The 72,089-nt window shown below is 37.6% G+C and overlaps 1 protein-coding gene across 1 annotated transcript; it reads left to right on the top strand.

Annotated features, from left to right (window-relative positions):
- The first annotated feature begins 15,811 nt into the window (after positions 1-15,811).
- On the top strand, positions 15,812-70,942 carry NDNF (neuron derived neurotrophic factor). The gene is made up of 4 exons (XM_074228335.1): positions 15,812-15,894; positions 58,270-58,458; positions 60,670-60,794; positions 66,140-70,942. Exons 2-4 carry the CDS (start codon positions 58,271-58,273, stop codon positions 67,534-67,536), a joined length of 1,710 nt encoding a protein of 569 aa, XP_074084436.1. The 5' UTR covers positions 15,812-15,894; position 58,270; the 3' UTR covers positions 67,537-70,942.
- The last annotated feature ends 1,147 nt before the right edge of the window (positions 70,943-72,089 follow it).

Below are 72,089 nucleotides of genomic sequence, written 5' to 3'. Positions count from 1 at the left end.
AAGAGGGAGCTTCCTAAGGTCACCCACTCTCCTGTATAGACTTCTCATTGTTGAGATGCATTTCCTTGTACCCAGCTGAAGTCTGGCTCTCTCTACTTTTTACCCATTGCTCCTCATTCCAAGGTCAAGGTTCAATTACACTTTTTCACTGATGATATATAGATTAACCAGTTGCTTTGTTTTTAAAATTTATCATTATAAAGAAGTTCAGACCTAGTCTAACCCAACTCTCAATTTTCTTTCTATTGCTTCAGTAACTTCGTTCTTTTGTCAATGAAGATGCAATTCAGAAGATAATGAACCCACACCCAGGAAGACTGGCCCAGTGGATAGGACCCTAGCCTTGAAGGCAGGAAGACCTGAATTCAAATTCTACCTCAGAAACTTATTAACTGTTTGACCTTCATTGAATCACTCAAATTCTTTGGGCCTCAGTTTCCCTATCTGATCTGCAAACCTATAAAATTCAGATTTTTTCACTTTGCATTTGTAACCAACCCCAAGAAGCTCTTGCCCTCTGTGCCTTGGTTTCTTCACTTCTATATGGCTCCCACCAAACCACCTTTAATTCCATCCTTTCTCTTACATCCCATAGCAATTACCTCCAATACTCTGAGAATCATTTGCCGTGCTGACATTATAATCCTTCTCATCTTAATTAGTCAAATACTAAGCTTTACACTGAAATAGCTTTTAAAGTTGTCCCAATTTAATTGGAAAAGAGCTAGTAAGTTTTCCTTTCACCTGTAATACATATTCCTGACTAAATCCAACTATTAGTCTGTGTCTAATTCATTAGATTGTAAACCCCTTGAAGATAAGGATTTTGTTATTTTTCATCTCTGTACCTGAGTCCTTAGCATGGTATCCTGAACATAGAGGGGATCTAGTAAACATTTATGGATTGACTTGAATGAACCCCTTTGCTTACATGTTCTATGCAAAATGTCTTGGTAGATAGAAAGCAGCCTCAGAGCCAGAGAAAATTTAGGTTTGAGTCTTACTGGTGGTCAAGACACATATTGGTTGTGTGACCCTGGACAAGTCACATAATCTTTTGGCAGCTCTCTGTGTTAGGAAAGATGCTAATCTGTCCTGGTAAATTGGAGATTCATGAATCAATGAAATCAAAAGTCCAGTCCCTATCCCCATTCATGCATGTGAAGGTTTCTAGATACAAAGGTGGCTAAAAAGACCTGGGTTCAAATCCAGTCTCTGACACATACTGACACATTCCTCAGACTAGTTACTGAAATTCTCAGTGTTCTAGACAATGCTCTGTAAGATTCTAAGTCACAGAAAAGTCTCTGATTTGTGTTGATAGGAAAAGTTTCTTACCTTGATCTCACATACCAATTAAATCCCAATTGTTCAAAAATTATGCATATGTATGACTGTAAGTCTATATGCACTTAATAGATGGAAATTGTACAACATAATAATACACATAATAAATGGAAATTGTCCAATGTTTCTAATCTAAACAATTCAAATCAATAAGCAAATATCAAGGTCCTACTATGAAGTACTAAGCAGTGAATACTCCAGGATGAAAGCTAGCATTATCCTTGAGCCTCAAGTATCTTTAGTTATCTATAGTGCCCTATTTTATCTAGTTGTTGTTCTTCCCCTACTTCTCCCAAGTAGGTTCTCTGAAAGTCATCTATAATTTCATCCACTACTTCTTGTTCCCTCTATCTTTGATTCCTTTTTCTACCTTTTTTATTTTCTTTTTTCTGTCTTACCCCTGATCCCCAATTTTTGTCCCTGGTCATCCCAATGGTTTGCTCTTTTCACTTTTCCCTCTCTACATCCTGGTCTATGTAACCTTGATTTGACACTTTTCCTCCTCCTTACCTTTTTATCTGCTCCTGAACTCTTCTCTCTTTCATCTGAGAATATAGTTTCCTTTTCAACCCCCCCAACATACTCTCTCTTTCTACTCAATACTCTCTAATTTCTCTCTTCTGAATAAAACAGATCTCTTTTGAATGCAGCCTTGTATGGCTGCTCTTTCACAGTGACAAAGGTGTTGGGAGTAGTGAATGCTAGGAATGCATATTGTAGTGAATTCAACCAACCTGTTTCTATTCTCTGATTTTTGCTGATAGAGAATATCATGTTGATAAGCACTTAATCAATGGAAGAGGCTACAATATATATGTATATATATATATATATATATATATATATATATATATATATATATATATATATATATATATATATATATATATATATATATATATTGTTCACTAGATGGCACTCTGGCCACCTATGTGCAATCTCTCCAACAATTCCTTACTACTTTTGCTTCCTTCAGAGCTCGCTAAGGTCTAAATTACCTTAGGTTGCAGGGATTCTAGTGGCATGAATGAATGAATGAGTGAATGGACACATTTATTAATCACTTATTATGTGCAAAGCAATGTTCAAGACAGTCCCTGCTCTCAAGGAGCCCAAATTCTAATGGAGAGGACAATCCATATGGAAGGTTTCAGTCGCACATCAGATGGAAAGGTCTTATCCACAAGGAAACAGCAGAAAGGCAGATGGTAATGTCACTTCTTTAGTGTTTTTTAAATGGATAAAATTATGTCAGTTTGTGATGTTTTGACTGTGCCAAGGACTTTGGAATAAAAACTTTTCTTTCTGGGTCTTCAGTCAATGTGGCAGTAGCACCTGCTGGAGTCATGGTAAAACTGCATCTCTATAGATGTTGCTTCCCAGGATGATGGCGAGGGCTGTGAGCTTAAAACATGATATATGAGATGATCTATGATGTGATATGATATTAACAATGTGATATGAAATGATATGATATAGCATGTGGATGACATATGATATGTTATGATGTGTTTTATCATAATATGATATCATGATATGACTTGGAATATTTCCAAACAACAAAAATGCAAGTCCCTTCCTTCTCCAACTTGTTGAAACTCAACTGCCATAGGCTGGATTCATTCCCTCAATTATAACCACACTGTCAAACCTCACAGGATTCAATAATTTACTCTTAATGGCTATATGATTTATGAATCTGATAGCCTAGGAAATGGAAGTAAACAGTAAAATAAGGCTATCAAATAGTGAGTTTCAGGAACTTAGCATCTTGGGAGTAGTTGCCCTTTTCTTCCACTCCTCATTTCAATTAGTCTGGGACCTGGATGTAATGGAAAAAGATTAAAAAAGGAGCTAGAGAGGAATTTTTCTCAGCAAGCTCTAAAGAAACAGGGAAGAAAGAAATTTTTGAGTCAACATGAATTTATTATAATGCACACTAAGTTTGGGTATACAAGCACAAGAGAAAAGGACAGTCCTTTCCTTCAAGGAGGTTATATCCTAATGGGGGACAGGGAGCAACACATTAAGGAAGTTAAAAACTGGGGAAGAGGTAGAGAAAAAGTGATATATAACTGGCCTGAGCATTTCCTCTAATTGGAGGCTCCAGGAAGGACTAACCAATGGTGAGAGGGAGCCAGAGGGGCAGAAAAAACTCACAGGATGAAAATAAGAAATGGTGACAAAGTCCAAAGAATCAGGAGAGGAGCAAGAAATGGAAGGGGACTGAAATTCTCCTTGCTTCCACAGTAATGGCAGTTGCTGTGATTAAATCCATATTTCATATTCATTCTCTTTCTGTTTCTGTTTCCTATAGTTGACTTGAGTCTCCATTGTGTGATTTCACTCCTCACTGTTCACCTTCCCTTGAGGGCAGAATCTTGACCCACAGACCTTTCTCTGGGCTTCCAGCCTGTGGACATGAAGAAGCTCAACATTAAATTCAGAAGTCAACTTTTCTATCATTCTTCTTCATTCTACTCTGTGAACAAAACCTTGGTAGAAAGTATTTCCAAGAGAAAAGAAAATAGAAACTCAAGATCTGTGGGAAATGGATGCCTGCACAAACTTGAAACTTCTCAATATATGGTCCTAGCTTACTCACCAACTTCTGGATTATCCCTTCACATGACCATTCCTAATAGGTTTTGGACCATTGAATTATATCATTTACTTATCACATCTTATTTTTTGTGTCTTTTACCCTTCACCCTAGTTAAATTGAATGCCAGTTGAGAAACTCCTTGGTATCCTCACCAACTACTAACTAACTAGCCAAACAGCAACTTGCAGAGCTTTTTTTAAGGCAAGCAATATGATGAATTTTGTTTTCTTTTTTCCTTTTTTTCTTATATAAAGATTTTATTTATTTTGAGTTTTACAATTTTTCCCCTAATTTTACTTCTCTCCCCCCAACCCCCAGAAGGCAATTTGCTAGTCTTTACATTGTTTCCATGGTATACATTGATCCAAATTGAATGTGATGAGAGAGAGAAATCATATCCTTAAGGAAGAAACAAAAAGTATAGGAGATAATAAGATCAGACAATAAGATAGTAGTTTTTTCCTTAAATTAAAGGTAATAGTCTTTGAACTTTGTTCAAACTCCACAGTTCTTTCTTTGGATACAGATGATATTCTCCATCACAAATACCCCCAAATTGTCCTTGATTGTTGCACTGATGAAATGAGCAAGTCCATCAAGGTTGTTCATCACCCCCATGTTGCTGTTAGGGTGTTCAGTTTTGTATTCTTGAAGAACATAGCTGGGTCAACTAATAGAGAAAATGCTATGTGGATACAATCAGCAACTGTATCATACAGTGAGCTGTGATTAAGTCTTGGTTCCTTAACAATAACAGACATTTATATTCTTATTTTTTGAATAAATTTTGTTGACAGTTCTAATTATTTTCTTCATTCATTTTGGAGACCAGATAACATTAAAATCATATACTACACCTTTTCAAATGGTAGATAAACTCTTAATCTCTGCTGCTAGTTGGGAAGACTTCTTCACTATATATACCCTTTACAACTTTGTTTTATAGGTTGTCATTCCCCATTAGAACGTAAGCTCCTATAAGGCAGGCATTGTCTTACTTGGAAGACAATTATACTTTTCTGTTTGGTCCCAATGGCAGATCTAGTAACAATGCATATAATTGACAGGAGGAAGATTTAGTCTGAGTCAAAGGAAAAACTAATTTTAGCTAAAATTAGCACCATTTAGAATCAATATGAAGTACTTCTTTACATGTAACCCCCCCCCCCCACATTCCTGGAGGTCTTCAAGCCAAGGTTTGATGCCTATTTATTCAGATTGTTATAAGGACATTCCTTTTCAGGGAAAGGTTGGGTTCCATATCCTCTGAGTTTTCTTACAACCCTGAGAGTCCACTATCTGTGATTGATTAACTCTTAATCATATTTCCCTCTTATACAAATATCCTTCACTGTTTCTCTTGTGGCCCCTAGAGCAATTCTTTTTTCCTGTCCCTGTTCTTTTCCCACTTACTTTTGAGTATGAAGGGTTGGCCTAGTATTCATTGTATGTTCACATATGCATAGCATATCTACCCACACATTATATTTCACAGAGACAAAATACATAATTGTTTTGAATACATGATAAACATTTGTTTAATGCTTCATCATTCGAAAGTCCATTCTGAATATTGTCTAGTCTGTTTCATGATTCTTAGATTATAAATTCCCATATTGTAATCACTGGGGCTATTGGATTGGCTTTTCTGGAAAAGAATGTGCAAAAAATTCCCATAATTCATACATACCCTTGATGACAACATAATGATGAAAAGAGTATATAGTTTCTCCTGCTTAGGATTCTGGGTATTGTCAAGGGTCAGAAATGCTCTTGAATTCTGCTTAATTTAGCTTATAGGACCAAAACATAGCATTTAGAATTAGAAGGAACTTTTTCAAACCTCTTATTTTGCCCATAGGGAAAAATGAAGTCTAAATGAAGAGATGACCTGCCATGAAGGCAATAGAATGGATCTGTGAAACAATAATTATATTCAAATCAATTTTCCTTCTTGGGTCCCTTTATCCCTGGACATCTTTAAGCACAAGTTGGATGATCACTTCTTTTCAGGAATATGTAAAAGTAGATGGTCTTGAATGTCCTATCAATTGAAATTTGTCCTGGTTCCTCTATGTCTGACCTGGACCAAGAAGATGCTGGTCAATGACATTTTATCTTTCTGTTTTTATTTCCTGATGTTTCATGATTTTGCATGGTTCCTTGATATAAATGACCTTGACCTTGGTCAGGCATCATACTATCTATAAATAATCAACACTGAATACAGTGATTTGCACACAGTAGCTGCTCCATAATTGTGTTGAACAAGGAAGATGATGTTTGCCCTTCATTCTTGAAGACAACCAAGACAACAGAGAAGAGATGTCATGACAAGCACCTGAATTGAATTTGAGTAAGTGGGTGCTTTGCTAAATCATCAGCTTCACTTTCTCCTCCAGAACCATCTGGGTCCAGTGGCCAGATATGGATCAGGATGACTGGAGATGGCCCTGGATGGGAGGCAATCAGGCTTAACTGCCCAAAGTCATACAGCTAGTAAATGTAAAGTTTCTGAGGTTGGATTCCAACTCCTATCTTCTTGGCTCCAAGACTAGTGCCCATCCACTGCACCCCCTAACTGCCCCAATTGTGTTGAATGAGTACACAAAAGAGTGATTAGTTAACAGTATAGAATCACTGCCAGAACCAAAGGGAGAGCACAATGAATCTACTACCTCTTCCTAACACAACCTTCTGTTCTGCATATATATACATATCAAGTGGATTGAATTTAGTCTTTGGGGAACCTAGCTTCTAATGGGAGGAATTCCACTTCCTTTTCTTACACCCTTTTGTTTGTCATATCTTCCATCTCAGCATCCCATGGAAAAAAATATTTAAACTAAAGGTCTTAATTTATTTTTAGAGTTTCTCCAAAATTTCAAAAGTTAAAAAAAGACATTTAATACATTATGTGAATGAAGTATGGGACAGGTATTTATTTCCTAAACACAAAAATTGCTAAAAGATGAAAATAACTCATCCAGAACATTAACAGAACACCTTAAAATAACCTAAAACAACTGTTCATTCTCTATCAGATTGATAATGTAATCATACCTATAGTTTGTGGGATTGCTAATTAGTCATTTTACATTTCAACCTGAAATGACATTCATTGTCTTCTATGATATCTATGTGGGATGAGTCATGAAATTTGGCTCCCTCTGTTGGTGGTTGTCTTCACCGTGGAGAAGCTTCCATTTCTGCCCATGAAATCTACCCTATCGACTTTCAGACCCCTCTGACTTGCAAAGTTGCCTCCAACATGACACATTCATCTCAAAATTGATTTGCAACCAAAAAGAAAGAAAAAGTGATAAAAGTAGCCAGGGCCCAGGCCCAAGTTCACCTAGTAAAACTCATTTAGATGCAGAGTAGGGAAAAAGTGGCTGATACCATTTCATTGAACAGAACCATATGAGCAATCAACAGATTGGTAGATATGTCTACCTTTTAAGGGTCCACATTCATCAGTTCCTTTGGCTGAGTTCTGAAAAAGGGATCATGTTATCATTTCACAATGCCTATGCCCTTTGCTACTGAATCAGTTGAACAGTCATTGAGCCAGTCCCCAGCAGAAAAAGCAGCTCTGAGAATGGGGATGGACCTCATTGTAAATGAGTGGAATTTTTTATCTAGATAAAAATTCAAAATCAGAATGGATTTTTGAAGTCCTGACAGCAGATTTACATAGGTGGTTTGGAGAGGTTGGAAGGGGTTCTATACTACACATTGAATGTTTTTTCCATTGGTCCCTTAGTTATATAACAAGACACCAAGATCCAATTTCTCCCCCCATATTCATTGAGTCTTTCTCATCTTCTAAGTTGAGAAGTAAAAATTTCCAATTTCTAGGACCATACTCCTAGACTTCCCATAGATGCTAATAAGGGTAACAAAGTTGGAAGTATCTGAATAACAGATAGATGTTACATAGGAAAATAACAGACCAAAGACTGAGAGCTAGAAAATAAGCTAAAGGACACTGAGTTAAATCTGTCCTTTTTCGGATAAGGAAACTGAAACCCAGGGAGATTAAATGATTTTTGTGATATCTAAAAGCTGTTAAGTGTCTGAGACAAGATTTAAATCTAGGTCACCTTTATTCAAAGTCCAAGTGTCTGTTCACTATACCATACTGCCTTATATGGCTGGTGGTTCTTGTCCTTAATTATTAAAGAGAAGCAAAACAACATCACTGTGTTAGAGACAAGTTAAAGTGTGTTGGAAATAGAGCTATTCAGAACAAAATGAGCTCAGAATTCACTACCACAAATCAGACACAAATAGTCCTTGTGAACACTTGAGGTGGGTTCTCTAAATTTTTGCATTTCATATTTCCTTTCAGCTACTCCTAGTTTGCCTTGCTCATTCAGCAAGTAACTATATATAGATTTAAAAGTAATGTAAATATTTGCTACTAAAGAAATTAGAAGATGAAAAGAAGGAAAATAAGAGAGCACCTTTGAAGAAGTAACATTTTAAACTTATATTACAGATAGACAAGCCTCTAAAAACCAGAATGATAAGGGCAAATAAACTTCAATTTCAATTTTAAAAAAAGGAAACTCCCACAAAATCAAAGATATTCAGTGGTACTGTGTAGATAGCCTCTAAGATAACATTCCAATTCCTCACTGTGGTATTTAAGGACTTTCACAATCCTCAAGTAGTTTAAAGTCTTAGTCCAACCTACTCTTCATGAACTATTGTTCCATCTTCCAACTGAAGTTAGCCTGGAAGAGAATCTTTCATTCCACCTTTCAGTTCTCTGCTGATTTCTCTAAGTAAAATTCACCCTTTCCTTCTTTTTACTCTCCTTCACAATTTATCTCCATGAAACATTCCCTGATTTCTCCAATTGCTAATGCTCTTTTCCTCCACAAATTAAATTACATTTACTTCCATAATGTTACTTTCTATTCCTCCAGTACAGTAGAATATTAACCTGGAGCAGGACTACTGATTTTGTTTATTTATTTTTACATCTAAGAATCCAAGTTGCAAGAAAGGCATTTACTTACATAGTTGACGGATTTCCTATACTAACCAAATCATAGATCCAGTCTATGTTCCCACCTCCAAGTACTAAACACATTTCCTTTGTACACAGTAAGTGCTTAATACATGTTTCAAAAAAGAAGAAAAACATAGAAACATATTCTTTCACCTCTGATATATTAAACAATCACCCTCTCAAAGGAGACTCTATTATCATTGGGCACTAATTCCCCCAAATCATTTCAGTGTTTCCATCACAATTTATTATCCAGAAAATAGCTTAACCTTTTTAAATGACCCAAAATAATGTGATTCTTCTTTTCTCCACAGACATAATGAGAACTGAGCAGTTGTGCTTGGAAAGCAGAAGGGCCCCTGTTTCTCATTACCCTAAGCATGCAGATTTGGGATTTTACAGTAAAGCAATTTGTCTTTGATCTGCTTTTATGATATAATCAGAGTTGTCACATTGAAGTAAATACTAACACATTGTCTTTTCCCCCACCCTCCAAACACAATGTCTACAAGCAAAGATGTGGCTTAGTCCACATCTATTCAATCCAATTCAGTGCAATATGATAACTTGGTAACACCACTAGCAGAATTGGTAGCTGAAAATAATGGTGACATGTATCAAGAGAAGCCTTTTCTCAATTAAATTTCATTGAAAAAGTCCTTCAAATAGAAAACTGGTCTAAAACAAAATAACAGAGTTAAATAGATGGAGAATTCAGTAAGGATCTATTAAGATCCTACTATGTGCCAACCAGAGTGATAGTTAGGCCCACTATTTAAAGACAAATGTAAAACAATCCCTGCCCTGAAGGGACTTAATTGCTACTGGAGGAGTAGAAGGGAGAAGTAGTACAAGATAGTCAAAGTAGCTCACTGAATATTTATTGTTTGTATGATTTTCAAGAAAAATCAAGATCTAGGGATAAAGAGAACTTGAAAATACTTCTTGTCTTCAAGGAAGGAACTTTTAGAAGCATAATTCTTGCTAGTCCCTTGCCTCTGGGAAATATGACACTGGAGTGATCTCAGAGTAATCCATGTCACCTCTATTTTTCAAAGATGGGCCATAGGTGATAATTTCAATAATCATTCCTTTTCCTAAACTAGTAATAGATGCCTGCCAGTGAAGGAAAGTGAAAATAATTTATTCAAAATATGGGGACTCACTCCCTTATTTTTTTTTTCAGCTTTCATGCTCAGGAAAGGATCATCATAGCTTAGGGTTTTATAGTTCACCTAAATCATTTCACTCGACAGGACATATTCTGGGCTTTGGGGTTAACATAGGATTGTGGGAAGATTGCTTAGATTGTGTCAGCATGTTTGAAATTTAAAAATAAATGTAAAACTGGAATCAATGCTTCAATGGTCTCTGAGGTCTTTTCCTCAACACTAATCTTCTAAAGACCTTTACAAAATCCTAATATCTTTCCCCAAGTTTTATCAAGACCTGGCTTGGCAAAAGTGTGACATCCAAGCTGAGTGGATTTCTTTTCTTTTGGAAGCCAAAAGTGTTAAATTGTTAAAGGTTTAACTCATTGCCTAAATAAGTTTACTCTATTTCCACTAAACATGTAGCTTCAAGCTTGCTAAACTGGTTATTTTGCCTCCCCTCCCTAGTTTCCAATATAAATGACTAGTGATTGGTCCTGATTAAATTTAATCCAACAAATATTAAGAGCCTACTGGATGTAGTCACTAAGCTAATATTGCAAAATGTAAAATCAAAGACAAAAATATCTTATGTCCTTGAGAAGCTGCATTCCACTGGAGGGTGTGCTTATGTGGGGAATTAAACTAAGTAGTGGATATGTGTATAAGTTTAAATATAAACTTAGGAAGTCACACCAAAGAATATATTTTGATTAAAGATGTTTCTGTCTTCTTGGAAGAAGGGAAAGAAGGAAGGAAAAGAGGGGGGAAGTATAAGGAAGGAAGAAGGAAAAAGAAGAAGGGAGAGAGGGAATGAGGAAGAAAGGAATGAAAGAGGGAAGAGGAAAGAAGGGAGGGCAGGAGGAAGGGAAGAAAGAGTATCCTTAAGGAAGTTAAACCGATTAGTCTCTTAAACTGGGTCGAGTGACTCAATTATTCTTCTTGGACTCAGTGAAATCTGGATGCAAGTATTACCCCAAGAGCCAGCCAAATCACAAAATTCTGGCTTTATCTCTTCTCTCTACTTCAATTCAATTCAAATCAATCAACACAAGTTAAACACTCATGAAGTCCTTGTCATCAGGGGAAATAAAGATGAAAAATAAGACAGTTTTTGCCTTGTGGAATTTATAATGGAAGGATACTGATAACATAATGAAGTTGTTGCTTGTTGCTTTTTAGTCTTTTTCAGTCCTATCTGACTCTTCATGACCCCATTTGGACTTTCTTTAGCAAAGATAGTGGAGTGATTTGCCATTTCTTTTCCAACTCATTTTCCAGATGATGAAACAAACAAACAGGAGTAAGTCACACTGTAAGTTTTTAAGATTGGATTTAAACTCATCTTCCTGACCCCAATCCAACTCTCCCTCCATAGTGCCACTTAGCTGCCCCATCATATAATAAAGTTCCAAATAAAGTATGATCACAGATATTGGTTTTAGAAAATCAGAGACAAAAATGGACCTTGGACTTCATCCCACTCATTTAACAGATGAGGATATTGAGACTGAGAGGGGATTTGATTTGACTAACATCCATAGGTAGAAAGGGATAGAGAGTCAGGTTTTCTCAAGCTTCATCCCAGGCTTTTTCCACTAAGTCTTGCCACATAAGGAGAGAGAGCCAAAGTGATCCAGGGAAAACTTTAAAAAAATAGACCCCTTTGGAGTTAGAAAACTTGGGTCTTCCTTCTGTATCTGTTACTGATTTGCCAGTATAACATTGGACAAGTCACTGGCCTTCAATTTCTCCTTCTGAGAAAATAAAAGTTACTTTAAAAAAACCTCTTCACTGACAAAAACAAAGCAAAACAAAATATAAGATTCAAATTAAGTAACTTCAACCTAGATCAGTGATCCTATGACTTGCATTTAAAAAAATAATAACTGTGAAAGGATTGGGGTAAATGGAACCTTCATGTTTCAAAAATAGTTTTCAAAGCCAAGTGAGAGTTTAGGAATTCCCTAGTTCTACTTCAATAACCTTATCTTATAGATCTTTAAAGAATCAAGGTTCCCAGCAGCTAACTGGATATGAAGCTTTGGTATTTGAACCCCTTTACTTTTTATTTATTTTTTAAATTTTTTATCTTTTTTTACTATTTTATTTATTTTATTTTAAATTTATGAAATAAAACAAACATTACCAAGAAATTGTGAACTGATCTATTTTGGAGAGAAATCTGGAGTTATGCCTAAAGAGTTGTTATATTGTCTATAACCTTTGACCCATCACTAGATCTATTTCTTTTGTTTACTTTTTTGTTTTTTGCAGGTCATTCAGGGTTAAGTGACTTAACCAGGGTCACACAGCTAGTAAGTGTCAAATATCTGGGGCTGGATTGGAATTCATATGCTCCTGACTTTAGGACTGGTCTCTATCTACTGTGATACTTCAATGTTCTTAGACTTATTTCAAAAGCATCTAGAGAGATGGGGAAAAAATCTCTTTTCTGCATTGTGGTGGCAAGAAACAAAATTGTAAGGATGCCATCATTTGGAGAATGGTTGAAAAGTTGTGGTATATGATCCTGATGCAATATTACTTTGGTATAAGAAAGAATGAGCTCAGTGATCTTAGAAAGGCATGGAAAAACTTAAACAAACCAAATGAAGATAGATGTGAGTAGAACCAAGAGAACATTGTATACAGTAACAGCAACAATGTTTTAAGAATGACTGAGCAAATAAGTCATTAGGAAATCGAATATCTGAAGAAAATAAGTTACTTGATTAAGATCATACAGATACATTTTATTACATTGAAAACTACAAATAATATATATGTAACCATTGAGCTTCCAAATCTTACCAATGACATTCTCTTTGAGGAAAATTGCAAACTGATAGAACATTGAAATTTTTGAAATTGGGTTCTAGTTTACAAGAAGGAAAGGTTATTTGATTTGCAAAAGTATACCTCAAGTTTCTTTTAGAATCCTACCAATAGAGTTCTAGCCTGATTTAAAAAACCCCTCTCTATGTTGCTTTGTATTTGCTTCTAGAATTGGGAATCAGAAGACCTGGGTTGGAATTGCTCCAGACTAGTTGGTGTCACTTTCTGAGCCTCAACTTTCCTCATCCATCAAACAGGAGGATGCATTTAAGCTACATCACTTATCTCACAGAGCAATTAAAGGGATCAAAAGAAGTACAGGAAGGTCTTTATAGATTGTGACATTATAAGAGCTTAGACTTAGAGCTGAAGGAGACTTTTAAAAGTCAGCTGGTCCAACATCCTCTTCACAGATGAGGAATATTATCTCCAAGGTCACACTCAAGGGAGAAAACTGGAAATAGACTCCAGATTTCCTCATTCTCAACCAAGTGCTCCTTTTAATGTAACAAAACAGTTCTTGGTGGTCCTTAGCACCTCTAGAAATTCTGTGACCCTTAGAAATATTTGACAGATTCAAATGCAGTGACTACATAAAGTAAAGTGCCCATGTGGTCCTGGCTTGGAGCTAAACTAGAAGTCCAGCTGGAACTGACCCCTCCCCCTCCCCCCCCAGGAATTCCTCCTTTGACAAGGTGTGAGGTCAGAAAGGGCTTGCCATTGATGTAATCAAGATAAATTGGAAGGTTTTATCTTCTTTATTTTCAACATTCATTTTCAAGGTTAAAAGCTCCATATTAATAAACATTTCCTACTAATATGCATGGAAGGCAATCTTACTGTCTAGCTAGTCCAGAGACAGAGAGGGGAAAAAATGAGGCCACTAGATACTACACTAGGTAGATTGCTGAACCTCTATAGGGTCTGGAAGCCTTGAGTTCAAATCTGGCTTCAGACACATGCCAACTTGGTGAACCTGGGTAAATCACTTCACCTCTGCCTCTATTTCTTCATCTGTAAAATCAGAAGGATAGAAGCACCTACCTCAAACAATTGTTGTGAGGATCCAATCACATTTGTAAAATGTTTAGTATAATGCCTAACCTGTGGTAGGCTCTATATAAATTCTTAAACCCTCACCCTTCCTCCACAAAGAAAAAAAAATGAGGCATTTTTTTCCTAGTGGTCCAGCCTGAAGCACTTAGGTAACTTCTTTTGTGTGCGTGTTTTGTATCTTTGTGTGTGTTTGTGTGTTTGTGTGTTTGTGTGTGTGTGTGTGTGTGTGTGTGTTGTCTGGTTTGACCCAGAGTTCTGTGTTCTCAATCCTACAACTAATTTGGTTAACTCATCCCTTCTGTCTCTCTCTCTCTTTCTGTCTTCCTGTTAATGACTCTGACTCTATTGTTATATGGCTCCCTCTCCATTTCTGGGTCTATCTGTAGATCTCTCCACTTTGCAGTTTCTGTTTCTCTCTTTTTCAGTATTTATCTCTTATTCTGAACTTTGGAATGAGTGAAAATTCTTTAGGCTCCTACTCACCCATTCTCCCTGAATCAACTTGACCACTGAATTAGCTCTCTCTCTCTCTCTCTCTCTCTCTCTCTCTCTCTCTCTCTCTCTCTCTCTCTCTCCCCTCTCTCTCACTTTTATCTCTCAGCCTCTCTCTCATTTAGTTGTCCAGTTCTCTTATTCACTTTGGGCTGACTTACATAGAAAGCTGGGAGCTAAAGAAGGTAGCAGTGCCAGCCTTTCCTGGTCATCACAGAATCAAAGGTTTGGGTATGCTGTGTCCCTGGACAAGGACAGAGACAGAGACACACACACACACACACACACACACACACACACACACACACACGCACAGAGAGAGAGAGAGAGGGGGAGAGGGAGAGAGAGAGAGAGAGAGAGAGAGAGAGAGAGAGAGAGAGGAGAGAGGAACAGAGAGAAAGGAGAGACAGAGACAGAGAAAAAAAGAGACAAGACAGACAGAAGAAAGACGAGAAAAATGGAGATGAGAGAGAGAAAAAAGACACAGATGAGAGAGAGGAAAGAAAGGGAAGAGAGAAGTTAGAGTGAGATAGAGAGAGACAAGAGAGACCCAGAGAGACAGATAAATAGAGGAGATAGAGACAGAGAAAGGAGAGAGGCAGAGTCGAAAGAGTGAAGTAGAGAGACGAGAGAGAGAGAGAGAGAGAGAGAGAGAGAGAGAGAGAGAGAGAGAGAGAGAGAAAGAGAGAGAGAGAAAGTGCGCGCGCGCTCTCGGCCAGCGGGAGGGCCAGCTTGGGGGTGGGGGGGTTGTGGGGGGGAGGCGGCCAAGGCAGAGGAGGGGGAGGGAGGGTGTCTCTGCTCCTCTCTCACTAGTGAGTGCCACTCGGAGCGCCCAGACTCGCGCTGCTCATTGAGCAGCCCAGGGCCAGCGGAGCAGAGAGCAGGAGCTGCGGGTGCGCCGGGAGCTCGGATCGTGGGGCACCCGCCTGCCGCCCCCCCCCCCCTCCGACCCAAGCCCTCCCGTGTAGATTGGGGAGCAGCGCCCGGAGCGGAGCCCGAGCCGGGAGGCGCGGAACCCGGGCTGCCCTGCCCCAGCCGCTGCCCGCAGCCTGCCTCCCCCGGGGCTCCACGGCAGCAGCCTCTCCGGCCGGCTAGCCCCGCCGCCCCCGGGCCGCCCCCCGCGCCATGTAAAGGAGCCGCAGCGCGCCCGGAGCTCCGTGTGGCCGCAGGACCCTCGCCCTCTGTCCGGGGGCCAGCCGGAGACCCGGCCAACAGGCGGGGAACTTTGCTGCGTCGTCCGCGAACTTGGGCCGCCGCCGCGCCGGGAGGCAGCGGTCCCCTCGGACGCCCCGAGAGCCGCTGCGCTCTTACCCCAGGAGCGCCTTCCGCAGGGAGAAGTCGCTTTTCTTGTCTCGGGACAAACCTCCAGCAGCCGCTGAGAGGTAAGTGCGAAGCCGAGGGGAGCCGGCACCCCCGACCCCCCAACTGGAGCGCCGGGGCGGGTCCGGGTCAAGGGTCCCTTTAGAGACGTTGGCTCCCAGGGTGCTGGGGTCTGAAAAGTAGTGTGGAAGCAGGTGCGACCCACACCCCTCCCTTGAGTGAGTTCAAAGAGAAACTGAGGAAAGGAAGGGCACTCAAGGTGCAGTGGAAAGCAGAAGTGGGTGAGGGTTCGGTAAGCTGGGGGGTGCGGGCTGCGTTTGTTTCCTGAGAGGTGGAATCCCCTGGAGAGGAACCTGGGGCCACAAGGAGTCGGGACCCCATTCGGGAGAGGGACAGGACGCCCCTCTGATACTTTAAGGACCCAGAAGGTGCCGACGCCTGCTGTGAGGCTGACTTAGTCTCTCATCATTCACCAAATGAAACAACTCGCAGGGACTGAGGGGGTGCAAAGATACCCACCAGACCGTTCCTTTTCTCCTAGAACCTGTGCTCCCCCCCCCCAAGTGATGGAGAAGTTGACACCTTGAGGAGCGATAGGAAAAGGTCATAGAACATAAAGCGAGCTTAACGGGTCCAACGTCTTAATTTTAAAGATCAGGAAACTGAGGCTGAAAGGCAGTGTCTTCTTCAGGGTTACCTAGTTAATAGGTATCCGCGATAGAAGCTTGGAGCCAGTTGCTGTGATGCGCCCCGGGATGGAAGAGATAAGCGCCTAGGGGTCTTCCCTAGCTGTCTAAGGTAAATTGAGGAGGCCGGGAAGGAGGGAGCCCTCTGAACCTCCGAAGGGAACCCCCTTCCTGCCGACGAGTCTTCCTCCCGCCTTCTGCCGCCACGGGGAAAGGTTCTTTGGCAGGAACTGCAGGATCACGGGGTCAAAAGAAGGGTGGCCAAAGAAGTCTAGGGGCCAGGCTGGACTCCTCCTTTCCATCTTGTCCTCAAGGGAAACGGCAGAACCACAGGGCAGAGCCACCGCGCAGAGACACGGGGCAGAACCACGGGGCAGAGCCACGGGGAAGAACCACGGGGCATTGCTACAGGGGCAGAACCACGGGGCAGAGCCATGGGGCTGAACCACAGGGCAGGGCAGCAGGGCTGAACCACAGGGCAGGGCAGCAGGGCAGAAGCACAGGGCAGAGCCCAAGGGCAGAGCCTACAGTCAGGAACGAGCCGTCAGCTCCCAGCCAGATTCCTGGTCCTCCTCCTTCCTGAGTCCCATTAGCCCCCCCCCCCCCCCCCCCCCCACTCTCTCTCTGCCTCTTCTGTTTTCGGGAAGCCGGGGCCGGTGGCAGCTAGACTCTCAGACCCAATTCAGCTCCTGGAGAAACTGAGCAAAGACATACCCTGGGCGAAGGGCTACAATTGACTTGGCTCCCCAAACCCGGTCTGAAAGTGGGTCCTGCGGAGTATTCCCCTCTTATCCCTGGAGGAGGGGGGAGATCACCTGGGTAGTTGCCCTCAGGAGGGGCGGTGGGAGAGGCTGAAGGCGATCCGATTCCCTGGTATCCCACTGACACTATTCTTCCCTTCACTCTTCCTCATTTTCCTCCTCCTCCCCCATCTCCCTATCTCCCTCCTCTTCATCCTCCTCTCTCTCCCTCCTCTTCCCCCTAGTCCGCCGTCTCTCCCCTTTTCTTCCTCCGCCTCCTTTTCTTCTTCTTCCTCCCTCTCTTCCCTCCTCCTGCCTTTTCTTCCTTCTCATCCTCTGCCTGTCCTGGGCAGAGGCCCAGGGGGCGCACAGTCCCCGTCCGGAGCACGGACTCCAGGGGTAGTTTGCCTAGCCCGCATTTCTTTTCTCTGCACTCTCTGGCGACTTGGTGGGGCTCCTGGATGATTTGCCTTCTCTTCTTGGGCTTGCCCGACATCACAGGAAAGGGTCTTTCCTCCCACTTCTGCTGAGGCTTTCTTCCGCTAATGCAGCACCCACTTTGGAGTTGCCTTTCTCACCCATCCATCTTCCTTCTTTTCTCCCTCCTCCCAGTCCCAGGATTTTTTTCTCTACTTCTTTCACCCAGAGCCTCATAAAAAGCCTGGGAGATTTCTGGGAAAAGAAAGACTCCTTGCCTCCTCTCCCCACAGCTTCCCCAGTGTGGTAGAGGACAATTCTCCCTGCCTCCTCTTCCCACAGCCTCCCTAGGTTGGTAGAGTGCAAAAGATTCCTTGCCTCCTCTCTCCACAGCCTCTCCAGTCTGGTAGAGATAAGGGTAATGCTCAGCCCAGGTGAGCTTAATGAGGAGAAAATTTAAGGGAGTGAAGGAGGAGAGAGATACTCTGAGAGACTGGGACAGAGACAGAAAGCATCAGAGACAGACAGAGAATATGAGAAAGACCAAAAACGTGGATGTGAGGCTGCATTTATTCCTGATTATTGTTTATTAAAAGTGATGTTGAAACTGTAACCACCAAAGAGAAATATATCATATATTCCATGGATTGGTTTGCTGCAAAGTTTTCTAAGAGGGATTTCTGTGAAAATGCCAGGAAGATATGATTTTCTGACATATCTTTCATATGGGATTTATTAACCTCCAGGAAAAATATTACTATTTTCCTAAAGTGAAAAATCCACATGATTTTGAATTCTGAGATATGCTTGCAATTTTATAAATTGCCCTCATTTGCCTCAGTATCTCTCCTCAAAATTTCAAAATTGGGCAGCATAATTAATTAGGGTCCCAATTCCCATTGTCAATCTAAATATATTTAGAATTATGTTAAAATGTCCCTTAATTTAACCTTCAGTAGTATCTTTCTCCTCACTTTTGGGGGGCAAGAAGGTGGAATAATTAATCATTAGTAAATCATCTAGACCTAGGTATACTAGTTCCCATTTTTCTCCAAAAATATTTCTGTATCTATGGAAAGAAAACCCAAGCCCCTATAAACTGCTGAATTTCACCCTCCTTTGAGTCTGACTTCAATGCCTGTCCTTAATCTGTACCACACTCTCTAAACATAACAACTTACATACAACTTGGTCTAAGATATTGTTTTCATTTTTATGTCACATCTCTTTATTCACTAAACTTGATGTCAAAGCATCAGACCAAGCAGTGCAATAGCACTATGTTTTAATTAGTAACTATCATCAAAAAAGGAAAAAGCTAGAATACTGTAATGGGTCCAAATTGCTTAGAATTATGGGTGGTTTAAATTATGCCTCTATTTCAATAGAAATAAGGCTATGAATATAAAACATCTTTTAATCACTTGCAGATACAGCTTTTATCTCTTTAGACAGTAACAAAATATATAATTGAAGAATCTCTTTTGGTCTTAGAAGGTTGGGGGGGGGGGGGATCTCACAGTTTATTTGTCCTGGACCTATTAACATTCATGTGGGAAAGGATGGTGCTTTCCCAAAGCTGGGTAGTTTATTGTCATAGGCAAATGTAACTTTCTAGATAGCCACAGTGGCTAGCCCTGAAACCACATCAGCTGGTTGAGAACCTGGTGATTTAGCTTTTAGCTCTTTTCCTGTTGAGATTCCTTTTGTGTATTGGGAAGGAAGGGGAAGGAGTAAAAGGGAGAAGAATGGAGGGGGGGAGGTGCAGTGCTATTTTAAAAACTTTAATCAAGTAATGTCTGGGGGGGTATATAGGATGGATTTCTCATTTTCCATATGTTCAGAGATTCATTTTATTAACAATTTCATATCTAGAGAGCTATATCGAACTTTAAAAACTCTCTCTCTCTCTCTCTCTCTCTCTCTCTCTCTCTCTCTCTCTCTCTGATATGGTGGTGGTGGGTGTCATTGATCTGCAGCATCCAGAGAAAAAGGACTCCAAATAGATGAGGGAAATACTCTGACTACAATGTCGCTGTGTTCAAAACTACAATTTTCAGAGAACACCATAACTCCATCGTACTCCCCAATACTAGAAATTTAGGTGAATTGGAGGTCAACTCTCTTAGTAGTTTTCCTTGAGAACTCACTAGGGGGTACCAGGGGACAAGATGTGGGCCCTGCACCATGAGGAGCTCCAACATCTTCCCTTCCCCCTTGTCAAGTTTTCTTGTAAGCAGCAGGCACCCTCCCTGGCAGCAGGTGAAAGTGTGAACTTTGCCAGAAGTGAATTGCCATCTGCTAGCTGCTAGGAAGAAGAGAAAAGTGAGTGTTATTGGCCAATACTGTGTCAGAATTGAGAAATATTATCACCTCAACATTTATATGGACTTGGGGCAGGGCCTGGAATAATCATTTTGGAATTCATTTTTTTCTTAATCTTTTTTCTTTATCTCAGAGCCTATATATTTGTACATATATTTTAGGTATGTATAAAATATGTATATATATATATATATATAGTTATAGAAATGTTTATCTGCATAGTTATGCACATATGTATTTATATGAGATAATATAACGATCTCAGAAGCAGAGGTCAACACCTCATCTATGAACATATCTATTGGGTCTACAAAAATCTTTGCTTTGAAAACTACTATTCAACTTTCTTCCCTTCTTCCTTCCATTAGCTAAGCATTGTTTTCTAGAATAGATCTGTTTTCAAATAGATTTTGGACTCCACCAGTTCATCAGAGTGAATTTTCCTTTATTATTGCATATTCTTATCAAACACAGAATGATAGCCAGGATTCCTTATATTAATTGCCTTATATTGATCGCCAATAAAAGAAAAACAACAAACCCTTCCTACCTTTTTTTTTTTTAAGTAATGGCTGCATCTCACGCCGTGATTCACAGGAGAGTACAACTGTTCTTATAATTTTGGAGTGACTGTAGCAGTTTGTGGGAAGAGATCCATGAATTCACTTACATTTCAAGTTAACAAAGCCTGCCCTGGGTACATTTAGGCCTCCAAGAAAACATACCTAGCATCTGCTGCAATGCAATCCAGGCAGTTCAGGGCCAGGAGCAGTGAAAGCATCCATTGGGCCTGACTTCCCAAATGTACAGCCCAAGAAGATAGGACCGTCATTTTTCTTTCCTTCGTCTTAGTGTGAACAAAATAATTTACCGGAGTTCTAGTCTAGAAATCACAGAGGAATTTCTTCCAGATGACATCTGCAAAACATGATGGAGGGAGTATATATTTTAATTTTGCCAAACAAAACCCACAGCTTGTTTTAACATCTTAAAGTATTAGAAGCAAAAAAAAAAAATCTGAAGATGGGATAAAAGAAAAGCAGTTCAATATTTTAGTAGTGGAGGGGGGGGAGAGAGAGAGAGAGAGAGAGAATGTGTGTACATTTCATTGATGAAGAGGTGATTTTAAGAACAGTTGGGCATTGGGTTCTGTTACAAGGTAGGCAATATCCCTCCCATTCCGCATTTCATTTGAGATTCCCAGGAAAGTCTCTCAGCTTTATATTTATAACAAGTTGTGGATCTGTTGGAGCAATGCTTCAATCTTTTCCTGAACTCTTCCTGAAGTTTCTTTTCCATAATTCAGTTTCTTTTCCATAATGATGCAAATAAAGATGGGACTAAAGTCCTTCATTATCTTTTCATTAAAGCAAATATTTCTGTGGTTAGTGCTGATCATGATAGGGACACCAGGATGCATTTGTTTCACAGTCCAAATGCTTATCTTCATTTCTTGAAATGAACTCTTTTTAAAAATAAGAAAAGAGATGGAAGAATTCCTCTACATAAGCAACTGAAGTCCTTGGAAATGCTCTCTTGAAAAATCAAATAATTTGCCTTTGGACTGTATTTTGTATTTTTTGTGTTTGCAAATAGAACAACAAACAGAAAGACTTTTTAATGATGGAGTGCCAGAAACCTTTGCAAAAGACAACTTCCAAGCTGACAAATATAGTTAGAAGAGGAATAAGCTTATTGATGTCAATGCAAAATGAAGGAGATAAAGTTCACACCCACACAGTGCATTTGCTACATGATTCAGATATTTTATTTTCTAGTGCTTGTATCAGCAAATGGGAGAATTGAGGAGACGAAGGCTAAAGGAATGGTGTGAGTTTTTCTCCTTGATTTTATTCTTTTTGTTTAAGAGAAAATTGAGCCTAGTGCTCATTCACCTCTGCCAGCTGTTGCCAAAGAACACATCTGCCATAATCTTCTGCTCTCTAAAGAGGTCATAAAAGAAAGGGAGCCAACACAAATGTGGTTTTCATAATTACTTCAAATAAATGTCTTTTTAAGCAATTTTTATGCTTCTGAGAAAAAAAGTATAAAAAGACACACTCCAAGGGGTCAAATTGGCCCCATGGCATTTGAGAGTTAGAAAGGAAGAACTCTCTGGTCTTTGGAAATTACCACCACATGAATCAGTGGGAGATTTGGAGACTTTTTGCCCATGTTGATGAATGACCTGGGATTAAAAATGAACAGATCCAATGAACAGCAATAATGCATCTCTGATGGAGGAAGCATAATATGGGTAGGAGTGTCTAGTCATGGCTCAGAAATGTATCTCTAAGAATAAGGAGGTGAATGAAAGTACAAGGGATTTGCTGAATTTCGAATCTCTTTTTGCACTGGAGATACTGGCAATGCTAGTCTTATCTTCAGACTTGTAAAGAACACATTGAAGATACAATTCATGAGACTGAGGAGTGAGCATCACTGGGGTTGTTCCCCCTTCTCACTTTAGAATCTAGCCCTGCCAGGTGGCATCATCACTTGATGCTCTTAATTCTGACATCAAAAATACTTTCCCATTAAACTGATAGAATTATAGAATCCTATATCCCCCTCACAAAAACCAAAATTAGAAATAAAAATGTATTGAGTTCCATTTTAGTAATTTTATTTGAAACACTTTAAAAGACAAAATCACACTGGTATTTTGATGCATGGATGTGCAAGTATTCATAGCAATGTGATCCACTTGAAAGAATGAATAGAAAGGTATTAGAGGACCTTAGTTCAAGTCCTGATTCTCACATTTCCTATTTAGGAGGCTTTGGGTTTATCACTTAGATTTCCATGCCTCAGTTTCTTCATCTACAAAATGGGGAGTTAAAATAGTTGTCTTAGGTCCCTTATAATTATAGATCTATGATCCTATGTCATGTTACACATATCCTAAGTCACAGTACATAATGTTTATATTCTATGACATAAAATATGGATATGGATATATGTACATTTGTCATTCAGACTTAATCAATGTTCTGGTTTTATATTCCTAATTAATGTCTGCTCATTCTCTTACCAATTATAACTACATGAATGTAGTGCTTCATGGTTTGTACAGCTTTTCATACATGATCTTATTTTGTGATCAGATTTTTTTTTTCAGACTGAAGTGAAGTACAAATAGCTTTGATATTTGAGAGAATAATGTTTTTAGATAGAGTGACTGACCAAAGTCTGACTCCAAAACACTTTGGTAATGGAAGAAAGGTAAGCCGTGGTTTAGTTCAGTAAGCACAGAGCTCCATAGTAAGAGCTTAAGATTCATTCCTCCTTTCCTTTGCACCTTTGTCCCTACCTGGACCCTGTCCCAAATGGAAAGGCCAGTTGTACAAGTGATCTCCAAAAACCTATTCAAGGGGCGTGTCACTGAAATATAACATGATAACCAAAAGTAATAATTTTTAACCAGGTAAAAACATTATATATAATTAACATTTTAAGACAAGAGTTGTTTATTTTTAATTAGGATATATGGATTTTGGATTCATTAGGGGAAAATATAGATATTTATTTCAAAATGATTGGTTTCCTTTTTAATTCCATATTTTATCTCTTTGCATTTAGCTGCCTCTCTCTCTCTCTCTCTCTCTCTCTCTCGCTCTCTTTCCTGCAACATCCTTCCTTACTCTGTCTCTCTTGTCTGTCTGTTTCCCTCTCTCTCCCCTGTAACATCCTTCCTCACTCTCTCTGTGTCTCTCTTGTCTGTCTGTCTGTCTGTCTATCTCTGTGTGTCTCTCTCTCTCTGTCTCTCTCTCTCTCTCTCTCACACACACACACACACACACACACACACACACACACACACACAAAGAACCTGCTAACAATAACATTTTCACTGGACTTGAGGCTGATCCAAGGAAGTCCTTCTCCCATTTTACCACTGATGCATGAAATACACCCCTTCCCCCACTCCTTTAGGATTTCATTTCATTGAGTTGATAAAATTTTACAGACCTAAGAAGTTTGCTTTGTAAATGTAAATGAAAGGGAGGACTAGTTGGTAGCTGAGAATTTGTAGCTCTGCTCATAAAAAAAAGTCTAGGATGAAGCCTAGATCTGGACAAAGTAATAAATCCAGAGATACTTGCTTTTGGTACCCCAGGCACCCCTCTGAGGAGGCATTCCCCACCCTCCACCTTAGTATCAAATTCCCACCCACCCCCTTCAGAGGCCTTATGCTCTCTCTCTTTTTATCAAAACCAGTTCTTTGCCCTTTACACCCTCATGTCAGCTACTTCTTAATGTGCATCCAAGTCCCAGTGTTAGTTCTCCCAGGGGTATCTCCATTTTATTCCTTATCTCTAATTGTGGAGCAAAAGGCTTATCCCATGTAAAGGAATGTCTGGCTTCCTTAATTAACACTGCATTATCTAGCCCTCCTTGGTCTTTGCATTGAAGCAGCCTGGGGCACCCAGCAGGACCAGAATGGTAGTGAAAAGGGAACCCCAGGACAAATTTTACTTATTATGTAACTTATACAAGGTTCTTGTCTATTAGGATGAAACTTCTCAAGGAGAGATAACTCGGTGTGATGACAAAAGCTCTTGACTTGATGTCAGTCCATCTAGTTTTTTTTCTTTTTTGTAATGCAATGGGATTAAGTGACTTGACCAAGGTCACAAAGTTAGGTAATTTATTTAGTGCCTGAAACTGGATTTGAATTTAGGTCCTCTACTTCAGGGTCAATTGACCACCTAGCTGCCCTAGTGCACCTAGTTTTAATCTCCTTGCTACCTCAGTTACTCCATCTGTAAAAGAGTTTCAATACAACTTGCAATTTCTATCTCGATCCATTAATCATCATTTTCAATGGTATTGCTATGAGCAAGTCAAGCACTATATTAGGTCTTCAAATAGGAGCTATCTCTCATCCTCAAGAAGCTTCCAGCCTATGAACTACTCAAACAGGGTTATTGTGAAGGTGGACAATCTCATGAGCAATTTTGACAAATTTAAACAGGAGTAATTCTTGCAGAAATCTGATTCATATTTTCCTGCCTCTGTATTCTGAAAAGTTCAGTCCAAGAAAGAGCTTTTTTTAAAAAAAAATCCTATGTCAATAGAATCTCTTATTTTTGCATAGTCTCCCAAGGATGGAAGATCACAGAATAAAAAACAAAAAGAAAACAATCGTATGAACAGAAATTCAGGATTGCAGTTTTAGTGCAAAAAAGATATCTCTAAACAATTCATTTGGATTCTGGCATTTCAAATTGGTCTCCATGTGGGTCTCTGGAACCTGATAACTTCACCAACAACTGAAGTTGACTTTCTTTTGTAACTAATTCTGAAATAGGAAAGTAAGGTCCCTGAGCTATTTTCAGATGGGAATATTGATTTATAACCATGGTGATGATTTGTCATTGAGTCTAGATTCCCAACTGATGAAAATGAAGTTTTGGGCTTATGAGGAGCAGGGGAAGAACAGGAAAAAAATTGTCAGATCAATTATAAATGTTTCCAAGGGAAAATAAGCCTGTCCTGAGATTTATTGCACAATGACTTTCCTCGTGCTGAGACAGTTCACTTTGAGCTTTTTTTGAAACTGAATTTTTTTTCAGAGAGATGAAATTTAGGTCACATATATGATTATATTAAGTCTCTGTGTGAAAAAAAGTCATCCAGATGTTTCCAGATATCTAGATGCTAGGCATTTTTTGGACAAAATGTGGATGAATAGTTTGAATTCTCACTTTTTGTCTTGGCATTGATACTGTGTTAAAAAACAGTTTTACTTGGGAGGAAGCTATATATTGGGAGTTTTGGCTTTTTATCTGAACAGGAAGAAAATCTGCTCCAAAGATTGAGATGTTTATCTTTTGTGACATCAGAAAGAAAAATGGAATCCCAAACTTCTCATGTTTGGGTTGAATTGTCAAATCCTTTGCCAATGGGTTCCCTTCTAGTTGCTACATTTTTGCACAAGTTGAGCTATCTCAAGATACGGTTTCTCCTTACTTTCAAATCATTGAATCCCAAGTTTCCTTTGAGGATTGCTTCATATGCCACTTCCTATAGAATGTCTTTTCTGATTCCCTATTAGCACCAGAGTGTTAGCAAGAGACTAGGTGAGAAATTAACCAAAATAATTTTTTATTTATTTATCTGTTTATTTTTTTTGCATGTGTCCTCCAGTAGAATATAAACTTTGAGAGATCTGGGGCAGGTATTACTTTTCCATTTTTCTCTTTTATGTCACCAGTGTCAAGCAAAGCTATCATCAATTGTATTAATAATAAATTATCTTCCAGATAAGCAGTATTTGATAGTAGACACTTTTCCCTTTCTAATTTTTCAATCTTGTGACTTGTGAGAAGTAACTGGTGGCACAGTGCTGGACCTGAAATCTAGAAGACCCATGTTCAAATTTGATCTGAGATACTTTCTAGCTATATGACCCTGGATAAGTCACTTAGGCTCTTCTGTTCAGTTTTCTCAATGTTAAATGAGATAATAATAACACCTACCTTTCAGAGTTTTTGTGAGGACAGATGAGATAATATTTCTAAAAAGGATTGGCACAGGGTTTGGCCACTAGGACATCCTATTTAAAAACTCAGTCCCCTCCTTCCCCCTGTTCTAATATTGGTTTTTAGTCCAATTGAATCAATTAATTATATATATTTCATTTAATTTTCTGTTTTTCTTAGAGACTACTACTTGGGCAAAATTTTCCATCTTATATTATAAACTATCATCTATGACTTTTTTTAATTAAGTATTTTAATTTCATTTTCTCTTGCTTCCTTTCTTCCATGCTCTCTTGGTATTCTTAAAGTCATTGCTTTCTCTTTTTTCTTCATATTTTTAAATTTTTTTCTTTAATTTATTTACATATTACTAAAATATTCTTGTTTAAGAATAAACATAATACCCCTTCCCCACAAAAATATAAAACCTCACGAGAAATAAAGTAAAAGAAAGAAAAAAAGGTGTTTCAGTCTATGTTCTGATACCATCAGCTCTGTCTAGGGTGGATCACTTTCTTTATCATTAGTCCATCATGGTAGTTACTTCCATATTTTTCCACAGTTGTTACTGATTCTATTTCCCTCTATCCATTCCTCCCCACTACCGTATATTATATTTTCACCTTCCTTTCACTATGTCCCTTTTCAAAAATGTGCTGTGGGGCAGCCAAGTGGTGCAGCAGACAGAACACTGGCCCTGCGTTCAAGAGGCTCCAAGCCCACATCCTACCCCAGAGACCCAGAGACCACCCAGACAGACTACCCAATCCCAACACCTTGCAAATGTGTTATATCTAACTATCCTTGCCTATGATCTACCCTTTCCTCTATCCCCCCTCCCCCATCCCTCCTCTCCTTTTTCTTCTAGAAGTCTATACCCTATTGAGTGTGTATGCTGCTTCCTCTCTGAGCCATTTCTGGTGAGAATGAAGGCTCCCTCATTCCCCATCACCTTCTCTCCTTCCATACCATTGTGAAAACTACATGAAATATCTTAGCCTACTCTACCTCTCCTTTCTCGTACTCCCAGTACATTTCCCTTTCACCCATTGACTCCATTTTTACCATATATTGTATCTTCAAATTCAGCTCGTTCCTGTGCCTCATCTATAAAAGCTCCTTCTACCTACTCTATTAAATGAGAAAGTTCATATGAGTATTATTAGTATCATCTTTCCATGCAGGAATACATGCATTTCATCATCATTAAGCCCCTCATAGTTTACCCTTCTCATCCACTCTCTGTGCTTCACCTGAGTCCTGTACTTGAAGGTCAAACTTTCTGTTCAGCTCTGGTCATTTCAACAGGAACATTTGAAATGCCCCCTGTTTCATTGAAAGTGTTCATCTTTTCCCCTGGAAGAGGATGTTCAGTTTTGCTGGGTAGTTGATTCTTGGTTGCATTCCAACCTCTTTTGCCTTCTAGTATATTATATTCCAAGCCCTACAGGCCTTTAATGTAGTTGCTGCTAAGTCCTGTGTGATCCTGACTGCAGCTCCACAATATTTGAATTGTGTCCATCTGACTGCTTGTAGTATTTTCTCTTTTACTTGGGAGTTCTGGAACTTGGCTATAATATTCCTGGGGGTTGTTTTTGGGGGGGGGGATCTCTTTCTCAGGGATATCAGTGGATTCTCTCCATTTCTATTTTGCCCTCTGCTTCTCGGATATCAGAGCAATTTTCCTGTAGAAATTCTTTAAAAATGAGGTCAAGGCCCTTTTCCTGATCATGACTTTCAGGTATCCCAATATTTTTTAAATTACCTTTTCTGGATCTGTTTTCCAGATCAGTTGTTTTTTCAATGAGATATTTCATCTTTTCTTCTAATTTTCCATTCTTTTGGTGTTGAAGTATTTTGTCTTGATTTCTCACAGTCATCAGCTTCCTTTAACTCCATTCTAGATCTGAAGGATTTATTTTCCTCAGAGAACTTTCTTATCTCTTTTTCCATCTGGCCAATTTTGCTTTTGAAAGCATTCTTCTCCACAATAACTTTTTGAATTGTTTTATCCATTTGACCTAAACTAGTTTTTAACATGTTATTTTCTTCAGCATTTTTTTGGATCTCCTTGACTAAGCTGCTGACTTCATTTTCATATTTTTATTGCATCTCTCAAATTTTCCCAATTTTTCTTTTATCTCCCTTACTTGATTTTCAAAGTCGTTTTTGAGCTCTGTCTTAGCCTTAACCCAACTTCTATATTTCTTGGTCTTTAGATGCAGAAGCTTTAACTTTCTCATCTTCAGATTGAGTATTTTGATCCTCCATGGGACCAAAGTAATTGTCTATGGTCAGATTCCTTTTTTTTCCTGTTTACTCATTTCCCCAGTCTGTGTCTGGTTTTGGGGTGCTTCCTGAGCTTTTGAGTTTTATTGAGACACCCTTCCCCCCAAGGAACTCAGTGTGTGAGATGACTGCTTTCCTGGTCTGTGAATGACCACAATCTCACCCCTCTGTCCCAGAGGCTGGGGGGGGGGGCATTGTATACCTGCTCTATGGGGGGGCTTAGACTATGATCAGGGTCTGAACATGGTCACAGCCAGAGTTCTGTTCCAGGGATAGAGGACAGAGCCCAGCAGTCTCCCTCCACTCCCTTACCTTCCTTGGACTGAGCACTCAGGGCACAGCTTCCTGGAGACTCCTGCTGAACAGCTCCACGAGCCTGCTTCTGTTTCCTGGAATCTGGGCTGCACTGAATACTGGCTATGCTGCACTGAGGACCTAGGCTTCACACTCACTGTGGCAGAGGTCTCCCTGCTGATCTTCCAAGTGGTGCTTTGTGCTCCCTGGGGTGCAGGTCAGGTAACTGCTTCTACTGCTGGGACCCAGTGCTCCCAAGTGCCTTGGCACTGTTCCTAGGAGGTGGAAGCTCCTTCCCTTTGGCTGTGCTGCTCTTCTAATCCTGTGGAAGAGAGCTTCCCACTATTTTCCAGGTTATCTTGGGCTGGAGAATTGCCTCTCTGAATCTTTCTGTGGGTTCTGTCTCTTGAAAATTTAGTTAGAGGCATAATTTAAGGTTTTTGAAATATTTTGGAGAAAGCACCTAAGAGAGGCTCTTCTCCTGCTGCCATCTTGGCTCTGCTCCCACTTTCTCTTTTTAAAAGAGCTACTTGTACTTACTGTGGAATTGTTTTCTTCTTAGTTGACCTCTTGGTGTTCTTATAACTCATGAGATTTCTTCATTTTATGTGTGAATTTAGATATTTTTAAACTCAGTTTCTTCTTTTTTTTAACCAGCGGGATAGTTCATGCATTTCTTTTTATTTATTTGCTTGCTTGTTTGTTTATTTATTTTAGGTTTTTGGCAAGGCAATGGGGTTAAGTGACTTGTCCAAAACCACACAGCTAGATAATTATTAAGTGTCTGAGGCCAGATTTGAACTCAGATACTCCTGACTCCAGGGCTGGTCCTCTATCCACTGCACCATCTAGCCACCCTTTTATTTATTTTCATCCATGTGAACATGTACATTTTTAAGTTATAAAATTTTCTTCCACCCCCCCTTCCCACTCCCCACTCCTCAGCAATGAACAGTCAGGTTAGCCTTGTACATACATATTTTGTTAAACATATTTACAAATTAGTAATTTTGTGTATGAGGAATTAGGAGTTAGGGAAAAAGATACATAAGAGATATTTTTTAATAAAGTGTTCATCAGATTCTGAAGGATTGTTTGTGCATGTGTGTGTGTGCATGTGTGTTTTGTTTTGTTTTATTTTTCTTCCTGTGGAGGGGGATAGCATAATCCATAGCTGGTCTAATACAGTTGTCCTAGCTTTCTGACCTGCTGAGAGGAGCTGCTTCTATCAAGGTTGTTTATTTCACAATATTGTTGCTAATATGTGCATTGTTCTACTGGTTCTGCTTCCTTTGCTAAGCGCCAGATCCTGTAAGTCATTCCATGCTTCTCTGGAGTCAGAGCATTGATGGTTTCTTATAGAACAATATTATTCCAGAGTATTCATGAACTATAACCTGTTTAGCAATTCCCTAATTGATGGGCATCCCCTCAATTTCCATTTCTTTGCCACTACAAAAAGAGCTACTATGAATATGTTGGAACATAAAGGACTTTCCCTTTTTTTTATAATTTCTTCTTCATAGAGACTTAAAATTGAGATTGCTCAGTCAAAACATATGGACAGTTTTATTGTTCTTTGGGCATAGTCCCATATTGCTCTCCAGAAAGTTTGGATCCATTCACAACTCCACCAGCAATGCATCAATCTTTCCACAACCTCTCCAACATTGATTCTTTTCCCTTTTCCTCATCTTAGCCAATCTAATAGGTGTGAGATGATACCTCATTGCTGTTTTAATTTACATTTCTCTAATCACTAATTATTTGAAACACTTTTATATGATTGTATACAGCTTTAATTTCTTCATTTGAAAACTGTCTGTTCATATCCTTTGCCCATTTTTCAATTGGGGGAATGAATCTCAGTTCTTTCTATGGGAAGTTGGTTCAGTACCATTCTCTTTCTTGTACTATTGGATGCAGTGGGTAGGTCCTATTCCCTCTGTAATTTAGATGCTGCCAGCATTTCAGTTGCCAGATTTTAACCCCTTCCAAAGCCCTATAACTCCTGGTGACCTAGCATGACTGTTGGCTTTGGCCTTTTCTCTGGCTCTTTTCCCTCATGTAATATCCAACTGAAGATACCAGGGGAGATAGACTAGGTACCTTTTCTGCTGTTGCCTTAATATATTATATTCATCTGAATGCTAGAGGTCAAGCCTCCTGGGAGACTCTGTGGTATACATGTTCGGGTGACTCTGTCTCCTGCTGTGCTTCCAACAAAACCCCTACATTTTGGGTTCTTAAACCCCCCAGCCCCACCCCAAGGCTCTCTCTCTCTCTCTCTCTCTCTCTCTCTCTCTCTCTCTCTCTCTCTCTCTCTTCATATATATATATATATATATATATATCCCTCTCTAGGGATATGTTAAGACCTGACTCTAAACCTTCCTACAGCTTCAATAGACTAGACTCTGATCCATTTGAGTTAGACCCCATTGACCCAAGAATGAGTTTGCAACTCACAATGCTCTTAAACTTCAGGCCTCATTTATCAGAGACTAAGATGACTTCACACCTTATACCCTCTTCCCTCAATGTATACCTATGCATATCTCACTTACAGTGCCCACTTTAAGACTTCTGTCCATCTTCTTCTGAACTTCTGGATTGGATGGAAGAATTTACTATTGTTTCTTTTTTGTTTTATTGATTTTTTTTTTCATCTAGAGCTCTTTTAACTAATTGTTGAGGGTAAATATTAGGGGACTTATTGTCCCCTATGGCCATTTCTATCTTCATCTTAGGGAGCAGTCCCCCCAAAACCCTTCTAGTCAGAACTGTCTCTGTTGATAACCTTGGAAATGAGTTGTAATTTGCCTTGCCATTTTGCATGTCTGTCTTTCCCATGTATGGCTCTTAATTTTCAGAAAGTTTCATTTATAAATATTGGGAAGAGGAGGGGGCAGCTAGGTGGCATAGTAGATAGAGTACAAGCTCTGGAGTCAAGATGACATGAGTTCAAAATCTGACCTCACACACTTAATAATTACCTAGCTGTGTGATCTTGGGCAGGTCACTTAACCCTGCTGCCTTGCAAAAAAACAAAACAATAAATAAATAAATAAATAAATAAACAAACAAACAAACAAACAAATAAATAAATATTGGGAAGATGGGATTGCTGTGAATTCTAGTTGAAGTTTGTGAAAAACAATGCCATGTCCTTAAAGTTCAAAAGTATTGCCAATCTTTGCATGTATTTAAAAATGTCTTCTGGGTACAATCTGTGTCATCCTCCTTAATCTTTTAATCATTGGACCACTGATTCTTATTGTTTTAGTGAATTAGAAACAGCAGACTAAGGGGCAATCCCAACTCTTTGAAATGCATACTCTATTCTGTCTGGTCCTAGTGTTCATCTCTGTGGAATTCAGTTGTAACTTTCATGTTTTCATTTCTACAGCTGAGAAAAATTGGTATTTCAAAGCTTGGACTTTTAGACAGTGAACATAGTAATGTTCTATCAAGTTCTAAGGCAATATTTAGGGTATTAAATTTTAAAAACTCATCCACTATATATTTTTTTTTTCATTTAGTTCTTTGATTTCTAAATAAAGAAAAATAATCAATGGAAAAATTGATTAGAATTTTATTGAATTGAATAGTTTTTCTACAATGTCCCTCTCCCTTCTTTAATAGTTGGAATGCTGGTATTTTTTTGAAGTCTATAATGAACTCCCACCTTTTTTCTATCAAAAGATTCATTTAATTGTGTCTGAATTCAAGCATTTACCTTTATAATAATAATAATATAAGAAATCTGAAAAAAAGATATAAAAATAATTTGACTAGGATATTTTAGTTCTTGCCAAGAGTGACTATGGAGAACTCCCTGAATGTTATATGAAAAGTGATTCTTTCCATTATACTTCTTTTTTAAGATCAGATAAAAAAGGTTGCTAGATGTCAAACTTATGGTAAAAAAAAAAGTTATTTGAAGCCTTTCCTTATGTACTTGGGGTGAACAGAGAATCTGAATAATGAGACCTCCCTCAAAAAAAAAGTTACATACAGTTATGTATGTAAGCAGATTTAAAAATAGTATCCCCCCCAGTAGTTTTTTTAAATTATAAATGACAAGATCTTAGATTTAGAAATGGAAGAGACCCTATGGTCCATATCATCCATCTCTCTTTGAGTCAGAGTCAGTCAATAAACATTAAATGCCTACTATGTGTTTAGCATTTTTTAAGTTCTGGGAATACAAGGAAAGGCATAAGACAGTTCCTGATTTCAAGAAGCTCATCATGAAGTAGGGGGAAAGATAACATAGAAAACAAAGTTGGAGTTGAAGATTACCCAAGGGGGTGGAATGATGAAGCCTTATGGCCAGCTTGGGAAAGATGTGGAGCTGATTTTATCTTGTAGAATGATGAGTTTCTGGAGATGGTGAAGTCCAGGAAAAGAGGATGGGTGGGAAATGATGAAGATTCTCTGGGTCCTCTTTTTAACTGATAGAGGATCTGAGAGGGACTTCCAGATGTCTACTGCCCTCTCTAACCAAAGGGAAAGAGGGGGCTCCAGGGGCATGTATTTCAGAGAAGGAATGAGTTTCAGAGTTGATTTCATATTGCAGACTGATGGGTTTCTGAAGATGATAAAGTCCAAAAAAGCAGTTAAGTGGGAAATTTTTATATGAGGAAACTGAGACCCAAGGAGATTGTGAATTGCTACAAATAATATAAATAATAAAGAAAGTGGTATTTGAACCTTGTTTCAGTCATTCAAGTCCAGTCAATATGCATGTATTAAGTTCTTAGGGTGTGCAATGATAAAAACTGGGAATACCCAAAACAAAACAAAACAATAGTCTCAAGGAACTCTCAATCTATTGAGGAAGACAAGAAACAAACAGCCCCATGTGTACAAACAGAGATAGGATAAATTGGAGGTGATCTCAGAGGTAAGGCACGAAGATTAAGGAGGATCTGGAAAATGATTCTTTGGGAAGTTGTAACTTTAGATGAGATTTTAAAGGAAGCCAGTTTATTTTATATTGAACTGAAGGTAAACTCCATTAAATTGTAGTTGTAATGGTAATAAACATTATTTACATTTTTCAGATCTAGCATTGAAATAAGCTTGCTTTAAGCCCTTCCCCAGTAGATAAATGGTCAAAGGATATGCAAAGGCAATTTACAGATGAGGAAATCAAAGCCATCCATAGTCATAAGAAAAATTGCTCTAAATCACTACTTATTAGAGAAATGCAAATTAAAACATCTCTGAGGTACCACTTCACACCTCTCAGACTGGCCAATATGACTAGAAAGGACAATTATCAATGTTGGAAGGGATGTGGGAAATCTATGACACTAATATGTTGTTAGTGGAGCTGTGCCCATCCAACCTTTCTGGTGAGAAATTTGGAATTATGCCCAAAAGGCAATAAAAATATGCATATCCTTTGACCCAGCAATACCACTACTGGGTCTATACCCTGAAGAGACACTGGAAAAAAAGGGTAAAAACATCACTTGTGCAAAAATATTCATAGCAGCCCTGTTTGTCGTGGCAAAGAATTGGAAATCAAGTAAATGTCCTTCAATTGGGGAATGGCTTAACGAACTGTGATATATATATATATATATATATATATATATATATATATATATATATATATATATATGTCATGGAACACTATTTTTCTATTAGAAATCAGGAGGGATTCAGGATTCAGGGAAGCCTGGAAGGATTTGCATGAACTGATGCTGAGTGAGATGAGCAGAACCAGAAGAACATTGCGGTGATAATCAACCTGGATAGACTTGCTCATTCCATCATGCAACAACCAGGCACAATTTTGGGTTATCTGTGATGGAGAATACCATTTGTATACAGAGAAAGAATTGTGGAGTTTGAATAAAGACCAAAGACTATTACCTTCAATTTAGGGAAAAAAAGTTTTCTTATTATGTTATTTTGCTATTTCTTATACATTATTGTATATGATTTCTCTGTCATCACATTCAACTGAGATCAATATATGCCATGGAAACAATGTAAAGACTACCAGAATGCCTTCTGTGGGGGGGGGGGGGGGAGTAAGATTAGGGGGAAAATTGTAAAATTCAAAATAAATATATAAAATTGAAATAAGCTTGTTTTAGATAATCTTCCAAAACAAGTAAACAAACAGCATATAGAATTTTGGGTATCATCACTGTTTACACACACACACACACACACACACACACACACACACATATATATATATATATATATATGCATATTTATAGGAATAGTTTCTCAAACTCTAAATAAACAACATGAAACTATATAATTTAATTTAAATATGTAACATTCTGAATCTCTCTAAAATCAGAAAAGAAAGTGGCCAGATTGCTTGATCTTTAGATTTCTTGAATCTTTGTATATATATTTCTGGAGCTCAATGAAAATATAAAGGGGCTAGAGTGGTTTCCATTTAGAATCCTTGATATTCATTGAAATGACAATATCCAGATCTGAACTTTCTTGTGATTATCATTCTCTAAAACAGCAAGACAACATTCTACATCATTAGTCTATTGGGATAAGAAGGCATGAATTTCATCATTATTGAATATTATTTTTTATTTTTCATGATGTATTTTTGAATAACTGTATGATGTCAGTATGGCTACATTACATACATTCCCTAAAACATGTGGTCTGAATAGGTCTCCAAAGACATTATCTAGTTTGTCAAAATGGAGATTTCCCAATTCTCTGATTGTTATCAGTCTATTTAAATTGGTCATTTCAAAAGAGTGACCAAATCCTTTAAGCATAATCAATGCTACCGTGTATCTTCATAGTACACTAATGAAATTCTCTCCAAAATATGACTAGGCTCTGCAAAGTTGCTTGCCATATAACATCAAAATTAAATATTTGAACCATATTTTCCCTTTATTTGAGTGAAAAAATCCCAGTGTTTGATTCCTGTCAATATCTAGAAATCATGTCTACTGTCTCAAGAGCACTGATAAGGTCACTTCCAAATGAAATCTCACATGATTTCTCTAAAATTTTATCCAAATATTTGCCATAAATTTATTTTGAAAATATCGACTTTTATAGGAAAAATATCAAGAAATATTTAAAAACTTTGGAACTATATAAGAGAACATTTTCGATGAACCAGAAGATGTTGGCATTTTAAAAATCACTGGAATCCATTAGGAAATTGATGTAAAATGGAGCTGTACTACTTAATAAAGTAGTAGAAGTATCTGTGGAGGGCTTTGTGCATGTATTTTAGGCACAAGTTGCAAAGTATAACTCAGATAGCTTTCCAGATTTCAGAACACCCTGCCTTCCCAAGTAATAGCAAACAGGCAATTTTCACATAATCGTTTTCTCCTTGGAAGGCTGTATTATGACCAGAGCAACTTTCTTTTGACCTGAACATTGACCAGCTGCAGCCTGTCCTCCCCTCCTCCTCATGCTGTTTAGTTGTTGGTTTGTTTAAAACTCAATTTATCCTTTCCTTGGTTTGGAAGGAGGACTGCAAAGACCCAGAACTGAATCTTTCTCTCCATGGACTGATAGGAATTTGTGACTTTGTAACTTCCCCATTTGCTGCTTCTGTGCCTGCATAATTTCATCCTGTTTATCCTTGAGCTATTCACTGAAAAGGACAACATGGATTCCCACATCCTTCAACTTTAAAAAAAAATGAAATTCCCTTGCTGCAAACTTCAATCCTTTTCTTCCCCATCAAAAATTTTTTAAAAATTAGCATTGAATGAGAATTGTAAGCACCTAAACTTGCTGAATAAATATTTATATCTAATTTAATTAATTCCACTGCATAAAAGATCATAGTAGTTCCCTCCTATAAGCCCCGATAAGTCCTCATTAGAATTCTTTGATCATTCATTCTTATTCAGGTTTCCTCTTATGGTTGTGAATAGTGAATCTTTTCTTCTAGTTTTCCCATAACCTTGCATTATTTCATAAAGGTCTTTTCAGATTTCTTTGTGTACCTCATTCCTCTCAGTCTTAATTATGTGATAGTATTCTTTTCATTATTGCATAATAATTTAACTTTTGAAAAATTACTTGACATTTGTTTAGTAAGAGCTTTTGTCTATTACATTTAATAGTGCTATACACTTCCTTGAACATTTATAGTTTAATTTTTTTTCTGCTGAGGGAAGATTGTTTTTGGGAAAGGAGAAATATTTTTGATACTAACATGATTACACTATAGGTCTAAATAGGGAAAAAACCCAGATGCCACCTATTTTAATGCCTCCTTTTATAAGTGAGGAAACTGAGGCCCAAAGTAGATTAAGTCACTTGCCTAGTTCACAATGGTATTATTGGTTCAAATGATAGGATTTTTCTTGCATCTTGCATCTTTTATTGTGTGTCAGGTTTCTGTCTAACAAATTTGCAGTTGCAATGATGATGTTGATGATAACTAACAAATGTTAGAGCCATTTTATATTGGCAGAGGACTTTTTTATCCTCCATTCAGTCCTTTAATGTATGGGTTATTATGTCCATTTGACAGAAGGATGGATAAGTGAGCCATCATGTTCAGGCTAATTTGGCAATAAGTCTCATTCTTGAAATTTGTTGTTTTCTACCATGTTTGCTTGTATGGATGGGTATTCTGTGTTAACTCAAGATTGTTTTAATTGGCATTTTTTCCCTTCTTACTGAGCTTGAGAATTTTTAACATGATTGTTAACAATTTCTATGGCCTCATTCTTGGACCATTCTTTAACCCAGAAGTAATGCTAGGAGCTGAGCCAGTTCTCCCTCTCCTTTTTATTTCAACATATGTATTTGGATAGTAAGAAATAGGGTGGAGTAATGGATAGAGCATTAGACTTAGAGGCAGGAAGACCTGGGCTTGACTCTTCCTTCAGCTGTGTGACTTTGGGCAAATTATTTAACTTCTCTTCTGGGCCTCAGATTCCTCTGCCCAAAAATAAGATGGTTGGACTCAATGATCTCTAAGGTTCCTTTCAGCTCTATATCTGTGAGGCTGTGATCCTTTAATCTCTAACCAGAGTCCCTAAATATGGAAATTCTAAAACTTTAAGTAAGTCAAAACCAATTTTGTCTGTTAGAGCCTATGATTGATCTTAAATGGACTCCATCAAGGATATCCCAGATAGGAGGAAGAATTCCCAACCCTTCTACCCCCAACAACCTGACATCTCCAGGGACATTCCTGCTGTTTTTATTCAACCTCTAATTTCAAAGGGACTTAACCTTTCACCTGATCTGCTGGACAAATAAACTCTGAATCTCCAACAGGATCAAACTGAATTCTATCCCTCAGACAATCTGACTCTGACTTATTCTCCATCTCACAACTTTCAATTCCTCTTTAACCAGGGTGGCTGTGAAAAATCCTTCTGACCAGTGTTCTAAACAGAGGTCATTTTGATCTGCAAGGATATACATAATTTAAACTGTTTAGGAAAAAGAAGAGAGGCATTTTGGTTAGCCCTCACTGCTAGCCTAAGTAGAAGAGCCTTAGATGAAACTCATCAATTTGATCCCATCTCATTTTAATACATCTTCATCTCATACTAAGAGAATTTTTCTGAAGGCTCCTTTCCCCAGAGGCCTGGTTTCTTCAAAGGTTCAAATAGCACATGACCAGATGGCACTTTGAACTTGTAACCTTCTGTCCTTTGGAGTTGGGAAAAGCAGAAAATTCTCCTTTTGTACTTTTAGAATTTAACAACATCCCACTTTAAGCTCAGAGGGGAAAATCACTTTGATTCTGAGATAATGTGAAATAGTATACTGGTACATTCCCTTTATTAGATGTTTTTGCAAACTTAATTGTGCACACAAAGTAATAATCCCATGTCTGAACCTTGCATTAGACATGTCTAGATTCTATTCCAGACAAATCCAACAAGCATTTAAGAGTCTACTAGGTCCAACCCATTGTGCTGGCTGCTAAGGAAACAGACAAGACAGTCCCTGTCCTCAAGGAGCTGACATTCTCCTGGGAGCAAGGGAAGAAAAGCAATTTGTGAATACAGAAATGCAAATAATCTGAGGCAGGAACAAAGACCAATAAAAGATAGGGAATAGAGACAGATCTCTGAAGAAGGTAGCACAGGAAACAAGTCTTGAATGAAGCTACAAAGTTAAAGAGACAGAGGACAGTAGAGCCCCCTTTTTCAGGTATGGTAGGGTTGATGAAAGACAGAATGAGCTAATATTCAAACATAGGAAATGGCATACTGAAATCAGAGAAGGTTAAAGTGGGAATAAAGAGACTCTGAAAAGGAGTGATGTGAAGAAAGCCTGAAAGTTTGTTCTGGAGCCATGTCATGAACTGGAACGTTGGTCTGGAACTATATCATGAAGAATTTTAAATGTCATTTGATATTTTATTCTAGGGATAATAGGGGACTACAGAAGATTAGTGTTGTGCAATGACATGAATAGACCTGTGCATTAGGAAGATGATTTTTGTCAGTTATTTGGATTGTGGGTTAAAGAGGAGAGGCATTAGAGTCTGGAAGTTCCTGGTGATATTGTGGCAATGATGCATGGATCTTTTGCTAATTCTCACCAACACTTAGTTTATCACTTTAGAATGAATACAATGTTTTAAGTCTTCCATAGCATTGCAAAGTGAGTTGTTAATATTTATTTATTTCTTTTCTAACTAGGTTTTCCACACAGTAAATGATGGAGCTCCAATTTGAATCAAAGATTCATAGTTCAGTAACCTTTCCATTAATACAATCATTTTCAACAGCTGGGTTTGGAGTGAGAAGACGGACATTAAACTTTCAGTTCCTCCACTTAACCATCCCTGTCCTATGACTTTTAGTTCTATTACCTTTCTTGACCTTGTTTCCTCATCTGTAAAACTTCTAAATAATAAAAGTTTCTTTTATGCTCAAACACAAGTCTATGATGAGGGAAAAAAATGTTTTGTAAGTCAAGGAAGGGGGAAGGATTACTATGATTTATGGCCATGCAGTGATTGGAGGATGGGGTCTGGAATCAGGAATATTCATCTTTCTGAGTTCAAATTTGACCTTAGACTCTAATTAGTTGTGTGATCCGGGAAAATAACAAAAGTATTTTTGCCTCAATTTCCTCATCTGTAAAATGAGCTGGAGAAAGAATGAAAAACCTCTCCAGCATCTCTGTGAAGAGAACCCCAAATAGGATCATGAAGAATTGACTTGACTGAAAAAAAAGAGAGGACAACAAAAAAATCATGTTAGACTTCTCATAGAATCTAATTGGAAAAGAAGGGGAAACTGAGTAACTGACTGAAAAGCATGTATGAATTGTAGGCTCAGGATTTAGAACCAGAAAATATCTTAGAGATCATCAAATCTAACGAGCCTCTCATTTTACATGTCAATATCATAGAAGTGTACTCTTGTTGCCAAAGTCCTTGAATTCCAACTCAGGGTTCTTGTCCTTGGTTTTATTCCTATAATATTCTATTGATTCCTAATATTTTCTGGGTGGAAGATGGAGCAAAGGCTATTGTATTTACCTTATCTGCAAAAAATTATGTAGGTGGTAGTTGGTGTTTGACCAATGAGTCTTGGTAATGTTGTTGGTCAGGTAAAATTGGATTGTACCCATGGGGTTCATTAAATAGTTAAGCGACTAGCCTTGCCATGATATAGACTTAGAGGCCTCTACCATTGAGTTGCTCTGGGTCTTGTTCAGTATTCTTTTTGATCCCTTACTTTCCCTCTCCAAAACCAGGGTCAGTCAGTTGTCAAATCTCACATCTCTTGCATCAATCTTTTTACTCTGAGGCTTAAACCATAGTTCAGGTTCACAATACTTTATCTGCATTGTTTTCAGTACCTTAAATTGGTCTCCTTGCCTGAAAGCTCACCCAACTGCAATCCATTATTCACTTCTTAACCAAGTGATTTTTCTGCAGTGCAAATCTAATAAGTCACTGTTTTAATTCAGCACCAAGTCAGACCCATCTGATGCTTCTAACTGTGAACTGGAACAAAATTAGACCTGTGCAGCCCATGTAACCATTAACAAAAGCAAGCTGACTTACTAGAGCAGGGAAAGGGTATTTAGCAAGGATGTGGCATTCATTCAGTTGGATGTTCCTTTTACTTATCCAGGGGAAAAAAACCTCAACAACACTAAATCCTTTCAAGGTTCAGTGGGTTCACCACTAATTTTCAGAAGCTGAATTTTGGGATTATTCCAGGGAATATGAGAAGAGATTCTCCTGCTACACCCTTTCCTTAAATAGCCCAGAAGGATTATAATTAGCAATTGTGGCTATTAGGGCTACTTAAGACTTTCCAAAAGGGCTGACCCAGTTTTTGCAGGATTTGTGGTGATTGTTCTTTGTCAAGAACCATGCTTTTTGTTTATTTGTTTTGATTTCCACATAAAATATTCAGTAGATAGCAAATGTGTGTTAACTTATTCACAAGATACTGAAAATGAGCACATAATTATCTAAAACATAAGACATGAGAAAAAAATTCACCTTCTATGGAAAGGAGTAATGGATGAGGCTTTGTGCTCAGGTAGATCTAGGCACAAATCCCTCTGATTCTTTATTACCTTGGGCAAATTACTTACCTCTATGCCTAAGTCCTCTCATCTGTAAAATGAATGAGTTGGAGCCAATATCTTCTAAGGTCCCTTCTATCTCACAATCTATACTCCTATAGGATCAAGGATTGGTGATGTGGTAATGGAAAGGAGGAAAGATAAATAGATGGACAGAGTATTCCACCAGTCACCGTGAATTATTAGAAGGAAAGGAAGAAGACTTCCAACTTTCTTGGACAGTTAGGTACACTCTCTTTGGAGAACTTTTGGGAAGAAATAAGTATGAGTCACATAGAATGAGCATAATCAAAAGGATCATAAATCCAAGTATTTAATTACTTATGATCATAGGCTATCTTTGTGAACTTGACTTTCAGTGTCTCCCACTGACCCATAGATTTAGAGAACCTTAGAGATTGTTTAATCTCTTTATTCTTTAGAAGCCCAGAGGAGAGAAAATATTTGTTTAAAATTTGACTATACAGATATCAAAGAATGGAGCAGGTATTCATTGCAAGTCCTCTCCCTTCACATTCAGATTTTTTTTCAATGCCATTGTGCAGGTCATTTACATAGAACAATGTAAATAGTAAGCACTTAATAAATGCCCTATCATCAATCTAAATATTTATCCATTCATCCATTCATTCATCCACAGATCCATCCATCTATCCACCCATCCATCCATCCACCCACCCATCCATCCATCCACCCATTCATCCATCCATCCATTCACCCATCCATCCACCCACCCATCCATCCATCCACCCATCCACCCATCCATCCATCCATTCATCCATCTAGCCAATCTATCTATCTATCTATCTATCTATCTATCTATCTATCATCTATCTATCTATCTATCTATCTATCTATCTATCTATCTATCTATCTTTACCTGCCTATCTATTAGCTATCTCTTTATTATTTTTGATACTTTTCTATCTTGAAACTATTCCTAAAAAAATTACCCTCTCTAAATTGCTCCTACATTTTCACCTATTCTCATCTTCCAGCTACATAGTTGACCTCATTCCCCACCCTCACCACTCTCCTGATCTTACCATCCACCATAATTGAAGATGTAACATATGTCTGTATTTATAAGATTAATCTAAGGTTCACAGGATCAAAGGTGTTGAAGTGAGAAGTTTGGACTATCTTTTAATTCTGCTTTTAACAAATCAATTCAAGTGAAGAGACATTAAGTACCCACTATCTTCAGAACACTGACCTGGACCTGTGTGTGACTCAGATCCAGCTCTCAAATAGCTTAGAGGTTAATAGGGCAATTAGATAACAACCCAGTGACCACATAACTTTTTGTGTTAGAGAATTAGAGAACACAGTTGTGCAAGGTCTTGGGGGACAGGTTGCTTGCATCAGGGGAGACTTCCTAGAAGCAGTTCCTTTTGTATCATGAACAAAGTAACTCAACTAACTTCATGTTCTTTACTTTTAGGGATATCATGGTTGAATTATTAACTCATTTTTCATCAAGCACCATCTTTGTCACATCATTTGTTTTAGGAGATACTGAAAACTTGAGTAGTGTTACATTTCTTGAAGCAGCAAATTAATATTCCTCTGTTAAATAATAATTATTATTTTTAAACTAAATGTTTTACTGACACATTATAATATTGCTCTTTGCCTAATGATTACCAGGTAGGTGGTAGTTAGACAGATGAATAAATAAGAGATAAGTAGACAGACAGAATGTTTATTCAGCACTTGCTCTGTGCCAAAGAAGTGAAAATTTACATAAACTCAACCAAAAAAGACTTTCCTCAATGAGATTACATTTTTATAGGTGAAGTCAACATAGAAAGGAAAGGTGGACCTGCATGAGGGATAACTGAGAAGGAAGAACAAGGCTTCTGGTGAAAAGGTAGAGGAGTACAGAAAGTGAGTGGATCACACATTTTTTTCCTTCTTATTCTTTATTCCTTCCCTCCCTCTATCTCTCTTTCCCTCCCTATCATTCCATACTTTTTATTACCACCTCTGTGATACAAGAAAGGAAACATGCATCACTAATTCTATCAAGGCATCCATCATAGGTTACTGCATTGATAAAATTTTTTGTACTCTTATACTCTTCTTTGGATATCTACTTAGTTTCCTAGGTTAGTGATCATTAGTGTTACTGCAAATGAGCATAGCATTCAGAAAAAGCTCCTGATGTTAAAATGAGATCATTTTTGTATCTCAGTTCTAACAGGGAAATTATAACACTTATTTGAGAGATAGCATGAAGTGGTAGAGACCTGGCCTCAAAATGAAGTATATATATATATATATATATATATATATATATATATATATATATGTATATATATATATATATATATATATATATATATATATATATATATGGATTTCTGCTTCCTTTCATAAAATTAGAAAATTTCAGAGTTGATAGAGAACTCTAGCCCAATCTGAACAAGATCTTTCTCTCTAATTTATCTGAAGTTTCTAATCCAACCTTTGTTTGGAGCTCCCCAGTGGGCTCTTCAGGGAGCTGGGATTGGTGCCCTACTTAGATTCATAAAGTGTTCATATTGACTGTTTCTGTCATATCTCTTATTTAAATTAAAAATGAAGACTGAGGGAAGAAAGGCTCTTGAACTTGAAACCAGGAAAAAAATGAGTATATGACCTTGGGTAAATCACTTGACTTCCTCCTAATGGTTTCTTAATCTGTAAAATGGAATGTAATCAATAAAATGCTATTTCTAAATCTGTAAAAATAACAAAAGCACTTATCTCCCAAGATGGCTGTTAGGATCACATGAAATATCTCAGGTAAATGCTTTGTAAATCTTAGAGAGCTACATAAATATTACCTAAAATGAAATGACAGTAATAGCAATAAAGGCCATCACCACCACCATAATCATCATCATCATCATCTTCATCATCAACAACTAACTCCAGCAAATGAAATAAGCAAAATATGTCCAGTCACAAGAAAACTTCCCTATGAATTTAAATTATTCTTATGCCATCAATTTGACCTTTCTCATAAGAATTGCTTGGAACATCTTTGCAAACAAGAATGTCTTAGACTCTTTTGAGAGGGGACATCATAGCAGAGTAGGAAGAGCACAGAACTTGATGTCAGAGGAACTGAGTTTAAATCCCATCTCTCCTACCATTTACTAGCTTTGGGAAATTGGGCAAGTTATTCATCATCTGGACCTCAATTTTCTCCTTTGTAAAATTAAACAAGTCAAGTTAGATTGTTTGAGGTTCTGCTCAGTAATTTTGTACTGAAGAAGCAAGTGGGAGTGAGTAACAGAATGAAAACTATTCAAATTTAATTTATATTGTTTTTTTACTCTGATTCATTTTTCTTTAAGAATGAAAATGGGTAATAATTTGTGGGAAATGTTAAGTTAAAAAGGGAAATGGGACATTGCAATTGAACTGCGTGTGAAGTTCCTTCAGTCTGTGGATTATTAGCATGGTAAATACTGAAAGTCTCAAAGTGGGCAGAAGTATACTATGTCAGAATTATTTTGGGAGATGGCATGGTGGTGCACACTGGTAATCCATGTTTTAGAGGAAGACTGAGGTTAGTAGACAACTTTAGATTGGGAGTGCTAAGCTGCAATAGGATGACAACCAATGGGAGGTCTATATTAAGGCTGATACCAATACAGTGAATCCCTGGGAGTTGGTCACCAGGTCTGTTAAGGAAGGGAGTATTGACCCAAATCAGAAAAAAAATGGAGAAGTCAAAGCTTTTGTGAAGATCATTATTTTTATCATGCTGGACTTTTAGGGGGTCAGTCTAGGAGTGCTGATTGAACTTCTAACTTAGGCAAGATAGCAAAATAAAAATAAACACATATACATGGCACTACACATGTATTTAGGAATTGATAATTGGTGGATCACTACTTCAATAGTGCTGAGGTGGGTCTGAGTTCCAATTTGTCATGCCACTGGAAATAAGCACATTATTTACACATAGTTACCAGAGCAAGCTCTACTTACCTTCCCAAGAGCCTAGTGGAAGAGGACATTTCTTGTTTGCATGCCAGACGTGCTATTTGATTATTCTCTATTTTCCTTTCAACTACATGGAAAATTCAATTTCAAATCTTAATGTTAAAGGGAAGTCATTTGAGAAGATAGAATGACTAATAAATAATATATTTTCAAATTTGTTTATTTTAATAGAAACCCAAAACACTCAAAATGAAATCCTTAGAATTGATGTTTTGAAAAGATCATTTTTGACTCTAAGCATGTTATTAAATAGTGAATTGATTAGCAGAGATTTTGCACACATAAACCAATATGATTCTCATGATTATCTCATGATAAATTATGATATTCATTTTACTGATTAGAAAACTGAATTTTTAAGGATACATATGAATTACCTAGAAAACTAAGGTTTAGGGAATTTTAGAGTGTTATAGGTCCTACATATCTAAAACAGCATTTAAATCCAGTTATTCTTCTTTCCTAGTCCAGGGCTTTGCCCAACATACCTTACTGTCTTTCATTAGGTTGGAGAGTATTAAGATGCTGAAATTTTTCATGTATATATATATATATATATATATATATATATATATATATGTATGTGTGTGTGTGTGTGTGTGTGTGTGTGTATTTGTTTTTTCAACTGCATACTATGGTTTTTACCAATATTTTTAACCAATCTTTTTTTCTCTCTCCCCCCCAAACAGAAAGCAATCTGATATAGATTTGATAAACACAGAACAATATTGACCATGTTGTGAAAGAAGAATCAGATCTAAAAGTGAGGAAAAAAAAGATTAGAGAGGAAAAAATAACATATTACATAAGACAATCATAACAAACTATGATATATGTATGTGATGGAATGCTACTGTTCTATGAGAAACCAGGAGGGTTAGGAAATCAGGGAAGCCTGGAAGGATGTGCATGAACTGATGCTGAGGGAGAGGAGCAGAATCAGAAAAACATTGTATACCCTAACAGCAACATGGGGGCGATGTTCAACCTTAATGGACTTGCTTATACCAACATGGCAACAATAAGGGACAATTTTGGGCTATCTGCAATGGAGAATGCCATCTGTATCCAGAGAAAGAATTGTGGAGTTTGAACAAAGACCAAAGACTATTATCTTTGATTTAAAAAATGTTATCTTATTATGTAATTCTGCTATATCTCATACTTTATGTTTTTTCCTTAAGGATGTGATTTCTCTCTCATCACATTCAACTTAGATCAATGCATACTATGGGAATGATGTAAAGACTAACAAACTGCCTTCTGTGGGGGTGGGGGGAGGGTAAGATTGGGGGGACATTTGTAAAACTCAAAATGAATAAAACCTTTCTAAAATTAAAAAATACCTAAAGATAATAAGCTTTGGTCTTCATTCATACTCCACAATTCCTTCTCTGAATGTGGTTGGTATTTTCTATCACATATCTTTTAAAATTGTCTTTGATTATTGTATTGCTGAAATGAACAAGTCTATCATGGTTGATCTTCATTCCATGTTGTTGTTAGAGTATATAATATTCTTCTGGTTCTGCTCATTTCACCTAGTATTAATCCATATAAGTCTTTCTAGGTTTTTCTGAAGTCTCATCCCATAGATGAGTTCCATCACACACATATATACCCCATTTTGTTTAACCATTCCCCAACTGATGGATATCCCCTCAATTTCCAATTCTTTTCCACTACAAAGAGAGTTGCTAGGAATATTTTTATACAAGTGGGATTTTTATCCTTTTTCATAATCTCTTCAGGATATAGAAGGATGGTGAAATTCTTAGGCCTTTTACTTGTCTGAATAGAAGAGTACTTGAATACATATGCTCCTTTCATAAGACCATGCTTTCTTTGATCAATTGTTACAGATTGATTGCTTCCTATTTCTTGTCAGGTATGGAATGGGGAAATTTAAAGAAAAAGGAATGCCCTAGAGCTTTAAACTAGAGATTAAAAAGAGTTAAGTAGTTATAAGGATGCTCCAGGAAAGAAGAGTATGCTAACAATCTCTATGACAGGGGGTCCTTGGAATCAGCCTCAGTGAATTACAGGCAGGCACTCACTGTTCCCTGTAATTAAATATTCAATTTTATTTATTCCAGATGGATTTACTTCAAGTAAATTCTGATTCCTCTAGGCTACTTTTCCCCCCTTCCTTTGACCCCTAAGGGATAGGAGTGGGTCATGTCAAATTAAATCAAATCAATGAACCTTTATGAAATGCCTACTATGTGCCAGACAGTGATCATTTTGACTCATTTTCTAGTCCTTATAAAAATGCACAAAGCACCAAATGTTTTACAGGGAGCAATCATTGAGTGTTTATACAATTCAGCTGAATTGAATTTTTAAATTTTCTTGTCAAACTTGCCCAGGAATGCCATAGACACAGAGATTTAGAACTGGAAGATGCATGAAAGGTCTTCTCTTCCACTTCTCATTTTATAGATGGCGAATCCAAGAACCATGGAGCTTAAGTGGTTTGTTTCACAGGTAGCAAGCAAGGAAATGAAAATGAAATGAAACCTCTCTTTCCTCTATTTTACAAAATAATATCATGCTGAAACTTGTTATCATTTTTACATGTTACTTTTATTTGATATTTTATATATAATATTTATTTGTTTATGAATTTACAAGGAAGCAGCATGGCATTACTTGAAAGAAAAAAGCCTTTTTCTCTTTTTACAAGCTTGCATTGATCTCATTATTCACAGGATGAATAGTCAATTATTTCTGGGAGAAAAAATTTAATTTCTGTAAATAATTTGAGATTATCAAGGAGAGTCTAAATATTTTACTGATATTATATGTACCATGAAACTTTACTCTGGTATGTTGGCATTTTTTAGTGGTGACTCTCAGATGAAGCCAATGAGTAGCTCTTACAGAGGAAATGAAAGAAATAAAAAAGATTCAACTCCTGTACTCAAGAAACTTACATTTTTGGGGCAGCTAGGTGGCACAGTGCATAGAGCACCAGCCCTGGAGTCAGGAGTACCTGAGTTCAAATCTGGCCTCAGACACTTAATAATTATCTAGCTGTGTGGCCTTGGGCAAGCCACTTAACCCCATTGCCTTGCAGAAACCTAAAAAAAAGGTTTGCATTTTACTAGGGACATTCAGCCTATACACAGTTAAATAAATGTAGTGGTGCCAATAATTTGAAGAAGGAATGACTGGTATTAACTGGGAGAGGGAAAGGGAGGGGGATGAGGAAATCTAGCTAGAAGATTATGTCTGTTGTGCTTTGACAGATACTATGGCTGCTAAGAAGTAGCAGTGATAAAACCTGAGACCTGGGAACAATCTGGATGTTGCTGTATATCTATCATACAAGGACCAACCTAGCTAAGTTCATAGAGTTTCATTTCCAAGTCAGATGTAGGTTGATTGATTTTTTTTGGCCTAATCCAAATCTCTGCATCACCAGCAGGATCATAGGTATCATCAATTTCTAACTTGAGGGGTCTTTAGTTGCTATTGAGTTCAATCCTTACTAAACTGAGGCCTGGGGACATTAAATGGCTCAACCAGCAAGTAGATTGAATAGAATCTGAATGAATTCAGGTTTTTCAGACCCCACATCCAATGCTCTATCCACTATATTACTTTGTCTCTCAGATCTTTTAGGTAGAAGAGGCTAGGACACAGAGTAGATGTGGTCCTATGTAGTCAGGTAGACCTAAATTTACATCCTACCTCAGACACTTACTGCTATGTGTCTCTTGGCAAATTACAATCTCTCTGGGTCTCAGTTTCCTCCTCTGTCAAATGAAACATTGAAGTCAGTGGCCTCTAAGTTCTCTTTCGGTTGAAAATCCATGATTTTAGAATCCTATGGTTATATAATAATGTGATTCTATTAAATGAAACATCATATTTCTTTCCTATTTTTATATAAATTTCCATTTTTATACTAAACTTAAACAGTAACACAGCATTCCATCATCTCTCAGCTTTGTGACTTTGCATCATATGTATCCCTTTCCTCTTATACCCTCCTTAACCTCCTACTGTTTACATTAGCTTCTGTCAAAGTTTAACATAAGCAACAACTCCAACATGAGGCTTTCCCACCATTGCTTTTTCCTCCTCCCCTCTTTGTTTTGGGAAAGTGGTTTTCCCAGGGTAACAGATGGTCAAAGAACTATGATTTATCCCTTAACTCCAAGTTCAACCATCTTCTGATGTGAGGTTTTGTCCTTCATTTTCAAAAAAGACTATGATATCAGAGTGGTGATGCCATGACAAGCATGTGAATTGGATTTGAGTGAGGGGGGTATTGTGTCAAATCACCCACCTCACTTTCTTCTCCAGAACCAAGTGGGTCCAGTGACCAGAAATGAATCAGGATGACTGGACATAGCCCTGGATTTAACACCATTTCCTAAATCTTGTAGATTTCGAATCAATAACAATTCACTTTTAAGAATCGGATTAGGTTTTCTGGTAATAAATTGAAGCAGTAGTATATAAAGAGATTGCCACAGAATTAAGAATTCATGACTTCCAATTACACATACTCATTGTATGGTCTTGGGCAAGTCATTTACCTTGGGCTCACTGCATTGTGATTGGTCCACTTTCCTTTCCTCACCCATCTCCCTGGTAATATCTCTTTTGTCCTTCTTCCATGAAATTCTGTGTTGCAGCCTCTTCATGATCATTCATGCCCTTTTTTTTAGGTTTCTGCAAGGCAAATGGGGTTAAGTGGCTTGCCCAAGGCCACACAGCTAGGTAATTATTAAGTGTCTGAGACCGGATTTGAACCCAGGTACTCCTGACTCCAAGGCCGGTGCTTTATTCACTACACCACCTAGCCACATCATTCATGCCCTTTTCTATTACACTTTGGCATTCCATATTTTTAAAATCTGTTCATTTTGAGTTGCTAATGTCTCTGATAGCTTTTAAGGAATCAAAGGCATAAAGAGTGAGAGGATGTTTGGACCACTGTATTTCAAAGATATATTTTCCCTAACTCCTCTATTAGATTAGAGATATTGTTCCTTGGTCTTCCCTCATTTTGTAGTCACTGAGGTCTTGAGGAACATGCAGAATATGGAATAAGAATCACTTCAGTCAAAACCAATGGTGACCAAAGTGGCTACTGATACAATGTTGGCATTCCACTTCCTTCTGCTTCAAGACATTATTCAGGAAATCATGTCTTGCTGACTCTACCTCCCCCCTGACATTCGTAGGGTTAACTATTCTTTTATTCTATCCCCAAATGTCACCAAAATAATCATCTTATCATTCTTCATTTTTGTTTATCCTCTTCAACTATCATTGGTGGGCATCAGTATGATCCAACAAATTCTCTATTGGCAATTTGGTGGGGCAGTGGATAGCAGACCAGGCCTGGAGTCAGCAGTACTTGAATTTAAATGTGACTTCAGAGATTTACTAGTTGTGTGACTTTGAGAACATTCTTAACTTTTCTCTGTCTCAGTTTCTTTAATTATAAAATAGGGATTTTATGGTGATCAAATGAGTTAATTCTTATAAAGCACTTGGCATAGTGCCTATCACATTGTAGGTAGATAAATTATTGCTTATTTCCTTCCTATCTTCAGGGAGCCTGGCACTGTTATTACTGGAGATACATAGATGGGAATGAAATAGTTCTACCCCCAAGGAGTTTACCCATTATCAAAATTGGTGAGGGAGTGGGGAAGGAATAGCACATGCACAAATAAATTAAATAAAAATAATTGCATAATTTCATGATAGGGAGGGGAAGAAGTCCTCTCCATCTAGGCTGGGTTAGGCATGATTATCCTGGTAATATTTCTACTAGTTGTACATTTACATGACTCAGTTTCTCCTCTGGTTACTATGACCTTATAGCTATTGATTCTTTATTCTTCTAGTAGTCTTGTACCTGTAGGACCTGGTAGTCTTATCTGTTTCTTATTATATATATACTATTACTATAGTATCTATACCTATCATATTTTGTGTCAGTCTCAAAGAATGAGGACCCATATTTCTCCTCTTATATTCTGATATCCTGAGTTGACTTGCTTACAAATGCATATTCCTGATAGAAAACTGACAAGTGGAAATACTAGGAAACAAAAGGCCCTTCCCATATCATTCCCTTGGAACCCAGGGTGTTTTCTTCCCAAGTTTTAGCCTATGTGTTTACAGCCAACAAAATGGATTGTGTTGAATAAGTCAATCATTAAGGAGTAAAATGATTACAGATAAAGTGATGCTCAAGATGTAGGTGAGGGAGCCCTTTTCACTTCATGTGCCCATAATGGAGCTTTCTGACTCTATCAGGAAGTTTAGTTTTGATAGAATTTAAATATAGTTTCCAAAAAGAATACAAGAGTTTTTAATATTATAGATGAGAATAAGATTTTAATCCAACTAGGGGTTCTATTCTTTTCATAATTTTCTATCTAAGCAATTCCTTAGAGGGCTTGTTAATGATCGTTAGATCATAGTGTGAAACTTTAATTATTGGACCTCCTTGGTCTAATCAGCTCAACTAGAAATTACATTTGGCTTAATTCTGCAACTTCTACCCAAGAGGAGATAGGGGAGAAATGCTTGGATCAATCACTCCTTGTTTTCCCAGTTTACTTTCCATACTCACCAAAATTGGGGACAGGGAAAATAAAAAGGATTAAGAGTTTAATAAAATCTAGATACATTTTCTTCTTGATTTACCAAGAGAAAATAAAATCAGAAAGAGGAAAGAATAAGCCATTAGAGGGCACTTTTGCAATCCTAGAGATGAAAACTCTCCACTTTACTTTGGATTTGTTCTTAAGAAGAAATGTTTTTACATCATTATTTGAAGTGCTCAATGCTCACATTTAATAATTGCAGTATCTGGTGCTTACACATAGTGACTGATAGCAAGAAAACACTTTAATTTTGTAGAAGAAATTAATTAAATATATAGATCTGCTTTTAAAGATGATCAAAGTAAAATTTTATTTTAAATCAAAGATATATAAATGCCAAATAATATTAATGTTTATAGTTTCTTAGATATGTTCTGTAAAATAATAAATCAGCCTTTGACCTAATTAATTTTTATCCACTGCTGTAGAAGGGAGAAGGCAATAAGTTTTTTTCAATAATATATGAATTTCAGAAGAATATCTTTTTATTTAAGTTCTAATTTGACATCATGTCTAATAGGATGTCTATTAGAATGGACACTGGAAAGAAAGGAAGAAAGGAAATAATTATATTTTTAGAGATCACTAATATAGGAAACACTTTGAAAATACCTTAAAGTATATAAAATGTTGAATTATTAGGGTAAAGGTCTTTATCAGTCATCAGATTAGTTAGAAGGAGAAAGACAATATGACAAAGTTAATGCTTAATGATTCCAAACTTACTATACTTTTCTTTTATTAAGAAAGATTTTATTTATTTTGAAGTTTGCAATTTTCCCCCTAATTTTGCTTCCCTTCCCCACCCCAAATTAGGGCACTACACAGAAGGCAATTTGTCAGTCTTTACATTGTTTCTGTGGTATACATTGATCCAAATTGAGTGTGATGAGAGAGAAATCATATCCTTAAGGAAGAAACATAAAGTATGAGAGATAGCAAAATTATATAATAAGATTTTTTTTAATTAAAGGTAATAGTCTTTGGTCTTTGTTCAAAATCCATGATTCTTTCTCTGGATACAGAAGATATTCTCCATTGCGGGTACCCCAATATTGTGCCTGATAGAATGGGCAAGTCCAATAAAGTTGACCATCACCCCCATGTTGCTGTTAGGGTGTACAATGTTTTTCTGGTTCTGCTCATCTCACTCAGCATCAGTTCTTGCAAATTCCTCCAGGCTTCCCTGAATTCCCATCCCTCCTGGTTTTTAATAGAACAATAGTGTTCCATGATATACATATACCACAGTTTGTTAAGCTCCCCAATTGAAGGACATTCACTTAATTTCCAGTTTTTGCTACCACAAACGGAGCTGCCATGAATAATTTTGTATGTGATATTTTTATCATTTTTCATCATCTATACAGGGTACAGACCCAGTAGTGGTATTACTGAATAAAAGGGTGTGCACATTTTTGTTGCCCTTTGGGTGTAAATCCAAATTGCTCTCTGGAAAGGCTGGATGAGTTCACAGCTCCACCAACAATACATTAGTGTCCCAAATTTCTCACATCCCTTCCAACATTGATCATTGCCCTTTCTGGTCATATTGGCCAGTCTGAGAAGTGTGAGGTGGTACCTCAGAGATGCTTTAATTTGGATTTCTCTAATAATTAGTGATTTAGAGCAGTTTTTCTTATGACTATGAATGGCTTTGATTTCCTCATCTGTAAATAGCCTTTGTATATCCTTTGACCATTTGTCAATTGGAAAATGGCTTGTCTTTTTAAAACTTTGACTCAGTTCTCTGTATATTTTAGAAATGAGTCTTTTGTCAGAAATTCTAGTTGTAAAAATTGTTTCCCAACTTACCAGATTTCTTTTGATCTTGGTTACAGTGGTTTTGTCTGTGCAAAAGCTTTTTAATTTAATGTTAATCAAAATGATCTATTCCTTGATCTCCTAGTTTGCTTATAATATTGTTTTTTATGTCTAAATCCTGTATTCATTTTGATTTTATCTTGGTATAGGGTGTGAAGTGTTGTTCTGCCATACAAACTTACAATTTTCCCCAATAGATTTTATTCAAGAGAGAGTTTTTATCCCAATAGCTGGACGCTTTGGGTTTATCACACAGCAGATTATTAGAATCATTTCCTGCTATTTCACCTAGTCTATTCCACTGGTCGACCACTCTATTTCTTAGCCAATACCAGACAGTTTTGATGACTGATGTTTTTAGATCTGGTAAGGCTAAGCCTTCTTCTTTTGCACTTTTTTTTCACTGAATCCCTGGAAATTCTTGACTTTTTATTTCTCCATATGAATTTACTTAGAATTTTTTCTAACTCATTATTTTTTTTTTTGAATTTTGTTGGTAGGGCACTAAACAAGTAGCTTAGTTTTGGTAGAATTGTCATTTTTATTATTTTAGCTTGGCCTAACTATGAGCAGTTGATATTTGCCCAGTTATTTAAATCTGGTTTTATGTGTGTGAGAAGTGTTCTGTAATTGTTTTCAAAAAGTTCCTGAGTCTGCCTTGGCAGGTAGACTCCCAGGTATTTTATATTGTCTGAAATTACTTTAAATGGGATTTCTCTTTTTAACTCTTTCTGCTGCATCTTGTTAGTCATATACAGAAATGTAGAGGATTTAGGAGGGTTTATTTTATATCTTGCAACCTTGCTAAAGTTGCTAATTATTTCCTAGTAGTTTTTTTAGATGATTTTTTGGGATTCTCTAAGTATACCATCATGTCATCTACAAAGAGTTAGAGTTTTGTCTCCACCTTCCCTATTCTAATTCCTTCAATTATTTTTCTTCTCTTATTGCTGAAGCTAACATTTCTAGTATGATACTGAATAGTTTTGGTGATAATGGGCACCCTTGTCTCACTCCTCTTGCTTGGAATGCCTCTAGCCTATCCCCATTACATATAATGCTTATTGATGGTTTCAGATAGATACTACTTATTATTCTAAGGAATAATCCATTTATTCTTATGCTCTCTATTGCTTTTTGTAGGAATGGATGCTGTATTTTGTCAAAAGCTTTTTCTGTATCTATTGATATTATCATATGATTTCTGATAGGTTTGTTATTGATATAATTAATTATACTGACAGTTTTCCTAATATTGAACCAACCCAGCATTGCTGGGATAAATCCTACTTGGTCATAATCTATTATCCTAGTGATTACTTCTTGCAGCTGTTTTGTTAAGATTTTATATAAGATTTTTGCATCTATATTCATCAGAGAGATAGGTCTATAATTTTCTTTCCCTGATTTAACTCTTCCTGGTTTACCAACCTTAGTTTTCAAGGAAGCTATATGTGGAAAAAAATCAAAAGCAGATAATGGTAAAAACATAGATGTAGACTAGCAAAACTTCCAGTGGAAGTTTAATTTATATGAAGAAATTACTAGATTATAATTCTGGTGTTGGAGTAAATGTCAAACAACTCATTCCAATTTCCTCATTTTATGCTTGGGGAAAGATTCTCAAAGAGGTTTAAATGGCTTGTCCATGTCCACAGCCAATGCCTCACTGCAGGCCCTGCATTCTCCCTGTCAAATCTTATTAGGTTCTGGTGAAAACAAGAGCTAGGAACAGGACATTAATTCTACCCTTCACCAACTTTGTGCAATTGTCAATCTTTGTTACCACATCTGTACAGATAATGGAATTATTCTATGGCCTAGTAGACTAGATGGATAGAGTTCAGGTGGGCTGTAATTTTTTTTAAATGGTGACTGTAGTTCAGTTTAATTGGTTTTCTTTGTAATCTTTTGTATTTTTACGTATTTTGTGCCCTTCTGAAAAAGGGTCCTTATGTTTTATCTGACTACTTATGAGGTCTAGAAGACACCAGAAAAATTAAGAATACCTGCCCCAGAAGTTTCCATTGCTCCCTCTGAACATTTATCCCATTCTTACTTATTTTTTAAAAATAAAACAACAATTTTCCCTTTAAAGGAAAAATAAAGTGCTTTTAACATCATTCTTGGTGACATATACAAGGAGAAACATCTGAAATAAAAATTCAAAGGGAGTTTGATTTCCGGTTTGTCTCCACTCCTACCCCCCATTTTTGTAATTATTAAGCTTGAATAGCTAAGGGAAGTTCCTGTACCCGTCCATTGATATAAAAAATGTTGAATGCTATTTAGTCACTTCCAGCTCTTTGTGATTCTGTTTGGGATTTTCTTGGCAAAGATAGTGGAGTCATATGTCATTTCCTTCTGCAGTTCATTTTACAAATGAGGCAAATTGACTTGCCCAAGGTCACATTGCTAATAAGGATCTGAGGATAGATTTGAACTCACATCTGGCTCCAGGCTGTGCCACCTAGATGCCATAGAAAATTATAGAGATCATCTAATATAATCCCTGAATTTTACAAATTGAAGAAGTAAAGACTGGAAACCTGAAATGAATGGTCACATTAGCAGAAAGTAGTATGACTGGAATTTAGAATTAGGTATTCCAGTGACAGATCTAATACTTTCCCCCCCATAATATCTACTATAATGGTGGTCTTCCTCAATGGAGGTCATATAGAATCATGGAGGGAGCACTAGAATACAAGTCTGGAGAGATCAGGGTTTGACTCCAACACTGGCACTAATGAACTTGCTGGCCATATAATCATTACTTGTAGCCTCAGTTTTCTATAAAACTATAAAACAGAAGATTATTAATTCTTCTACTGACTTCATAGAGCTATTGGGATGCTCATCTGTTCATGGTTTCTATTGTTTTAAATGCAATGATTGACCATGAGTCCAGAAAATCTGCTACTCATCTCAGGCCAGAGAGGATGAATTCTGAAGAAGTGTAGATTGAAGAATATTTTTTCTGGGCAGGGTTGGGGGGGGGGGTGGGGAAGCCCATAGCCAATTTGAGAATTTGGTTCTTTAAATATATATATATAAATTTATATGCTTAATTTTCTTTTGCAATGGGGTAGTAAAGGAGATGGAAAAGGAGATAGGATTTTCATTGAAAAAACATTTAATTTTAAAAATTATCATAGAACTCAAATATCTAAATTTTTATTTAAAAATCAAATTTTATTTAAAAAATCAAACTGACCCAACTAATCAATTAAAGATGCACCCCTGGGCTATATCCTTTCTATAAAAGTCCCTACAATTAAAATATTACCTTCTTTCACCTGGAATAAGAATATACAGCAGTTTCTCTAAAAAAAAGTATTCCCCTGTTTGATTAATGAACTGTAAATCAGAGGAATGTTTGACTTGGATTCAGAAAGAACTGGGTTAACATCCTTGTTCTGAACCTTCCTAGCAGTATGACCTTGAACAAGTCACTTAACTTGTACCTGCCTCAGTTTCCTCATCTACAAATTTGGGAAGGATAGGAAATGATCTCTTAAGACCCTTGCAACTCTAAATCTATGATCCTGTGAGATCTCATTGTGATTAAAGCTAGACTTAATCAATAATTTGGATAACGTCAGGGAAGACACATTAAATTAATTGAAGACACAAAGCTAGAAAATATGTATCATGCATTGTATAACTGAGATGTGATATCAAAATACTTAGATGTTGGATGAGTATTCCATATTCCACAGGTGACTGTATTGACAAAAGTATGAGATCAGTTACCTTTTGGGACACTGTGTGTATTCATTACAAATATAATAGGAATTTAGGGGCTCTGTCCATATTCTGGAATTTTAGGGACTAATTCAGAAGGTCTCATCTCAGCACTTTGTAATCATGCTGTATTCTTTCAGACCTCTCCTTTCTCTTCAGGACAGCTAGGGAGCACTGCAGTAGGTATAGTGCTGGGTCTAGAGTCAGGAAAATTCATCTTCCTAAGGTCCAACCTGGTTTCAGACACTTAGCTAGCTATATTACCCTTCTGCATATTTGTCTCAGTTTCCTCATCTGATAATGAGTTGAAGAAGGAAATGACACACCACCCCAGTAGCTTTGCCAAGAAAATCCCAAATGGGGTCATGAAGAGTTGGACATCATAGAAATGACTGAATAGCAACAACTTATCTCTCTTTGTAGGATGGTGCTGTTTCACTGGGGTGTGCTCTGGTTGCTGTGGCCCCTTGCTTCCTGGGCCCAGAAGTTACCAACTCGTGATGAAGAGCTGTTCCAGATGCAGATCCAAGATAAAGCCCAGTTTCATGATTCATCAATGTTACCAGATGGAGCTGAGATCAGCAGCTATCTCTTTAGGGACACATCAAAAAGGTATCATCCCTGTGGTTCTCTCTATCCTTGTATCTTCATAAAGCATCCATAGAAAATTCTATTTGAGATTTGATTTAAAAAAAATAATAATAATAAATAACCTAGCATATATGTTTAAAGGTAAAAAAGCCCCTTTCCATGTTTTCCCTTTGATTCTCACAACAACCCTGGGAGGGGGGCACTGTTAGAGTCCTCATTTTATAGATAAGGAAATTGAGGTAAACAAAAGTCAAGGGATACCTCGTGTGACATGGTGATAAATGAGTCAGAATTTGAACTCAGGTCTTCCTGACTCTAGGTCCATTATTCTAGCAAGTGTGCTGCCAAGTTACCTTAGGTTTGATGATCAAAGAACACTTTTCCTTTCTTTATAGTATCAAAATTTAGCACAGTGCCAAGCAAACAGTAAACATAATAAAAATGCCTGCTTTGTCAATTTTTCTCACTTTACCTTTTCTATCTGTAATTCTATCATCTATATCTATATCTTTCTGTCTATTCATCCAAACATTTGTCTAGTCATCTATCTAGCTACAATTCATAAAGATAACTTGTATCTATACTTTATTAATATTTATATCTATAATTTGTCATTGGTTTTACTTGTTAATTGATTGAGATAGAATGGTTACATAGTAATTTGGGCATTGGATTTGGAGTCAGGGAGACCAGAGTTCAAATCTAACTTCAGGTATAACCTTAGCAAATCATTTGTCTCTCTCCCTTAGTTTCATCATCTGTAAAATAGGAATAATAATAATAAAACCTACTTCCTGTATAGTACTTTAAGGATCACAAAGCTCTTTCCTTATATTTTAATTTCATTCTTTAAACAAGCAAAATGGTTGTAGATACATTATGCCTATCTTATAGATAAGTCAATGAGACTCAGAGAGCTTGTGATGAGTCCATCATCCCATAGCCCAAAATCTAGATCTAGGGTTCTTTTCACTGAACTATGTTTTCTTTTTCTTTAATTTACTTTTTACCTTTTTTACTTTTTTAATTTTTTTCTTCTTTATTAAAGATTTTATTTATTTTGAGTTTTACAATTTTCCCCCAATCTTACTTCCCTCTTTACATTGTTTACATTGTTTCCATGGTGTACATTGATCCAAATTGAGTGTGATGAGAGAGAAATCCTATCCTTAAGGAAGAAACATAAAGTAAAAGAGATAGCAAGATCAGACAATAAGATAGCAGGATTTTTCCCTAAATTTAAGGTAATAGTCCTTGGTCTTTGTTCAAACTCCACAGTTCTTTCTCTTGGTACAGATGGTATTCTCCACTGCAGACAGCCCCAAATTGTCCCTGACTGGTACACTGATGGAATGAGCGAGTCAAGGTTAATCATTGCCCTCATGTTGCTGTTAGGGTGTACAGTGTTTTTCTGGTTCTGCTCATCTCACTCAGCATCAGTTCATGCAAATCCCTCCAGGCTTCCCTCAATTCCCATCCCTCCTGGTTTCAGTTTGCTAAGCCATTCCCCAATTGAAGGACATTTACTTAATTTCCAATTCTTTGCCATCACAAACAGGGATGCTATGGATATTTTTGTACAAGTGATGTTTTTACCCTTTTCATCATCTCTTCAGGGTATAGACCCAATAGTGGTATTGCTGGATAAAAGGGTATGCACATTTTTGTTGCCTTTTGGGCATATGAACCATGTCTTCTCTGTTGAGCAATGCCTTTGATAATGAGTCCTCAATTTGAAAATACAAAGCCATTTTTATCTATGTCACCATATATTTAGAAATATTTGAGTTATTGTGCTGTTTTAGCTCCCAAAATTGAAAGTCATCCAGATGACAGAAGCCAGGCAGGTTACTTCTAGACTGAAGCTATCATTGTCACACTTGATGAATCTTCAATTCCATCCAAGCGGTTATGACCTCCAAAGAGGCAGACTGTAGCTTAAACATGCCTGCATATCCCAGAAAAACTGTCCTCCATGTTGGCTTTCATAAATTTGCCAAAGGGGTTCCATTCAGTATGGCTGGGGACTTTTTTACTTCTTGATATTGAAGGGATGCCATTGGAGAATATGGGCTGACCACTTATTATCTTCCACTGTTGTTCCATGGCAGAGTCTCATAGTGTAAGTTCCTTGAAAGTAGGGATGGTTTCATTGATTGTAGTAGTATGCAGTTCCTGTCGAACTGTAGGTATTTAATAAATGCTTATTAATTTGTTTCTTTCACTCCTTAGATATTTCTTTGTGGTTGAAGAAGACAACACCCCTCTATCTGTTACAGTAACACCATGTGATGCACCTTTGGAATGGAAGTTAAGTCTTCAAGAGCTGCCTGAGGAAGCCAGTGGAGAAAGCTCAGGTAAGGGAAAAAACATATTGCTACTCTTCCTCCCTTGGATAGACCTTGAACCATTGGCATCCCATTAAGAGGATGACAGTTCATTTAGCTCCCTGATAAAACATCAAGGGTGAATGGATTCAGAAAATTTTGGTCAGCATTTCAGACATAAAGAGGGACCTTCTGCTCTCTCTCTTTCTTTTTTATTTTATTTTTTAGTTTTTGCAAGGCAATGGGGTTAAGTGGCTTGCATACAACTAGGTAATTATTAAGTGTCTGAGGCTGTATTTGAACTCAGGTACTCCTGACTCCAGGGCTGGTGCTCTATCCACTATGCCACCTAGCCACCCCTTTTCTGCTCTCTCTTACAAATATATATATGGGGGGCATATATATATATATATATATATATATATATATATGTTATTTTCATTTCCATATACATTCTACACAGAGAACCATCCCTTATAACAAAGAAAAAGGGCAGGGGAAAATCACTCATCAAAACTAACCAAAATATTTAAGGAGTTTGATAGCTTAATCATCCTTCCACATCAATAATCTCACCCACTGTGCAAAGGATGTAGGAATATGCATATTATCATCTCTTCATTGAGATGGGGATGAGATTAGTATGACGTTCAGTTTCCTCTATTTTTTTTCTTTCATGTGCATTGCATCTTGTTTTCTTGGTACTGTTTACTTAAGTCTTTGCCATTTCATAGAAGTCCTCCCAATTTTCTCTGAATCTGAAAGATAACAGGATTGTCTGTATTCTCTATCGATAGCTTCTTCCTTTGTTTTCATCTTTCCATTTTTAAAAGTAGATTTAATTTTATTTTTTCAAGGAACAAAATTTGATTTTCCCTCCTACCTTCCTTGCCCTCCCCCCATTTTTCAAAAAAAATTAAAAAAGGAAACAACTCCCTTAAAACCAATATCTCTAACTGGACAAAATAACTACTTAGGTCATGGCTGTTAGCATTAGACCCCACCTCTTCTGACAGAAGGTTGGCAACAGTCTTCACCCCCTTGTCCTCTGGAATCAAAGTTGTTTATGACATTGATTAGTAACAGAATTTTTGTGAGGTGTCCATCTCTGTATGTTCAGTAGTACCCATTTGGTCATTAAAACACAGTCCTTAAAATAGAATAAGATTGTAATAAAATGGCTAGTGGGATGGAGTAGCTCAGGGAAAAATTGTGAAGTGACCTTCATTTGTCTGGAGGCACTGAACTCTCTTTTCCTTAAAATCAGATAAGTCCACGTTATCTGAGTGCTGACTGGTACCAGCCTAGTACACGTGACACCACATTTTGTCTTCTTCTACTGGTTTGCTAGATTCCACAGATGTAGATAGAATATTGATTTCCTTCTGCTTTGATGCTTATGTATGTGCCAGTGAATGACTTGAACCCATTATGGAAACCTCTTGAGAAAATAATGGTTCCTTCTTAACTTGTCTCCAGAGGCTTGAGACAAAGTGCTGCTCAAGCTGTGTGGCATTGGAGTGACCTCACAGACCTTGGTTTCTGCCTTGCAGGCCTCTTCTTCTGCACTGAGCAGTTGTATTGTTCCTCTTTCTTTAGATGATTGGTTTAGACATTTTCTGATCTAGGAACATCTATCTTGGTTCTAGTTCTTTGCTACCACAAAAAGTGCTGTTATGAATATTTTGGTGTATTTGTTCCATAATTTCCAACTCTTTGTGAACTGATTGGAGTTTTCTTTGCAAAGATACTAAAGGAGTTGGCCATTTCCTTCTCTAGCACATTTTATTGTCCAGGAAACTAATACAAATAGGATTAAGGGACTTCCCAGAGTCACATAACTAGTAAGTGTCTGAGACCAGATTTGAACTCAGCAAGATGAGTCTTCTTTACTCCACACTTCACACTCTATTCACAACATCACCTATTCTGATATATATGGGACCTTTATGACTGTCTTTACTCTCCTTGTAACATATACTTAGCAGTGAAATCCCTGGGCATAAAATGGACATTTTATACACTTTATTCACCCAACTCCAAATGATGTTACAGAATGTTTGAAACAATTCACATGTCTAGAAGGATATTATGAAGACTGTCTTTCTGAAATAAAGGGACCATTTTCAATTGGTTATTTTCATTGTCATTATAACAATTATAAATACTCCTAACATGTATTAACTGTGTGACTCTTGGTAAATCACTAAATTTCTAATTTTTCTATTAATATGTTTTCTAAAAACAAAGGTTGCAGAATCAATGCTAACCACCATTTGCAGAAGTCAATACTTCATCTGAGAGCTATCTTTGTCAATGAAATCACAATCTAGTCTCTTCTCTATGGCCCATCCTTTATTAACTTTGCTGATCCCTGAATCAATTATATAAATTCGTAAGTTAGATATAGTCTAAAATAGTCTAAAAATTAATGCTATCTGCTCATAGGACCCAATTCTCCAGGTGGGGGAGTAAATCTCCACTGATGAAGGAGATTAGATTATTTCCTTCTCCAACTATGTTACTGCTACATAGGACCCTGTAGGGATGAGTTTGTGTTGGTGTGCATTTATGTGAGTGTGTATGCTGACTTGACTATAAATTTTGATTTCTAATCTCAAATGAGACTTTGCTGCAACAAGACAACTCTTCCTCTTATTCCTAATCAATTCACTCCCCCATCACCACAAAACTGTTCTAAACCCTCTTGTTTTCTTCAGATTCCCCATGATTTTCTCCACTCACTCTCAGAGCTAAAGACCAGAAGCCCCTACTTCCCTATAAAAATCGAAGCCATTCTTTAAGAGGCTTTCTCCCCTCTTCCTCACAACACATCCCTCAGAAATCTTACTTTACTTCCCCTTCACTCTGGTTTCACATGAAGATTTAGCTCTACTGTTTAGAAAGATAAACCCATCAACTTGCATAAGTCATCCTATTCCCTCTTATCCTCTCCAGTATATTGCTCTTTCCATCACCTCCCTCCTCTATCTTCAATTTTTCTCCTGCCTATAAACACACCCATATTTACTGTATTTTTAAGAAATAGAACTAGGGGTGGCTAGGTGGCGCAGTCGATAGAGCCCTGGTCCTAGAGTCAGGAGTACCTGAGTTCAAATCTGGCCTCAGACACTTAATAATTACCTAGCTGTGTGGCCTTGGGCAAGCCACTTAACCCCATTGCCTTGCAAAAACTTTAAAAAAAGAAATAGAACAAAACAAACAACAATAAAAACAAAACCTCCACTTGACCCAACCATTCTTGGAAACTAACATACTACCATCTCTCTCCTTCTCGACAAAGCTGTCTCCACTTTTTCTCTTCTCAATCTCTTCCGTTTTTTCTCAATCTCTTCTAAACTCATTGTACTCTGACCTCTGAACATATTGTTTGGTTGAAACTGCACCCTCCAAAATAACCAGGGATCTCTTCATTGTCCAGTGCAATGACTTTTTCACAATCCTCAACTTTCTTGACCCCTCTCGGGCATTTGACACTGTTTATCATCTTGTTCTGGACATCTCTTCTCTGAAATTTAATGATCTCTCTCTCTCTCTCCTGGTTCTCCTCCTATCTATTTGACAGCTCCTTATCAGTCTTCTTTGTTGGCATATCATTTGTATCATACCCCCAACCTGCACACTTATCTGGGAGAAGAAATCTGATTCATATATACAAGTTTGACCATCTGTCTCCTGAACTCCCTTTGAAATCAGAGATTTCATGATTTGGATTTGGTCTTCAAGTCTAACCCATAAAATTATAATGTACTAAATAATTGTTTAATAAATCATATTGTTGTAGCAATTTAATGTTTAAAAAGTATTTTACAAAGTATTATTTCATTGGGGGCGGCTAGGTGGTGCAGTGACTAGAGCACCAGCCTTGGAGTCAGGAGTACCTGAGTTCAAATTAGGCCTCAGACACTTGATAAATACCTAGCTGTGTGGCCTTGGACAAGTCACTTAACCCCATTGCCTTGAAAAATCTAAAAAAAAAGTATTATTTCATTTGTGAAGTAGGTGCTATTATTTCCCTCCATTTTATAAATGAGAAAAGTGAGGCTGAGTGAAATCAAATGACCTTCCAAGGATCACACAGATAAATAAATGTTGGAGGCAGAATTCAAACTTAGGATTTCTTGATTCCAAATCCAGTGTTCTATTTACTGTTGCTTCTACTGCTCATGTCACTCTATTTCACCTAGAGAAGACAAGCAGAGACATATTTAAAAGACATCTAGCTGCCTTGTCTCTCTCTCTGTCTCTCTGTCTCTCTGTCTCTCTCTCTCTCTCTGTCTCTCTCTCTCTTTCTCTTCACACACACACACACACACACACACACACACACACACACACACACAAAGACACAGACACAGTTATTTTATGTCTACATCTTTTTCTGTGTCTCTGTTTCTTCTTCTTCCATTCTATCTGAGGCAGCTGGTTGGTACAGTTGATAGAGTACTAGTCTTGGAATGAGGAAGACTCGTTTTTGTGAGTTCAAATATGACCTTAGACACTTAGTAACTGTGTGAGTTTGGCCAGAGTCTCTTAACCTTATTTGCCTCAATTAATCAACAGTAAAATGAGCTGGAGAAGGAAATGGCAAACTACTCCAGTGTCTTTGCCAAGAAAAGCCCAAACAGGATCATGAAGAGTCAGACACAACTGAAAAGCAATATTTATCAATCTTCAGGGGCGGCGAGGTGGTGCAGTGGATAGAGCACAGGCCCTGTAGTCAGGAGTATCTGAGTTCAAATCTGGCCTCAGACACTTAATAATTACCTAGCTATGTGGCCTTGGGCAAGTCACTTAACCCCATTGCCTTGCAAGAAACAATATTTATCAATCTTCTATCTTAATAAATAAATCCATCTTCATCTAAAAATAGAGATCAAACTATGACTTAAAGCCTTTGTTTTATTCCCTCCTTAGTTCTTCTTGGAGCCTTTTCCATAGAAATTGATGCATATATCAGGTGTCAATGTAATAACATTCTTAATTCACAAGCCATACCAAAAAAAAAAAAAAGACTATGGGTCAGATTTAGCTTGCTAGTTATAGAGTGCCAGTATTTGGCCTAAATCATTAGAGGTTAAAACTGGAAATGAATGGTAAGGATAATTTTGTTCAACTCTCTTCATTTTGAAGAGCAAGGAATAAGTCAGATAAAAGCCAAGTGACTTGGTCAAAGTCACTCAGCCCCTAAATACCAAAACTGGGGGATTTAAACTGAGTTTGTTGTGCTAGAATCTAGCTGTATTTTTCATATATTTGCCTATTAACTGCCAAAAATGGGTAATTTTTCTTATGCTGTAAGAGGCATGAGACAACATGTCTTTTAAAATATGTCTCTGCTTGTCTTTTTCTAGGTGAACCAGAGCCACTTGAGCAGCAAAAGCAGCAGATAATTAATGAAGATGGCACTGAGTTATTCTCCTATAAAGGAAATGATGTGGAATCTTTTATATCTTCAAGTTCGCCATCCGGCTTGTACCAATTGGAGCTTCTCTCCACCGAGAAGGATACTCATTTTAAAGTCTATGCCACTACTACACCAGAGTCTGACCAACCCTACCCTGAGTTGCCCTATGACCCACGAGTAGATGTTACCTCTCTGGGGCACACCACAGTGACTTTGGTATGGAAACCCAGCCCTACTGCTTCATTGCTCAAACAGCCCATTCAGTATTGTGTGGTCATCAACAGAGAGCATAACTTCAAGAGCCTCTGTGCAGTTGAGGCCAAGATGACTGCTGATGATGCCTTTATGATGGCACCCAAGCCTGGCCTGGATTTTAGCCCATTTGACTTTGCCCATTTTGGATTTCCTTCAGAAAATGGTCCTGGCAGAGAGCGGGGCTTCTCAGGCAAGCCGGTTGCCAAGCTGGGGAGGCATATCTACTCCAAAGCCAAAATGGACATTCAGAAAATCTGCATTGGGAACAAGAATATCTATACAGTGTCTGACCTGAAACCTGACACACAGTATTATTTTGATGTGTTTGTTGTCAAAGTGCCCAGCAACACAAGTACTGCTTACATTGGCACCTTTGCCAGAACCAAAGAGGAAGCCAAGCAGAAGACAGTGGACCTCAAAGATGGGAAAGTCACTGATGTCTTCATCAAGAGGAAGGGCACCAAGTTTCTCCGGTTTGCTCCTGTCTCATCCCATCAAAAAGTCACTTTTCTAGTCCACTCCTGCCTGGACATCATTCAGATCCAAGTCAGGAGAGATGGGAAACTTCTTTTATCCCAGAATGTGGAAGGTGTCCATCAGTTTCAGCTTAGGGGAAAACCAAAAGCCAAGTATCTCATTAAGCTGAAAGGAAACAAGAAAGGCGCCTCCATGCTGAAGATTCTGGCGACCACACGGCTCAATAAGCAGTCATTCCCCTCCCTCCCTGAAGATACAAGAATCAAGGCCTTCGACAAACTCCGCACATGTTCTTCGGCCACAGTGGCCTGGTTGGGCACTCAGGAAAGGAACAAGTTTTGCATCTATAGAAAGGAAGTGGATGACAACTACAATGAAAACCAAAAGAAAAGAGAACAGAACCAGTGCCTAGGACCAGAAACGAGAAAGAAATCAGAGAAGGTTCTCTGTAAGTATTTTCACAGTCAAAACTTACAGAAGGCAGTAACCACTGAAACAATTAAAGGCCTCCAGCCTGGCCGATCCTACCTTATTGATGTTTATGTCATTGGGCATGGAGGGCACTCAGTAAAATACCTGAGTAAAGTCGTGAAAACAAGAAAATTCTGCTAGTGACATTGCATCAAGAAATAAACTTTGGGGAAGTTTGAGATGGACAATATCCTACTTTACGTGTAAACAATTGACTATCACACAGCTGAGGGAAGTTGTGGCCCCTATGGTTCTGTGTAAGAAAAGATTTCAACTTGTATATTTATGTTTACCTATGCCATTATCATATGGGGCTGGGCCAGGTGCTCCTGGATGGTACTACCGGGTGGTCCAACTCCCCACTGGACTCTTGGTTTACATCAACAGCTGCAGGAACCATGGAAAGAATCTCCTGCTATCCTTTGCCCTCACATTGCATGAACTGCTTCTAAATTATCTTATTACTACCAACTCTGAAAGATCCACTCCTTAGGCTCATACACACACACACATGCAAACGCTCTCTGTAGATCCTAGATTGTCTGTAAATTATTTTATAAAGTCTTGTTTTAAATGTTGGTGTTTTATTACTGTAAACTATTAAATTCTTGTCATGTCTAATTACCAACCTAATATCAGCCTGTACTCTGGAAGCTTTCATCACAATTCCAAATTCCTATCTGATCGAGTTCAATGTTAAAATGCTCTACCATGTACAAAGCTGACACATCTTATATACCTGTACATAAAATTAAAAATCTTAGATTATATATTCCTCCTTCCCTCATTGTATTCTAATAGGAAAAACAGCCTCCCAGTGGAATGAAATTTCTACTCAGCCTTTCTGTAATGTGGCCCTAAGATAGTTTTTTTCCTTTTAGTTAAGAAGGCATGTTAAGTCTTCCTCAAGTTATGGATGCATTAACAAAAGCTGTTAAGATGTGTAATTTGACATTGAACAGAAGCCAGCTGCTGTGGAAGTTGAGAACTCTTCTAAATAATTGGTAAAAGGACCAGACCTTTCAGCCAGACAATGTAGCTCAACAAACATTAAACAAATATTGCTCAGAACTTAAAATGGTTCCCATTCTAACATCTGTCTTTAAGGACAGATGGATGTTCAAAGGCATTTACACTTTTTAATTCAATATTAGCAAATGATCATTTTGATTTCCTGGATACAACAAGTCAATCACTTCCAACTGAGCCTGTGTTAAATAATGGAAAAATTACAGGAATCATTATTACTTTTATTTTAAATATAATTTTATTATAATTCTGGAGCAATTTCTTAGAAGATAGATTAAGATTAGGGCAAAATTTAGAACCTTGTAATAGAAAGAAATTTCTGGAATCACATAGTTGATCCCCATGTATATGGAACCTAAAGAGCATGGGGTGGGGGTGGGGAGAATCACTATACTAATGGCTAACATTAATATGAACCACTAATGTGGGGCAGTTAGATGGCATGGTAGAGAAAGCACTGAACCCAGAGTCAGGAAAATTCATCTTTCTAAGTTCATATTTGGCATCAAATACTAGCTGTGTGACCTTGGGGAAGTCACTTAATCTTGTTTGCCTCAGTTCTTCAGCTGTAAAATGAATTGGAAAAGGAAAAAGCAAATCACATCAGTTTCTTTGTGAAGAAAACCTCAAATGGGGTCATCAGGAGTCAAGCACTCCTGAAAACCAACTGAATAACACAGCATTCATATAATATTTTAAGGTTTGAAAAACACTTGGCAAATATTATTTCATTTGATCTTCACAATATACCTGGGAAGTAAGGGCTATTATTATCTCCATTGTATTGGTGAGGAAACGGTAACAGACAATTAGGAAATGATTTATCCAGGGTCACACAGGTAGGAAGTTTCTAAAAGTGGATTTGAACTCAGATATTTCTAACTATATCCAGTGGCTCTATATGTTGTGTAATCTAGCTGCGTGGATTCTAAATTCAGTCCTATCATTAACTAGCTTCAATCTCTGGAATTCAATTGCCATCTCTGTAAAATGAAGTAGTTAGATAGTTTCTCCTAGCTCTAAGATTTTTTGATTCTAAACATTACATCATTGGTATTACTTTGAATGCTTATCTGTAATTATAAAATCACTCTCCTAGCCTTATTTTTTCCCATAGTTGAGATTCTTATGATGATGTTTGTCTTTTGTTCTTAAAGAAGATTGGCATTGGGGAGGCTAGGTGGTGCAGTGGATAAAGCACCGGCCTTGGAGTCAGGAGCACCTGGGTTCAAATCCGACCTAAGACACTTAATAATTACCTAGCTGTGTGGCCTTGGGCAAGCCCATTGCCTTGCAGAAACCTAAAAAAAGAAAAGAAGATTGGCATCAGGGAAGTGATGCCTGGATAAGCAAATGAATTGGGGATGAGGGGATGCTGCACTATGTCACCAGACTCATTTTTAACCCTAGAACCACTTGGCTAGATATGGATCAGCAGTAAAGCAAAATAATGATGATCATGATGATGATGATGATGATGATGTTTGTCCTTTGTTTTCAAAGAAGATGCTGACATCAGGGAGCTGATGTCCTGACAAGCACAAGAATTATATTTGTGTAAGGGGGTGCTGTACTAAGTCACCAGTCTCACTTTCTCCTCCAGAGGCATCTATTATATCTAGTGGACAGATATGAATCAGGATGACTGAAGATGGCCCTGGAAGCAAGGCAATGAGGGTTAAGAGACTTTTCCAAGTTCATACAGCTAGTAAGTGTCAAATGGCTGGGGCTGAATTTGAATTCAGGTTCTGATTCTAGGGTTAGTACTACCTACTTGTTCCAAGAATATCTTATAGAACAATTCTCAGGTGATAGAGAGAATTTCTCATAGTACCTTCAGGAGTCATATTACATGATACAGTGAGAACCAAACCTTCAGGTTTGGTTTCCAGACTACATACATTATGATGGGAGTGGCAGAAAATTTAATTTAGTTGACCTTTGGTGCTTGCCAAAGATCAGAAAAAAAATGTTCATTCCATTCCTCACTTTCATTTAAAGGAAGCAAAATGGTGTCAAAGAATGGGAAAGACTTTGGTCTTCACAAACAAAAAGTTGATTTTGAATCTGAACTATGTCAGGTATTAAAGATGAAACTTTGATTGATTCAATTAAGCAACCATCTTTCAAGCCCTATTTTATGCAAAGCATTTTTCCTAGTGATGAAGAAAAAAAAAATGCCCCTTTCTTCCCAATGGACTTCACCAAAGGTTGGGATTTGTGGGACTGGAAAGCATGGAACATCTATATAGATGAGTTAAGTATAAAATAGTTCATGGTATTTCCAAGAGAGAAAAAGCACTAAAAACATGGGAGATGAAGAGATACCTTGTGTTGGAGATGGTGCCTGCACTATGATTTGAAGGAAGGACTACAAGATGGAGGTGATGAGGGAGAGCATTCTGGACATGGAGCTCAGAAACCTGAAAGTGGGAAATACAATGTTATGTCTGAGAACAGTAGTCTGACTATACTGGAGAGGGTGTGAAGAATAAAAATGTAAAACTTGAGAGGTAGTTGGGAGCCATGTAAAGTTCAGAGTTTTCATTTAATTTATTTTTTTATTTTAATAGGAAATATAGAAAACTTTTGAGTAAGGAAATGATAGTGTCAGATATATCTTTCAGTAATATCAATTTCTTTTTAGATTCCTTTACTATGATTTAAAGATAATAGTAATGATCATCCCTATAGCCTCACAAAGTTATTATGAACTAAATAAATAATTCTTAAAAAGTGGGCCATTGAGGTGGCTAGGTGACACAGTGGATAGAGCACTGGCCTTGAAGTCAGGAGTATCTGAGTTCAAATCCAAGCTCAGACATTAATAATTACCTAGCCATGTGGCCTTGGGCAAGCCCCTTAACCCCATTGCCTTGAAAAATTTTTAAAAAAAGAGCAATTAATGGAGGGGCAGCTAGGTTGTGCAGTGGATAGAACACACTGGCCCTGGAATCAGGAGGACCTAAGTTCAAATCTGACCTCAGACACTTAATAATTACCTGTGTGACCTTGGGCAAGTCATTTAACCTCCTGTCTACCCCCCAAAAAAAACAAAAGCAAAAAAAGGGGGATCATTAAATTGATGAACATTGTCCAAAATAGTAGGGTAGTTAAATGGGTAGAATGCTAGTCCTGAAGTCAAAGGACCTGGGTTCAAGTCTGATCTTGAGCAAGACATTTGACCTTGATTGCCTCACATCTAGGGCTATCTCCAGTCATCTGGAGTCATATCTGGTCACTGGACCCAGATGACTCTGGAGGAGAAAGCGAGGCTGATGACTTAGCACAGCATCCCCTCACTCAAATCTAATTCACTTACCAAGCTTAGCATGATATCATCTCTGATGTCATGGTCTTCTTCAAAAAATGAAGAACAAGGTATTAGTGACTTTAGAAAGATTTTGTGAACAAATCTGGGCATAGTTGCCAAGTGGAAAAAAGATAACTCTAAAAAGACAGCTTCTTCCTAAAGATAAGCTATGGAAAACAACAACTACAATGGCGACAATAATAAATTAGGTATTATTGATGGATTTAAAAAAGAAATAGGACCTGAGTTCTCTAGCTTTGACATTTACTGTCTGCGTGATACTGGGCAAGTCTTTTAACCTTTCTTGACCTCAGTTCCTTCATTTATTAAAAGGAGATTGGTATGAAGACTA

This window comes from Macrotis lagotis, chromosome 3 (genome assembly GCF_037893015.1).
Source record: "Macrotis lagotis isolate mMagLag1 chromosome 3, bilby.v1.9.chrom.fasta, whole genome shotgun sequence".
Lineage (NCBI taxonomy): Eukaryota > Metazoa > Chordata > Mammalia > Peramelemorphia > Peramelidae > Macrotis > Macrotis lagotis.
This window is presented reverse-complemented; position numbering and strand designations above follow the sequence as displayed.

Bases quoted from the DNA above. Each gene is read 5' to 3' on its own strand.
- NDNF (XM_074228335.1), top strand. From the start codon at position 58,271: ATGGTGCTGTTTCACTGGGGTGTGCTCTGGTTGCTGTGGCCCCTTGCT. The intron at 58,459-60,669 runs GTATCATCCCTG...TTCACTCCTTAG, and splicing joins TTTAGGGACACATCAAAAAG to ATATTTCTTTGTGGTTGAAG. The intron at 60,795-66,139 runs GTAAGGGAAAAA...GTCTTTTTCTAG, and splicing joins AGCCAGTGGAGAAAGCTCAG to GTGAACCAGAGCCACTTGAG.